Here is a 62,160-nt window from a genome sequence, read left to right as displayed (position 1 = left end):
AATTTGAGGATAGATGTTCTTGATGTGATGACTTCCAGATTTTGGGGATAATAAGTATTATACTTTAGAAGTTTATTTAATTGATTACGTTAATAAGTTTTGGATCTTCCGCATTATATTTTACTATTCAAAATTGATATACTGGTAAATGTTGGGGTTTTAGATTGTTGGTTCGCTCACCTAGTAGGATAAGTGTGGGTGCCACTCGCGGCTCGTTTTGGGTCGTGACACTATCAATCATTCATTCTACTGTATACCTCTTTCTCATGAAACAATAAAGATCTAAGATAGAATCAAATTTGCAACTTCTGTTTATCAATTAAAACATGAACAACCAATTAAACCCATTTCAAAACAACAATATGTTCAGCAATTAACAATACCCACATTATAATTTATACATTCGATTGCATGATCACACTCCTAAGGGAAGAGCTTTTAGTTACACATAGAAAAAAGTAAGAAATATTTACCAATAAGATTATCCATTGAAATTATAAATAATTTGCAATACCTAATGCAAAAATTAGATACGGAATCCTAAATCCTCACATGTGTGATCCAGATCTTCTCAATGAATGTCCAATAATGTACAAACATATAAAATCACTCAAAATTAAAGGAATGCGCTCTCTAGGAACTCTTTTTCTCTTTTAAAAAAATTAATTTATACATATCCAAATCTCAGTATGCAGTCAAATCGGTGAAATTAGTTGGGATCACCGATCAACTCTGTGATCCGCCAAGTTGCACTTCATCTCGCCTTTTTTATTGACTCATGCATCTTATTTTTATGGAAGTTTAGGCGAGATGGGTCGTAATTGTTGATCCATTCGGTGCATCGCCGAATCATTATTAGCCCACGAAGTTGGCTTGGTACAAGGGCTACTTTTGTGGAATTTTGGGCGGGCTAGATGCTCAATCGGCAGGTGGATTTTGCAAGCTCCAGCTTCTCCTTTCTTCAAAATTTCCAACTTTTTTGCTTTTTTTGCATCTTAATGTCCTTGCCTTGTTCTAAAACCTTTATTGTTTTATATTAACACAATGACATCAGTTATGTGCACAAAATAGGCATTGGGGACACTAATACATTGAATAATAATCCCTAAATGTGTCGAAATTCCCGACTCATCAATAGGTGACACCAGGTCCAAGGGATTAGTATCTTGTGTTAGTTTGCCTCTTGGTCACTCTTGATCCTATTTTGTACATTCCTAATCTAAATATCGATAAATATGATATGTCCTTTCTTTTGATATATATTATCATTATCTTCAACTTTTATTAATTATGTACTATATAATTTGTGTCTTTCGTAATCTGATGATTTGGGTTTTAGGCTTTTCTATCTGGTAGGTTGAAGTGGACGTCATCACATACCCACTTAGGGTCGTGAAAAAATGGTATCATAGCTTTGGGTTCACTAGTCTCACTACTACGAGAGAAAGTGTCTAGTAGAGTCTCAAAGATCAGTATGATGATGCTCGTATCCAACCTTTGAGAGGCTATAAGTCCTTTTTGGAATAAATCACTATTTCTTTTTTTTCTTTTCTTGTGTTGATAGTTTTATGAATATCTAAACTTTGTTAGTTTCCCTTTTTCTAAGATTGGTACGATGAATCGAGTGCGAGTGAGCGTGTACCTCCTACACCTTCTGATGGAGACCCAACAATGGGATGAGTTAGAGGTCAACCAAAGGTCGAGACACGACACCAACTCTAAAGCCCAAGAAAGAGGTTGAGCATGTTCAAACTCAACCAGAAGGTGTATGGTAAGCCCAGCCTCCACAAGAATTCATGGCCACGCCACTACTACTAATACTTTATCCACGACCCTCAACAACATGGAAGGAATATCTCAAAAAGTACTATGACTATCCCTTCAGCCTTACGACATGTTAGATATGAGGTTCATAATTCAGCAAGTACGGGCATAGGGTAATTTATCCCACAGGCACGTCAGGTGTTTAGGCCTTATTTAGACTCATTTGTGGTTGTGTTTATTGACGATATAATATGGATGTAAGGATAAACATTGGAGGAATGTACTCTACACATTGAAACACAGATGGTTGTGTGCCAAATTCACTAAATGTGAGATTTTCCTATAGTTTGTATCATTCTTAGGGAACAAGAATGGCATCATAGTGGATCTGACAAAGATTGGGGCAGTCGTAGCTGGGCCAAGCCTACCTCTCCAACTGAGGTTTATAGTGTCATCGGGTTAGAAAGTCACTATAGACGTTTCATGGAGGGATTTTCTTCTATTGCATCACCCTTGAATAGATTGAATTATAAGGATGTTCCCTTCGAGTGGTTGGGTTAATGCAAGGAGAGTTTTCTAAAGCTCAAAGCGTTGTTGACTTCAACAGAACTTGGCTCTTCTTGTTGAGGGTCAAGGGTTTACTTTCTACTTGCATGCTTCAAGTGTGGGCCTACGTGTATCTTGATGCAGAGCCGTAGAGATATTGCTTATGTTTTTAGGCACCTAAGCTTCATGAGAGGAATTACCCCACTCATAAATGGAGTCGGATGCGATAGTCTTGGTGTTGAAGATTTGGCGACAGTATTTATGAAATTCAATGTTAGGTATTCACGGACCATCGTAGTTTTCATTAGATTTTAATCCTTGGGGACCTTAACTTGAGACAACGAAGGTAGTTAGAGTTATGAAGGAATGTGACATTTCTATCCTCAATCATCGAGGCAAGGCTGATGTTAGGGGAAGATCCCTAGAGTCAGAGGGAAATCAGTATGGGTAGTTTGGCTTTCTTAACCTTGGAGAAGAAGCCTATTGCTTCGGACATTCCATATTTCTCTAATATGATCATCAAACTTGATATTTCTTAGTCGGACAGAGTATTTTCTTATGTAGAGGCTAGATCTTCCTTGATGGAGAAGATTCTGGCACAATAGTTTGATGATCTGCAGCTGCAGACGATTTGAGAAAAGGTTCTTAGTGGAAAGGCAAGTAAGACAACCTTAGATATGGACAAAATCTTGAGAATAGAGGTTCGTATTTGTGTTTCTAGAGTTGGTGAATTTTTTGGATTGATTCTTTCAGAGTCTCATTATTCCATATATTCTATTCATCCTGGTGTATCAAAAATCTATGATGATCTGAGGTAGTATTAACAGTGGTGCAGGATGAAGGGGGACATTACATCTTTTGCAGCTAAATGCTTGAACTATTAGTAGGTAAGGTATGAGCACCAAAGACCAGGTAGTTTGACTCAGTCACTACACATTCCCGAGTGGAAAGGGAAGCATATAACCATGGACTTTGCAGTAGGCTGTCCATGTACCTTCTGAGGTTTTGATTCTATATGGGTCATCTTTTACCGATTAACCAAGTCATCTCACTTTCTACCGGTTCATATTGTCTACACATCTGAGAGATTGGATCAAATCTACCTTAGATAGTTTGTACATATGCATGGGGTAAAAGCATCAATACTTTAGAACTATGGTACTAAGTTTACTTCACATTTTTGGAGGTCTATTCAAAGGTACTTAGGTACCCGAGTTGAGTTCAGCACAACTTTTCACATTCAAACTGATGGACAGTTAGGAAGGACTATTCAGGTTTTAGAGGATAGACTATGGAAAAGTGTTATTTATTTCGGTAGTTGATGGACCACTCTTTGGCTTTTGCAGATATTTCATATATTAAATGCTATCGTTCGATACATTATATGGTAGGAGATGACGTTCTCTAGTTGTCTAGTTTGATGCTTTTGATGTTAGGCCATGAGGTACCGACTTATTGAGATATTTTATGAGTAGTCTGTGTAATCTTAGAGTGACTCCATATTTCCCAAAATAGGCAAAAGAACTATAAAGACCGGAGGCTACGGCCTTAAGAGGTCATGGTTAGTAATCGTGTTTTCTTGCAGGCGTTACAAGAATGGCATCTTGAGAATTGGGAGGAGGTTCAAGCTTATCCCAAGGTTCATCGGTCCTTTTAGATTTTGAGGTCGGTTGGAGAAGTGGCATATGAGATAGCCTTGCCTTAAACTTTTTCTAGTGTCCATCCTATGTTTCATGCCTTATGTTGAGGGGGTATGCTCCTGACGAGTCCCACGTACCTTAGTGGTTGTAGGTTTAGCTTGAAAAGATTTTAAGTTTTGAGGTGGAGTCTATGCCCATGCTAGGCGGGTAGGTTAGACAGTTTCACTCCTAGGAGATCAATCTTGATATGTAGACCCACTATCCTCATTTTCTTGAGCCTGTAAGTATTGCCTTTGTCCTACTTTCATGGAAAAAGTCCTTTTAGTGGTATTTGTTGTAAGGACCCTTGGGTCATTTCTATGTTTTCTAAGTGTTTTTCCTATTTTCCCCTTCCTATAGTTTGTGTGTAGTGTTGGGTAGATGGAAAGCTCCTCGGGGTGTTCGGTTAAGTTGGGTGTGATTTTTGAGTTTTGGAAGCTTAATGCTCGAACAAGATGACTTTAGTTTACATCTGGAGATTCGACGTCGGATCAGAATTCTATTAGTTTCATCATCTCCAAAAGGGTCGTTTTAGTGTGATGATTTGTTTGGGTTTTTAAACTTCTATTTAGAGTTCGTGCGAGCTTTTGAGTTTAGCTAAAAGTTGAACTTGGGGTAGTTTTCTTGGTTAACTTTATTGAGATCTAATTCTGTAGGTGCAGTAAGACCTAAAATGCCAAGTTTGGTCAAGAATAGCCTCTGGTTTGATTCTCGGGGGTATCAAAGTGATTTTTAGATTTTTGGAGTTTCGTGGTGTTTCTTTCATAAAGTGTTGTCTTTATCAAGATTTTCATAAAACAGCCTCAGATGGTTGTTTCATCGATTTCGTTGAGTATAGAATGTCATTCAAGTGGTTTACACTTCGGGTTTGTGTCATTTGTACTGGGTCAATTTTGAAGGCTTGCTCGATGTTTTAACACTTAGGCCATTTTTTGAAATTTCTAGTGTCTGGTGTGATGGCTTAAACGACTCTTGATCGCTCAAGTGAAGTCGTCTTACGCAACCAAGAGGTCGTTTAAGAGAAGGGCATCAGAGGGTGGGGGTCTCTTAAGTAATCCACCCTTAGCTTTTCTGAAGGCCGCTTAAGCAACCAACTAACCATTGAAGCGAAAGACACCTCTTAGGTAGGCTAAAATTTTTTGAACTTTGGCCGTTTAAACGGACTTTGGATGTTTTTGTAAAGATCCAAATGGGTGAATTTGATTATACATGTGATGATTATACAAAAGGATCACATTCCAGGCAGCTGAATGTTTTTTTTTTCATTCTTAAGATCTTCCTTATTTTGAGTCTTAGATTGTATCATTGCATGAATTTGCCTTTGTGTGTTTGGATTGTCTGGTTTATGTATAGTTGTAGTTGGTTATTGATATTATTTGTTTGTTCTCTAGTATTCTCTTGTTATGCCTTATTTTCCCTAGTCTTGTCAGTATTATTGTGCTCCTTATTTATATTTCATTTTTCTGAGCTCAATCATCCTATGATGTGTTCTAAGTACCCTGTGTTTGGTGTTCATACTGCACTTCTGCATCTTTTTATGATGCAGCTCCTAGTTCAACCCACCTTAGTGAGCATTTTGATCTTCTTTAGTTGTCACATACTTGGATTGTGATGAGCTCCTAGCGATCAGAGACCTTTTTACTAACTATTATTTTGTATTTTGGATAATTCAGTTCTTTGCATATATATGACTTTCGATTCGTAGTAGCTCTTGTATAGGTACACCAGGTCTCGGGGATCGGTATCTTGTGCTAGGTTGTCTCTTGTTCCCTTTTGGGCCATTTTTTTGTACATTTTGCATCGTACTAGAGATACATATGATATGATCGTTCTTTCTATATACATGATCCTTGTCTTCCGGTTTTAATACTTATGTTTTATATAATTTGTGTCTTCCACAATCTTGTGACTTTGGGTTTAGGCTTATCAACTCAGTGGGTTGTACAGGGCGTCATCTTGATCCGACTTAGGATCGTGACAATATTAGAGTCTTTTACTCTATTTTTTGACCCCCACCCTAGAGTATGTAACATGACTATTCAATGAAATAACTTAAAGTTCAAAGCAAAACATATATACAGGAGAGAAAAAAATGAATTATTGAATTCTTCATTGAATCCAACCTATATTATCTCCATGTAACATAGAACTCAAAAACATTAAGCAAAATCAAGTGCAAATTCTTTTTTCATTGTTGTTTTTTTGTTGGATAATAAATACTACCTCTATCACAATTTGATTATTCAAATTAAATACTATTTTCGTCCACTTTTAATTGTCATATTGCGTTTTTCAAAAGTTAATTTGACTAATTTTCAAAGTTAATTTAAATAACATTAATTTGATATTTAAAAAAAAAATAAGATACTAAAAAAATATAGAAAAAGTACTATAAATTACATTTTTTTGCATATCAATATATATATATATATATATATATATCATAAAATGTTAGTCAAAATTCTTATAGTTTGACTCTAAAAAGTCAGTTTAATAGGATTAATTTTGTGAAAATATTTGAAATCATTTGGTCAGAGTTAAACAATTAATGCATATGTATTCTTATTAAATTAGGTAGTCCCGTATATAATTTCTCTTATCAACTTTTTGAGAATTATTTGAAGAGAGTATTATCTAGTGGTGTTGATGTGAAGATTAGTCAAACAAAATTTAAATCAGTTACCTCGAAAAGATCATAAAACATAGATTTCAAGGAACAACTCCTCATACTCGTGTACACATATAAATCATTAGTATGGAGGGAATATTTCACTTTGTGAAAGAATGAATTATTAATTTAATTCATTCATTGACAAATTTTCTTTTTGTATTTGACAGTATACACTCCTTAGGATTGAACTACAAAAGAGAGAGATAATTTCAATAAGAAGCAAAAATCTTAAGAACACAATGTAGGCAAATACGAAAAGGATCGAGAAGGTAAGTAATTAATTTTGCATGTTAATTATTATTTTATTTTTATTGTTACGAGTAAATCATTATATTTAAGAATAATTGGAGTACTAGTGGTCGAATTTAAAATTTCAAAATATTATTAATAGCAATAATTTGGTAAAGTAATATTTATTAAGGGAGTACAAAATACATAGTAAACAAATAAAGGAGAACGAAAGAAATAATTCAATACTTCCGATAAAAGATGGGAAAGATGCAAATTATCACGTGCAACAAGGAATATGGGAGAGACAAAATGAATAGTTCAAATAGCAGTGAACTCATCATTACTGTAATTTCATTTCTTCTATATATCTTATTGTTTCCCTTTATTAATTTATTTTCAATTTATTGATCACCTCTATTTAATTATATAAAAGAAGAGTTAATAAGGTTAATGCAAGATGGTTAATTAATGTAAGATTTTACTTTCCGTTTACATAAATTTTTAAAATTTATTTATTTCATTGATCATGGTCTTTTTATAATAAAATATTTTTCTATTTCAGTCAATGGACAAAAATCAACAGAAAAGTTGTAAGGAGGTGACACGGAATAAGAGATCTAAAGAATGTAATGAAAGTATAAATGAAGAAAAGCAATATAGCTCTCAAGGGGAGGGGCCATTTGAAAAACAACAACATCAACAACAAGAGACATCAACGGTATTTAAGAAATTTTACATTTAACCATTGACTTTTATTAGTTCTTTTTAATTATTTTGATTTGGAGACGGAGAAGAGTCTTATAATTTTAGATTAATGGATTCAAAGTATTATTTATTGTCTATGTTTCTCATTACATCTCATTTCGTTTTGCGTGACTATAAGGTGGGTTGGAGCATATTATTATCACAAGTAATGGTAGTCTTCCAGATGATACCGATCTTATTTGATAAGGACAACAACACCGATAGTGGTCCAAAAGTTTTCATAATTGATGAAAAAGATTAAAATTGTTACCGATTGAAGCAAGGATTACCAAGAAGCATAAAATTTGGTTCCATTATTAACATATACCAGGTATTTCAAACTACATTGAAAGATGATTTCAGTCCATTAATATTATATATAATTATTTTAGTTAGATCATCAAGTTTCCTTTCATTTTACAGCATACACAGAGACTCTCATCACGTGAAGAGGAATATAATTTTAGTCGTCCAAATAATTTAGAGAATAAAAAATCTAAAGTATACAATGAAGAAAAAACAACAACGGATCAAGTAAACACCTACGAGCAGATAGTACCTAACAAAAAACAAAAGGAATTATTCATGGTACGCAATTAATTAATTTAACCATTTGACAATTGACTTACTCTATTAATCATTTATTTTTCAATTGGTTAAGCATGATTTTGATAATAATATTTTTGAAATCATAATTTTTCTGTATTTCTATAGTACACTCCGATTTGGTTATGTATGATTTTCAGGTGAGCCTGAGGTCAAAAAAGTCAAGGGAAAGCGAGTCTTTCAAAGAATTTTGACTGTATTTTAAAGGACAATGGTGCCAATTATGGCTCAAAACTATTGACAACAGACAAAAATGAAGAAAACTATCGTATCACACAAGATGATATACCAAGAATTTTAAAATTTTGTTCCATCACCGACCTCCACATGGTAATTCATGCATACCTTCTTCTGTTATATTCTCTTACATTAAAATTAGTATCATTGAAAAACAATTTGCTTCTTATTTTGTTTTGATCCTTAAATATTTTCCTTCATAAAAAATAAATTGTTAAACTTAATTTTATTATATCTCATAAACTTCCCTTGATTTTCTTAAGTGTACTACCAGGCTTTCACCCATTCACGAATATAATTGAAATCTTCCAAGGTAATTGCTACAAAAATAATATTAGTGTTTAAAGTCCCCATTTAATAGTGAAAATAATTTATAATTAAATGAATGTGTCTAAAAAAAGTTCTCTTGAGTGATCACTGATATGTTCAAACTTGGATTACGAAAGATGAGTTTATGGATTACAAACTATAGGATATTGACATCAAACAAAAATTGATCTAAATGGTACGCACACGTGATAACTACATAAATACTAAACTAACTCTAAGTTTATCCCTCTTTAGGACTTTCCTATGAAATGTCAATTGTATTCTATATATGTCAACTGTGAAATGTCAATTTAGGATAGAAATACAAGAGAAGTTGTATAAATACAAATATCCCTACAGTGACGAAATATAAATAATGAGAAAAAGACATTGTTTAACCCTCTAGAAGAAAACAAATGTTAAAATTGTACGATCTAGAGAGTTAAAGTCATTATACTCTGATATTTTGCCGGAATATAGGTAAAGCTATGGCACAAAGAGGAAGAATCTATAAGCAAAATACACTTACTAGAGAAACGGTTTCAGCTACTCAGTTTATCGATGAGTTAAATAAATATACTTTTGCTACTACCACAAGTATATGACTTCTTATGGTAATCAAAGCATAGTGATAACTTCTATTTGAGGTTTGAAGCAAAAATTTAGAAAATATAATTATCTATACGCCACTATCTTAAAATATTTAGATATTATTTATTATTCATCAGATAATATATCTAGAATTAATAAAGGTCGGTGAAAACCAAGAAGAGAGGGTCTTAAAAAAATTAAAAGATCTTTGGAGAGTAATGTGGTTGTTGAGATCCCCAATGGTAAAGGGAGGCCAGTTAAGGCGATTTAATCAGAACAACACACAAATGAGTTGGGGATAAATGCGCAAAATTTTCTTATGCTTCCGAAAAAGAGGAAGGAATTCACAATAAAGGAAAATATTATGTTGCTTGTGCTGAAATTGTAAGTTAAACAAGTTTTTCTTACTAGTGGTATTTTAATGTTGATATTATTGTACACACTTTTTTGTGAACAAATACATGGATTCATTGTGTTTTGATAGAGATAATTTAATTTTTCTGACGTTTTATTAAGTTTTCTTAATGCATATAAGCACGCTCCTAGAAATAGAGTAGTAAGTCGTTTAAATTATAATCAGAAAATTATATTGCACAAGTGATAAATATCCATCTTTTGCCTCGACTCTTGTCAAAATTTTAAACCCAATATTTTTCATTTTTAGTTTGATTCTTAGGTATGCAAAAATGATAGTATGGTTTACTAATTTTGATTTGTTATGCTGCTAGTTCATCTACATTTTGTTCATTACAGTCAAATCTACATTTTTGTTGATTATAGTCAAAAATCCGATGACCCATCTTTACCATATGTACTGGCACATGTGAAGTGGTGGTTAGGTTAAGCAGTAATCTTAAAGCATCTCCAAAATCTCAGAAATTCATAACGTTGGATCTCGATAAAAAAAGATACTTACATTACAAGAATTAGAGATAACTTTATATCTAAACACGCAAATCAGTTACTATATTTTGTCAATACTAATAATCATTTATTTTTAATTTTTTACGATGAACAAAAGCATGAAGGGATTGAACCCCATAGAATTGAGTTCTACAAAAACACTCATAACAAGTGAAAAAGGCTGGTCATCTCAAGATGCTCACATTGTTTATGTGAGAAAGCATAAACTCTAGTAACATTCAATATTGTTTTCGTCATTCTTGAAAGAAATTCAAAATATCATGATAGATTTGAAAGATTTATACACTTCCATGACTATGTGAAAAAAACATATACTCTAGTAACATTCAATATGATTTACTTATTTTTTTCATATTATAAGTTTTTTTCTTTTCAAAGAATCATGATTGATTTGTAAGATCTATACCCTTCTATGACTGGTGATGAAATTGTGGATTTGGTACTTCATACAAAGCCAGGACCATGAAACTTCTCGAGTATGGTCCTAAACCTAATAATAATCAAGCAATACCAAAGAGAATCAAAAAGTTAGAAGACTCTTCAAAAGACAAAAGAGGAATCTACTAGTATCCAACATGATTTGCAGGAAGGACAAATGTAACTCAAGTTGTGGTGGAAAATCAACATTCTTGTATAGAAACATTAAATTCACAATAGTTACTCTATCGGCACACGAAGATGATCAAGTGAAACACATTATGAGAACATCTCAATCAAGGTTAGAAGTAGTACAACTTCTTCTTCTTCTATTTCTTTTGGTGGGAAATCATCTACCTGTCTTTTATTAAATTTTATTGTAGTTCTTCTATTAATGAATAGATAGCAACTTTTTAGTTTTCAGCAGCTAACTATGTTTCCTTTTCATGATTTAGTGATCATTGAACTTTATCCAGAAATCCATTGAGGTAGATTGTATAACTTCAAAACCCTTTAGTTTGTTTATTTCACAATAACATAAAGTATGAAATGTAAGCAAATATTTTTTTCTATTATTTACATAGGCTTTGGAAGATGAAAATCAAGATCAAATTAAGAGAAGTGCTTCGGTATGGAATGATATTTTGAAGAAAAAAAAACAATCTCTATATCTTTGTCTAAGTTTTGTTACTCTTTAATATGTTTCAACTATACTTTGAAGTTGGATAAACTTTATTTGATATTAGTTTTTCGTATAGTAGTATGCAATGAGATACCATCTCAATGTTATTTTTTTAATTAGTATTATATATTATGTTTCTGACCTTCATTTGACTAAATTTGGTGATAGTACTAGACTCCCATTATTATTTCTTTGTTGGATAATTTTTAGACATACATTTAAGCTTGGCTTCAACCGTTACATTAAAAAATACTCCAATTTTGAGTATTTATATCTAAATGCGTTTATTTATCTCCTTCATGTCACTTAAACACTCCCATTTATAAAATGGTTGTCTTCCAATATTATTGTTTTCTTCCATAAGTAGGAAATGAATTTGTAAAGAATATGGTAAAGCACTGGCTATTTCAATTCTTTTCAAATATAAACGAATAATACCAAAACACTTTATTTGTAAATATTTTCTACTTTACTTACCAAAACACTTTATTTGCCTTAAATGTTTTCGTTATTTTTCTCTATATTAGATATGAGTGAATTTGGAAATAATCTTCTTATTAATTGACTACACAAATGTTTGTGCGTGGTTGCATGTGTGGAAATAATAGCGACAACTCTATTCGATGAAACATATCTAATTTATAATTATTGCAAAATATGTATTTACATTTTTAGTCTATTTGTTTCAACTTCTTTTAGAAGATATATAAATTGAATAACTACGATTTTATTTTAACTTGCAAGATGAATCTATCTATCTACACCAACTTAAAAGCATGAACCTGCAAACTTGAATGTTAAATTACTATAATAGCTTCAATAGAAAAATATGTAATTTATTTTATTTATTTATATGTTTAATTAATTCTATTATAATAAAAATAAATACCTTTTCACATTTAAGACTTGTGACTTTTTTAATTAGTAGTGATTTTTCGAAGGGTTGTGACTTTTTTTAGGGATTGTGACATTTTCAATGAGTTCTGACGTTTTCAAAGGTTTTTGACATTTTCAATGAGTAGTGACTTTTTCGATGAGCATTGACTTTTCTAATAAGGTACCTATTGATACTATTATTTTTTAGTTATAAATAGAGGGGATTCCTCTCACTGTTAATCTACAATTGTTTATGTTTTCTACTATTCTTCTTCTTAAAAAATCTCAAGTGTTATTTGCAACAGTTAATTAAGTTAAAAATTCAACGAAACTTGAGGCAACATATGTCACGCCCCGAGCCTATACACTGGGCGGGATTGGCACTCGAACACCATTGTTGGCCTCGAGTGGACCCTTAATATGGCTTACTTAAATCAGCGAAAGACAATATACATAGTTATTAATGATCAATAACTCAACTGAAGTGATAAAACTGAGAATGTTTTATAGCTTAAACATTTAACTGGCCAAAAGGGGAAACACAGTCTTAACAAATAGAAAGATAATGAGAAGACTAAAGGACTAACATCTTATTGTCTATCTATAGAACCTCTTAAACTAAGATAGATGTTGGGACAGACCCCACAACATCCTAACAAAGAAAATATTGAAAGTAATAAAAGGAGTCCCTCTGAATGCAAGGAGGCTCACCAACTGACTCTTGAGTGCTCAACTGGATCAACGGTGCGCTGGATGCTGATCCTCGTTACCTGTGTCTTAATCAAAAATACGATGCATGTCAACTGGCATCAGTATATTGAATGTATGAGTATGCAAGTTGGAACGCTAAACAACATAGGCTCTGAAAGATGAAGAACTTACCTGACTCAACTCAACTAAACAAAACTGACTCATTTTAATATAAAGCAATTTAAAAACAAGTGCAATATAATGAAAAGTTGTTAAAAGCATGTTGTAAACGTTGTGTGTATGCATAGATAAAATTAACTCTGAGATATATGTAAAAATACAAATAAACTGTGCATATAAAAGTACATAACTGTTGTGGGAATTTCTCTAACCGACAACCATCACATAAGAGCTATAGTAATCATACATCGATTTACCTCACGTTTCCAGCGCATCCTATACCCAGCCAAACGTATAAGACCTGAAGTGCCTAATGGATCCACTAGTCTACTATGAAAAGGGTCCATCTAAAAAGTATGACTCTTTTCTACCCATGGTGGTTGCATGGTTTTATGGAGACGTGATCTATCTGAACTCTTGCCCATCCCCAGTTCGGTGCTCAGTAGGACTCCCAGAATACACTGGCTCTTATGTTTTTAAAACATACTTCTTCTATGATTTGAGATTAACGCTCAAAAACTTAGCTCAAAAGTTGTCTTGGAAATCTTAGTTTCCGTGCTTGCTTCATTTTAGGAAGCTATTACTCTTTTCTGAAAATTAGCCTGAAGGCTCTCTGAAATTTTAGTTAACATTCTTGTTTAAATGTGAAAACATTTATTTTGAACCTCTTTGGAAATACATAGTCCCCATATATTTCTTTGAATAAAAACTTCAACTTTACTCTTTACTGAACTCAACTCTTAAGTCTTAAAACAAAGTTAAAACGTTTGTAAAAGACTTATGAAAATATAAAATGAACTGTTCTTACTTGACTTTGATCTTATCTCTTAGTCGAATTGACCCTTTGTGGATCCTTGAATTGAATTAGGGATCCAAGGATTATGATTTGTGTATGGAAAGACTCCACGATATTTAGGAATGATTTCGAATAGCTAAACTTTAAAACACTGACAAAATCACCATCTTGGAACAAGTTCACTACGTAGAGATTCTCCTAAATAATTATTTACCAAATCAAATTTTGAGACAGTGGAGTCCTCATTCCGTCCGCGACGCGGAGTCACTTTTTGTTCATAGAGGGAACAAGTCCGCGACACGGACTTAATTGACGTAACCTGTCTGACTCTTTCCTTCTTTGTTTTCAAGCCCCAATTCGCCTAAACTTGAGTATTTTCATCGAATTCATTTTAGATCCCGATACCCAGCATTGGTACTCACAAATCTAACTTTAAGGCAACTCTAAAACTCAACTTAAAAATCTCAAAAGTCCACATTTCAACCCAATTCAAGAACAACATTCAATATCAAGAATTCTTGTCAAGAACATCAATTGTTAACTCTTTAAGGACGAATTGCTTTGAACTAAACATGTTTGGTTCATGGGTGAATAAACCCAACGATATGAGAGACCCTTACCTGGTAGGATCAAAAATCTTGAAGAAATCCACAATCCAAACCGATCTTCTTGGAAATTCTTGCTTTTCTCTTCTCCTTTTTCTTGTATTCTTTCTCCAAAAGTCCTAACTCTATATCCCAAACGCATAAACTGAACTAACTCAGTTTTGACCCCAATTAACTTACTAAAAGCGAATTTAATTAATTGGGTAAGGAAAAATATTAAATTACCCTTTTAATTTTAGCATTAGACATTTCCTTAATCCAACAACCCAACTTCCTAGGACATAACTCACTCATCAGAACTCGAAATTTCGCAACTCGACGGCGTTGGAAGATTGTTCCAAGGGCTTTCCAACCATATTTTGAAGAACACCTAAATCATCCTTAACTAGAAGTTATGATTGTTTGAAGTTGACCAAAAACTCACTTTTGCTAACTTAACTAAATTTCTAGATTTTTAACTCTTTCCCAAAATGACTATTTACAAATTTAAGCATCTTCCTAGCTATTTCAATTTTGTGAGGTGTTACAACATATAAGAAAGTGTTGGTGAATATATTGTAGAAAATCATTCATCAATTCATACTCGTATTCCTCTTACTATTTTCATCACATACATACTTCAATATTTTTTATATCATTTTGGAACATTAATACCCTTTTAATTAACCTACATATTTTATTTATTAAAAAAAAGACTTATTTATTATGAATAGTCATAACAATTTAGACCTTTATGTTTCTTTGATCATAATCACAACCATTCACTTCTTATAATTTCTTGGGGATCTTTTCCTACAATAATTTGAGATCATTAATTTTTTTCATAAATGATCCCTCTACAATTCATTATTATAGTTCGCCGAAGTTCTTAGAATGAAAAATTAGGTTTTGACTTTCTATTAAATAAGAAAAAAATATAGAGAAATTTGCAATGAACTACGAACTTTGTTTTACACAAAAAAAAAACTTCTGTATAAAGATCTTTAGAATTTTATTTCTTTTTCTTGTTTTATTTCCTTAATTAACTTCTTTTGTGTTTTCATTCGAGAGATTTAATAATTAATGTTCACATAATGATTAAAAAGTGACGAAAACACACATTGTGAACTATCTTTTTTAATAAAATTAATAGATCAAATTGTAGTAGATACAATAATAATGAACAAATATAAAAAAAGCACATTATCTTCTTACTTTTTCCATTTTTTAATTCTTTTACCCTCAAATGAAGGAGTTTCTTCCTAATTATTCCAATGAAGAAAGAATTTGGGCCAAAAAACTTCTGAGTAGTAGCTTGGAAATTTCTAGCCTAGGCTAACTTTGACAAAATATGAGTAAGATGAGGTCTAAGGAAATATGGTAATGTATGGGGATTTAATTATGATTTTGAACACATGAGTTGATAGACAAGATATTAAGGAGCATGTACGGCTTTACGAAATCAACTTCAGGCGAGTAAAACTCACGAAACTGATATTGGAGTGAAGGGGTGGTTTTAGAATGTCAAGGTTTGAAAGTGTGTTGCGAAATGGGAGCTTGGAACTCAAATTCAAAGTTTCGATCTCTGCGTATGTCATAGGGGCAGGGCTAATTCCGCCAGGGAAGGATCGTTGTGGTGGGCCAGTCGCGACTTATAACAGAGAAAAACTCTAAAAATGTTATTTTTTGCAAAACCTCGTTCTTAAGAGCTAAGGGGAGACCTAGGGAAGTTTCTCATCAAATTCACATAAATTCTTGTGCTAAAGGTAAGTTAATTACTCCCCTAATCTGTATTTCGATTCTTATAACTTAAAATGCATGTTAATCATCGTTGGGGGTGGGGTGGCCTAAACTTATGGTGGGAAAAGCCCTAGTTTTGCATTAGAATCATGGGTTTGGCCTTGGGTTAATATTTTGATATAATCCGGCTAAATTAGGCACCTTTATTGATACTTGCATTAATTATTTTTTAAAAAAAAAAAAAAGCTACAAGACTTAGGAAAGGGAAGGCTCAGGTGTCTTAGGAGTATTAAGGCTTGGTCTTGAGGTAGGTGATAGGTTCGACTTTTTGTTGTGTTATATATGCTTTTTAATGATCCATTTATGCATACATGTATGTCAATAGGGAAACATGAATAGAATCTAAGGAAATGATTAAATGTGAACAATTACATGTAATGAACTTGTTACTCGGCTGTGAGTATGTGCACTGTTTATTATTGGTGTGATTGGGAGGGACTATGGTTGTGATGACTGAACCGGGTGTCACTTTCCGACACATATATAGGATCAATTATCACGTTCCGGTACAAATATTTGACTGGGTATCACGCTCCGACACATATATATTGGATCCAGTGTCATATTCCGACACAGTAACAGTTTGGGTGTGGGTTCCATGAGAGGACTACTTGTGATTATAACAATCATATTTACTTGTCATTGATATTGGAAATTTTATCATTAGATTAAATATCAAAGACAATAAGAAGCATGTACGGCTCTTTGAACCCCAATTTCGAGTCTTTGTCTCTGTGCATACCGCCATAGTGGGGCCGCTATGGCGGCCTAGTCGTGAAAAAAATCAGGAAAAGTCCCAAAAAAAATTAAAAAGGGAGACATAGGGCTATTTATTTGGTATTTTATTAATTCTATCCCCTAAGTCGAAAATTGATTCTTAGAACATAGAGTCCTTGTTATTTATCCTTGAGGGGCTTCAATTTAATGGTGGAAAGAGCCCTAGTTGGGTGTTAGGATCATGAGATCGGCCAAGGGTTAGTATCTAGATATAATTTAGGTAAACTAGGTAACTATTATTGATTCTTTGCAATAATTACTTATTTTAGACCAAGAACAAGATGATAGACTCCGAAAGGGAAAGCTTAAGTTCTTTAAGAGTGTAAAGCTTGGTTTCAAGGGAGGTGATTGTTTGAGATTCCATTTGTGTTATATACTACTCCATTATATTGAAGCATGTATGTGAATAGGGAAAGCTTAAATGAATCTAATGAAATGACTATTTGTGATTCCTTAGCATGCAATGAACTTGTTACCTGATTGTACGATACAAGTGTGTAAATTACTATGGTGTTGATTGTGTTTGTGATTGTGGTTGATTGGATCGGGTGTCATGTTTCGATACATTATTGGATTGGGTGTCACATTTTGACACACTTACAATTTGAGTGTATGTTCCATGAAAGGAACATTAACGGTTGTTGCATTTGAGATTGATATTGTGAAACTGATATATTGGCATGAACAGGTAAATTGTTATTCTTTTGAGTGGGTTACTATGTTGAAGTTACTTGTGTATGTCTCACTTACTGGAATAGTCGTGTCATCCTACCAATACACCTTTGTTTGTGTACAGATACTGCACTTTCTATTTCTTTGTTGAGTACAGGGCATCTTCAAGCGTTTATTGAGAGACCTCAACTAGGAGATTTGTGACTTGTCGAGTTCAAGGGTGAGCCATTTCCTTCAGGATACCATGGATTCATCTAGCATCTTAGTCAATCTCATTCAAACTTAGACCTTTTAGATGCTTTACTTTATGTTTAAATGTTTTGGGGTTGCATCCCCTATTCTTAGACCGTTTAGTTAGAAGTTCTGGTGCAATGACTTTCAGGTTCTAGGGGTTAAATTTCTGCTTGTTTATGTTTGTTTTTGATAACTTACTGAGCTTATGGGAACTAAACTTTTAAAGTGATTATTTAAACCTTTTTTCACATCTTTAAAATCCTATCTTTCGGTAGTACTATTTAGTTGGGTTGCAGCAATGGTTCTTCTGCCGGAGGGTTAGTGTGGGTGAAAATCATGACGGTTTAGATCGTGAAAAAGTCTGGTACATAAAGAACATCTATTATCACTTATCTACGTGCTTGTGTCTCAAATGCAATAGTTATCATTCCTTCTGCTTTTGACAACTATGGCCTATTCGAACATTTGCAACTCGAGCAGGCTTCAATTCTTCAAAGCATTCTTAATCACGGGTCATGGGATTTTTGCATCCGCTATCAATCAACCAAGCCTCGCTGTAAACATTGCTTGCAAAACATGATGCAATAAAGAGTTGATCTTTTTCCTGTTCATTTACAACTTGAGCATCTGCATCCTGCTACTGAGTTTTGTTCTTACAAATGATTGCTTCATGCCCAAACATAAAGCACTTATTGTACTTAGCTTCAGGCCCTCTAAAACACTTGAAAGGTGTGTGTCCAATCTTACCGCAATGCTTACAAAGAGGGTAGTTTCCTTTGAAGCTACTTGGTTTGTTTTTGTTGTTTTCTGTTACACCTTCTCCATTTGTTGGTTTGTACTTCTTGTTCTTCTTTTTCTTATATCGTACATCATCTTAATAATTGGCATGTAAGGCTCCTTCAGCAGCTCTTTTCTTTTCTCATAACATGTTGTTTCTCTTGTGCTTGAAAGGCACTTAAGAGCTCTGTTAGTGTAATACTTGACATTCCTTAGTATTTTCTAATGTTTTAATGGTCGCCTCAGATCTTTCAGGTACCATTACAAAAATATTCTCATTGATCCTTGAATCTTTAAAAGTTAAACCCAACAATCTGATGTGATTGGCTATATTAAGAAGTCAGTCAGTGTATTCATTTATGGTTTCACAATACTTCATTATTTGCAGCTCAAACTCACGTACTAAATTCAACACTTGCAGCCCTTGAATCTTTCATCCCCTTCATACTCAGTCTTAATATAATTTCATACCTCTTTTGCCGACTTCAGAGACATTATGAGTGAAGACAGTGAATAAAAGTGCAGCAAATAAACATGACTTTGCCTTTAATTTCCTCATTTTCCTTTTTGGTGATTTTCAATTTGCGTCATATTTAGATTGTTAATTAAGGGAGCAATGATCTATTCATATTCTACAACTTTCCAGAGATCCAAAAATTCCAGATATACATGCATTCTAACATCCCAGATTCGATAACTTTCTCCACCAAAATTTGGTGGTGCCATTAAAGAAACACTTGTTTCTCCGTTCATGGTATTCACGAAATCTTATTAGCGCGTACACACATAGGTCCTTATAAAACAAAGATCCTATTTTATACTAATTGAAGGTTTTAAACCTGTTAACCTAAATAAAACGAAGGGAAATCAAAGACTGTGATGGGCACAAAAAAGATGAGAGAGAGAAAAGGAATAGAAGCAGAAGAAGTCTTTTATTAATGTTTCAGCTTAGATATATAAGAACCTAGAAAGAAAATAAAAAGTAATAACACACGACCTAGCAGTTCACTAAAAACTCCTAAATAATAGGAACACATGACGAACAACTAATTGACTAATTCTTACTTAAAACATAAGCAATAAAACAAAATTTTCTGCAGTTGAAAAGCAGATTCCTAACGGTGTCAATCAAATGAAATAAAATTAATGCACATCTTTAGTACAAACCATCTCAGAAGTGATCAAAAGTTCCATCAGTGCGCCTAATAGACATAAGCCTAATTACTTTGCTTGCTTAAATGCACAAGTATTTAGCGTGAAGACTATTTGACAATTGATTACACACCCCTTTAACTGCAGATAGGCAAGAAGATATTTCACCAATATCAATTCTTTAAGAAATGCCTTACTCTGCACTCTGGTGGTTCCATAAACAATTTAGTCTCCACATCTAATTTTTCACTACCAACTGTACAAAGAGCTTCTTTCCTTCTATACACTTGGTATATCTCTCTGTTGAAGGACACCAAACTAAAAACATAGGCACCAGATAAGTTAATTTATACTAGTTATGAATTAGAGTAGAAGAGCTTAATATAAGAATACTATCTAAGGTTGATCCAAGGATTTTCCCCTGGATTTGTAAGAAACGGAAGCATTAGGCAAACAAGTAGTAAACTTGTGTGGAAGGAAAAAGTATAGGTTAGAATGTGCCTGTGAATCAGCCAGCAACCCATCCACAATTCAAGGCGCGAATGTGTATTGGTGAAGGTCATAGGGACCAAAAAGTAGGGTATAGTTTTATTATAGGCATGTGAAGCATTACTAGTCACTTTATACATTTAGTGGATAGCAAGAAATAAGTTAATGTAGAAAGGGACTAAGTCTTCGAATGATGTGGGCGGTGTATGCTAGAAGTGTAGTAACAATCTATCTATTAGCTACTAAAAGGGAAGAACCTATGTCAATGACAAGGCTGTAAATGCTAGTTTGTTGGCCACATTTCATCTAAGATTTAGACCATCTTATCAAGTTTCATAATACAGTGATAAATTAAACGGGACGGTGTAGCAACGGTAATGGAAGAATGCTAAAAAAGGTACCAAACTCCACAAAAGAGAGGAATAATGGGGAGAATGTGGTGTTGCTAGTTTTTTTAGCAGTTTGTTCTCTATATTGCAGAGTTTAAGAATTACATCCCGTTAACACGTAATGAGGCGTACACCTATGTTTAAGTATGCTTAGCGGGTTGACAAATTTGGTTGTGCAAGTTATGTGCTGAGTGAAAACAATTTCAGTAGTGTGGAGAAAATTTGATTGATAAGGGTAGAAGTTTGAATAAGCGGGGATAGGGGGATACCTAATCTTAAATGTGGTGGATGGATGTGTGATAGGAAACAAATGGTCTGCATTAGGTAGACAGATAGACAGAGAGACAGACATACATACATAGACAGGCATACACATAGATAGATAGATAGATAGATAGATAGATAAATTGTTTGTGGTAATAGAATGAAAAAGGTGCGAAATGAATCTAAGGCAATTCTTATACCTAGCTATAAGAATTGAGGAAGAAATCTTATACCTAGCTATAAATAGTGACAATTCTTCCTTTGTGGTAATAAAATGAAAAACATAACAAATTAATAACAAGTATTGTATTGTGTTTATATTTTGAGGTTAATGTAGTTAAAAGAGTTGAGACAAAGAAAAATATTTCAAGTCCCTAGCTAATTCTCTATAAAATAGAGTAGTTTTATATTGAAGAAAGTATTCAATTGAAGAGTTTTGGACTTTTTCGATTAATATACAGTTGTTTGAGTTATACCATATTATGTTGTTGGGATGATTTTGGAGGGGACAAATTAAGAATTATATACTAGATCGGTTCAAATCATACCTCAATGGGATTAAATTTCTTAAAAAGAGTGAAATATCTTTTCCTCAACATCAATATCTATTCATTCATTTTTGTCATTTTAGTTTCAACGATAAGTTACTATAATTTGTGATATATTTACCAACAAAAAACAATCCAGGCGTAATACTTGCTAAAATAAATTTACAAAAATGAATGCAATAACATGTACACATGATGAATGCTACATACGGGTGTGTATTGTAAATATGATATGTAAATTAATAAGAAGGATATTAATCAGGATATTTCTGTCCTTTTTTAAATGTATTATAACTTGTCGATATATAAGTGAAACTATAAATTGTTATAAATTAGAACCACAAAATGCGAAATAGATTATTAGTTTGTTATGGATCTGGATTCAACAAAGTAAGCCTTTTGATCCAGTTCAAATGAGATGAAAAATAAGTATTGCATATAGGAGTATAAAAATAATCAAATGGCTGATGGAATTATGAAGAAGTTGAATGAAGATGTGGTAATTTATATACTTTTGAGACTCGCGGTGAAATCCCTCCTGCGATTCAATTGCATCTCAAAAACTTGTTACTCTCTCATTAAATCCTCTACTTTTGTCTATCTTTATCTCAACCGCACAACAACTTCCAAAGACGAATTCATTCTTTTCAAGCATTGCTTCGAATATGAAAGAAATATGCATAAAACTATATTGTCATTTCTTTCTGGTGATGACGATGATGATGATTATTTTAACCCAATTATTCAAGATCTAGATGTCACTCATTTGAAAACCAATAATAATTATAACATGGATCAATTCATTGGTCCTTGTAACGGTTTGATTGCCATGATGGACTCCGTTACCACCATCTTAATTAATCCATCTACGAGAAATTATAGACTTCTCCCACCCGACCAGTTTATTGGTTGTCAAGAAGATCACTATCGTTCCATCCAAAATGTTGGTTTTGGATATGACTCTATCGCGAATGACTATAAAGTTATTAGAATTTCAAAAATATATATGACAGATCGTGATGATTATCCAGAAGAGATGGATAGAATAGTTGATATCTACGATCTGAGTGTTGATTGTTGGAGAAAATTAGATTGTGATGTGGTTCAACAATTGAGCACGTTTTATTGTGCCTCTAGTTCGCAAATGTTTTATAGGGGAATTTGTCATTGGTTTGCATCTCAATACATAGAAGGAGAGATTGATGAATACTTAATTCTCTGTTTTGAAATGAGCACCGAAATATTCCATAGTTTAAAAATTCCAGAACCTTGTTATTTAATGTATGGACCGAGTTGTAAACTCATGTTATTACAGGATTCTTTAGCATTGATTTATCATCCATATTCGGAGCCCGTGATTCCTGATGAAAAGGATTTGATTAATATTTGGATAATGAAGGATTACAATGTATATGAGTCTTGGACTAAGAAATACACAATTAGGGGTCATCAAATTGATTTCCCATTAGCAATTTGGAAGGGTTATTTGTTTCTTTATCAGAGTGGAAGTGGAAGTATGATGTCCTATAACCTTAATTCCAATGTGGTAAAGGAATTAAGTTTTCATGGTGTTCCTAAAAGTTTCAGAGTTATAGGTTACAAGGATAGCTTGACTTCAATTCCAAGAGAGAATGAGCACACTACACACGTTCAGAAATTTTAGAGAAAATATCACTTGTAGCTTGTTCACTAGTTGAGTAATTTTAGTGATGAAAAAAAAAAATTAACCCTGCAACATATTATTTGTTTATGATCGATACAACTTTAGCAATATCCATTTATTGTTAACTTTCTTTTTATTGATTCTCACAAAAAGGAAATTTTGTTCTTTTTTCCCTCATTTGTAATGCAATGTATATATAGTTTGAACTAACTAAATTTATCTTCGTCGAAAATCTTTTTTTTTTTTGTTGTCCTACTTGTTGGGCTTTGTGGAGGCTTGTGAGCCGGCCCGACCCATTACTGAAACCCTAGGTTAACCATTTGGTTTTCCTATAAATATGATCCTTGTATTTGTAATTCAAAGCAGCACAAGTGAAATAAAAATCCTCCTGTTACAGTCGTGGAGTAGGGAAACCGAACCACGTTAAATTCTTGTGTGTCCCGTTTGTGTTCCGTTTCTCTTTTCTCTAGATTATTTGTGTGTGTTGTGTGTTTAATTCCCAACAATTGGTATCAGAGCGAGGTTTCAACAACATTGTAACACAAACTGTGAGAAATTGTCACCTAGGGTTCTTGTGTGAAGAACTGTGTGCAGGGAGGAGTAGCCGCCGTTACCGTGTGGGTAACCTCAAGCAGCAGCCGGCTAGGAGAACCGCGCAGGGTGCGAACAGCCGTCGTCCGTGTGCTGTCCGTCGCGCCGTTCCAGTGGCCGCCGCGTCGAGGAGCCTCAGATCCAGCCGCGAGCGTCCAGATCGTGAGCATCGTCCAAATCGCCGCCCGCTGTCTGTAGACGCCGTTAAGGGAATTGCCGAAGTCCTTTGAGATGGCAGAAGATGGGAAGTTCCGAATTGAGAAGTTCGATGGTACAGATTTCAGTTGGTGGAAGATGCAGATTGAAGATTTGCTGGTTCAGAAAGATTTGGACGTAGTGTTGGGTGACAAGCAAGGAAAATTGTCTGATGCAGAGTGGGCAGTTTTGGATCGGAAAGCTATGTCAGTTATCCGACTCTCGTTGACCAAGAATGTTGCGTTCAACATTCTTAAGGAGAAGACAGCGAAAGGCATCTTGGAAGCCTTGTCTAACATGTACGAGAAGCCATCTGCAGCAAACAAAATTTTTCTGATTAGAGAGTTGGTGAACACAAAGATGAAGGAAGGCAGTTCAGTTACCGAGCACATCAACTCATTGAATTCGATCTTAGCCAGACTTTTGTCAGTTGGCATTAAGTTCGATGATGAAGTTCAAGCTTTACTACTGTTATCATCATTGCCTGACAGTTGGTCCGGAACGGTTACAGCAGTTGCCAGTTCAGTGGGACCTAATGGATTCACCTTTGAGAAGATTCGTGATCTCGTTCTTGGCGAGGATGTCAGAAGAAGGAGTTCTGGAGAATCATCAGGTGATATGCTAAACGTCGTCAGAGGCAGAGGAAATAACAGAGGTAGTGGGAGCAGGAACCGAAGAAGGAGTCAGTCAAAGGCTCGGGATGGCTCAGGTGTAACATGTTGGAACTGCAAGGAGGTGGGGCATTTCAGGAATCAATGCCAGAAAGACAAACAAGTCAACATTGCAGAAGACAGCGTCAACGAGGATTTGTTTATCTGTTGCGCGGAGAGCAATGTGGATTCCTGGGTCATGGATTCTGGTGCTTCTTTTCACGCTACCCACAGCAGTGAAGCATTGCAGAATCTGGTTATTGGAGACTTTGGAAAGGTAAGGCTTGCAGACGATAGAGCTCTTGATGTTACGGGCATGGGTGACATGGTGCTGAAGACGCCAGTCGGTTTCTGGACCTTGAAGGATGTCAGAGTTGTTCCAAGCTTGACGAAAAGTTTGATTTCTGTTAGGCAGTTGGATGAACAGGGACATCATGTGAAGTTCGGAAATGGGCAGTGGAAGGTCGTGAGGGGCAATCTTGTCATGGCTCGTGGAACAAAAAGAGGATCGTTGTATATTGTCGGATTACCGTCTGAGGGAGTGACCGTCCCAGTTCAGAAGAAAAACAAAGTCCGGTTCACAGAATCTCGTGGGCAGAAGAAGGTTGTCTTTGCAAGAAAGAAACCCAGAGCCACAGGTCAGATTCAGGATGAACGAGCAAGGAAAGGTTCAGGAAGACCAGTCAGAGGCGTTTGTGGCAGTGGGAGCACCGGCCGTGCTTCAGCCAAGGCTCCTAGAAGACAGTGGGTCAAGAGAACCAGTATTCCAGCTGTTGATACGTCTCCAGAAAATATCTTGCTGAGTATGGAGAGTGTTTGTTCTCAGGGAGTTCTAGGATCCGGCAGTTCGTGTCTCAAGTGGGAGCCGGTAGGGACCGAGGACGAGTCAAGGGCAGTTTCAGCCGTGACTGATGTGTTGAAGCTTCGGGGAGCTTCAACGGGCCTTTCAGTTGACTGATGAGAAGGCCGCTGTAGCAGGAGAGAGTTGAAAAAGATTACTAGACATACAAGTGTTCTAAGTGGATGACAGTTGAAATTCTTCAAGCCTCCAAGTGGGAGATTGTTGGGCTTTGTGGAGGCTTGTGAGCCGGCCCGACCCATTACTGAAACCCTAGGTTAACCATTTGGTTTTCCTATAAATATGATCCTTGTATTTGTAATTCAAAGCAGCACAAGTGAAATAAAAATCCTCCTGTTACAGTCGTGGAGTAGGGAAACCGAACCACGTTAAATTCTTGTGTGTCCCGTTTGTGTTCCGTTTCTCTTTTCTCTAGATTATTTGTGTGTGTTGTGTGTTTAATTCCCAACACTACTTACATATTAATGGTCACAACACATATCAAGATCGCGATACAGCGCCTAATGAGCTACTTACTACTACCCATCTAAGATATAATTAACATGGAATTTATGAAGAACAAGTAAACAAGATTAAAAATAAATGTCTATATATGATAAGTGAGAAAAATGTTAGTATAAAGTATGAATACTGCCAATACAACCCAAAAGTGATTAAGTCATTGATTTATTAAGTGTGAATATAAAATATGTGACGCAACTCGAAAGGGAAGTGCTAAAGTATCCTAAAAATAAAACTCATTGTTATTTATGTTCTAATGATAGCTAGACTCAATTAGATAAATACCGAATAAATGTTGGAGTCACTTATTGCAATACCCCGTATGTCTATGCTAACATACAACTAGTCAAACGTCAATGAGTTTATGTGAAACGAGAAAACAAGGATATAAATGGATAAGTATATTAAGAAACACATATATAACAGTTTGATTGAAGTGATAAACTAAAGTATTACTCTCAAGGAAGCCTTAGAACCTGTTTAGACTGACTTTTGGCTTTAGATGTATAAGCCAAAAGCGAATAGTCATAAGTCAGAAATCCTACTTTATGGCTTTTGACTTATATTTATCATTTTAGTTTAAAAACACAAACCTTTAAGCACTTATTAAATTTTGAAATCATGCGATGATTTACAGGGTTTAAAAAACTACCTATCAAACTAAAAGTATTTGAGTCTAATTTCCAGCAAAACAAATCGTTCATCAAATTGAGTTTTAGATTATGAGTTATAAGGGCTTATGACCAAATCACGTATTTATGACTAAGTTATATCAAAGAGATTAAATGGGCTTGGGAAAATGAGATTATGTTGAGACTAAAGTCTAAAGTGTTCAAGTGTACAAAAGTGAAGGTGATAATTGAAAAAAGAAAAATGAATGCCGGACTAGCTTAGCTTATCGTTCTACTTGTTTGGAAAATTCTATGTGGTTAAGCTAGCTTATCGAAGTCCTGCTTGATTAAGAAACTTATATATGTGGCATATATTAGATGTTAATGATAAAGGATGGAAAAAGAGGACAAGTAGGCACACCTACTTAAAGAAATACAAATCCAATAATTAAAGTGAAGCTAGTAGGTGGATCAAATACTTAAAAGGTTTAATTGGGCGAAAGGGAGTTGGGTCCTCGGCAACGGCATCAAAAACCTATTGCACCAAATGTACACTGTTGGTCAGCATTTTCATATTAATATTTTATATGTTAATTAGCTTAAACTTTGGTGTTATAGTGTGGCACTTGCTGTAAGTAGGCCGTTGATTGACTTCTCATATATGTTACAGAAGTTGGATGTAATTGACAATTGTTTGCTGCCTCATAATTGCTTCATTACTAAATTGCATTACTCCGTTTGGAGTAAGTGAATATGTTTCAAATTCTAGTGAAGCATCTAATGACAAGTCGTTTTCAGCTTCGTATCACATTAGCTCACTCTTAATTTTCCATTATTCTTTATAACCTATGTAACCTGTAGGTTATTTATCTTCACTATTTACCACCCCTTTATCATCCTATACATTCCTAGAAAGATATATTCAATTATAAATAGTGGTGGTCTTCAATTGGTTTAGAAACACAACAAAAAATATATAGTGCATAAAATTTATCAAAAAAGAGAGTTCTTATTAGTTGAAAGAAGGTGTTCTTTTGTGGAGCTTTGGACTCAATTCTTGTCCAGAATTAGTTGAGTTACACTTTGTGGTTAGGCTTTTGTATCCTAGAGGGGACAAGTCAAGAGGACTACTGTTGGACCGATGACAAACCTTTTGAATTGTGGAAAAATTACAAGTCAAGTTTGGGATATCTAAGAGTTTGGGGTTGTCTAGCCTTTGTGAGGATAATGGATGTCAATATTACAAAGTAGGGTAAGAAGGTTACTACTTGTGCTTTTCTTGATAATGCTTCAAATAGTACAACCTATCGATTTTTTAATCTTGAAGATAATACAATAATAGAATCGGATGATGGTATCTACCATGAAAATAAATTCCCTTTTGATTCTAAAATAGTGTGGGTTAAGGAATTGAACAAAATATTTTGTCACTACCTAATTTTTTTAATTTTAAAAAAATAAATAAAATTAATGATTTTGAGTTAAGAAAAAGTAAAAGAGCTAGAGTAGAAAAAGATTTTAGTCGTGATTTTTATGTGTTTAATGTTGAATATGACCCTCTCACTTTGAAAGAAATATTATCTTCACATTATTTTATTTTTTGGAAAGAGGTTGTAAATGATGAAATGATACCATCGATTTCTAATAAGACATGGAAGTTAGATTATTTACCACCTGTTGTAAAACATTAGTTGCAAATGGGTCTTACGAAAAAGTTGAAATTGGATGGATCTATTAATAAATATAAGACTAGACTAGTTGCAAAATGTTTTAAACAACTACAAGACCTAGAATTATTTTATACTTTTTCACCAATAACAAAAATACATCCATAAGACTTTTAATTGCTACGACTGAATTTTTTAATTTGCAAATTCATCAAATGGATGTAAAAACTATTTTTTTTTAAATGGAGACCTAAATGAGGAAATTTATATGAAACAACTCGAGTCTTTTGTTGAAGCATGCCAAGAAAGCAAAGTGTATAAACTTACTAAATTCCTATATGGCTTGAAACAGGCACCTAAGCAATGCTAAGAAATTTTTGATTCTTGCATGATTGAAAATGGTCTTAAAACAAATAAATGTGATAAGTGCATAAAACATAAGTTTTGAAATAATTCACATTTGATTATTTGCCCATATGTTGATGATTTATTGATCTTTTACTCTAACATGAATGTTATTGATGAAGATAAAAATATTTTTAAAAGTCATTTTGATATGAAAGATCATGGTGAGGCAAATTTTATTCTTTTGGATAAAATAACAAGAACATGTGAGGAAATTTTTCTTGACCAGTCACATTATGTTGAGAAATTTTTGAAAAATATAAATTTCATGATTGCAAGTATGTTGTAACTCCTTTTGATTCAAGTGTTCACTTATTCCTTATTGAAAGTGAAAAATGTAATGAATAAAAAGGAATACGCTAGCATAATCAAAAAATTTGAGATATATGATTGATTGCACTAGGCGTGATATTTCATATGTCAGAGGAGTACTTGATAGGTTTACAAGCAAGTCAGGTAATGAACATTGACATGCTATAAAAAGAGTTATGAAATATTTATTTAGAACAAAATATTGTGGTTTGTTCTATAAAAAGTATCATGTTGTACTTGAAGGCTTTTCTGATGCAGATTGGTACACTTTATCAGGTGCTCCATGTTCTACAACAGGTTAATCCTTATTTTGGGTGGTGGTGCTATTTGTTGGATATCAAAAAGTAAACTAATTGCTCACTATACCTTGGAGGTTGAACTAACTGTTTTAGCTTCAGCTAGTGAGGAAGCGAATAGATTAAGAGATTTGTTGTTTCAAATACCTTATTAAGAAAAATCAATTCCTCTTATTTTAATTCAATGTGATAGCATCGCTTCCATTGGTAGAGCTCAAAATCGTAATAATTGTGAAAAATGCACTATTTTTTCATTCTCTCCCTATGATGTGAGTGCATTGTTTTCTCTAGTAATTTGTGAAGGTTGAGTTGATAAAAGTCTTAATGAATATTTGTAGACCGTATGGGTGAAGTGTTAAACTTACAGGAACACTCTCGACAGATTTCACCTATGTGAGTGTGGAAGTAGGTCTTTTCCGATGAGAATTAGGTTTAAATTCAAAAGCACTCATGAAACCGGGATAGCACAAGGCCATAGCATGATGTCTTTAAAGCTCATGCCAACATTTTGATTATAATGTGCGAGCAGTGATATTTTATTTTCCTTAAGCAGTCATAGTTCAAGTATGAGACTACTACGCCTCTAGAGTACTAAAAGTTATTGTTTCACTAAATAAAGGTTCAATGCAGAGCACACTTTCATTATGTATAGTAGTCTTTTAATGCAGAGCACACTTTCATTATGCATAGTAATCTTCCATCGTATGATATACTCGCTTGACAAGTATTAAAATGAGTGGTGGAGTTGTAGGTCAGTATTTTAATATTAATTTTTTATATGTTAATTTAGCTAAAACTTTGGTGTTATAGTGTGGCCCTGGCTGTAAGTAATCTGTTGGTTGACTTCTCATATATGTTACAAAAGTTGGGTGAAATTTACAGTTGTTTGCAGCCTCATAATTGCTTCATTACTAAATTTCATTACTCCATTTGGAGTAAGTGAATATGTTACAAATTCTTGTGTAGCATCTAATGACAAGCCATTTGTAGCTTTGTGCCACATTATCTCACTCTTTATTCTTTACTCTTCATTATTCTTTGTAACCTATGTAACCTATTTTTACTATTTACCACCCCATTGTCATCCTATTTATTTTTACGAAGATATATTTAACTATAAATAATGGTGGTCTTCATATGGTTTAGGAACACAAGAAAAAATATCGAGTGCATAAAGTTTGTCAAAAAAAAAGAGTTCTTAATAGTTGAAGGGCGGTGTTCTTTTTGTAGAGCTTTGGGCTCAACTCTTGTCCAGAGTTTGTTGATTTACACTTTGTGATTAGGTTGTTGTATCTTGGAGGGGACAAGTCAAGAGGACTACTGCTGGACCGGCTAAAAACATATGTTGCAGTGGGCTTGAATCTTATTAAAGAGAGCGAGATATTCGCGCCTCAGCAGCCTGAAGAGATTTTTGTTTCTTCATTTTATTTTTCAATTGTAATCTTGTAACTCTGTTATATTTTAATTCTCACCTACATACACGCAAGTGTACGTGGTTACATAAGTAATAATGTGACTCTTGCAAGCCAAATTATCGAACCGAAAGGACTTTTTACTAGCAAATATCTAATTTATCTTTAAATTTTGATCATGTGCAAGTGTGCAGAAAACAAATGCAAATAATAACTAAGACAATTAAATAACAATTCAAAATAGGTTTTGATTGGTACTTAAGAAGATTCCAAGGCTATGACTGTCATACAAATTCAAGTAGAGTGTTATCAACCATAGTTTCTTCTTGGTTGTAAAGTTCCTAACTTACCAAGTTAATAATATAATTATAGTCCATCAAACCTATACCATTTACCGAAATTGGAAACATAAATGTATGATTGACCGGAGATAGCTTTAATTAACAATGCAGCATTATGTTATTCTCCTGTTTTCTTAGTCAAGTGAGACAAACTAGGTATATTCCTATTCTAGATGAAAATTGCCCTTCGTTTAATATAGAATAATCTCGCTCCTTATGTTTCGCATTCTATCTCTCCATCCCTCTCCAAAGTTGAAGAAAAGACAAGGTGTGGTGATCAAACATTAAAAGAAAGAAAATAAGAACATAAGAATAGATGTAATGATAACCTAACTCCATCTAAAGTTTCATAGCGCTAAAATAATTCGTAGTTGTATAAGTAACCTGCCAATGATTCAACAAAGATTTACGTGTTCATTGTGAAAAACTAAAGAATCTATCAATCTGTTAAATCCTTGCATCCTAATTAAGTGAATATCACCCTGAGTCCTTTGACGACACTTGGATGTCAAATTAAATTATTCATTCATCAAAAGTCAAGCTATCCTCTATCGAACTCAAGTTATTAGATGGTGGCTAGTAGCATCAAATCCCTTTGTCACAACTCAAGGTATCCCCTAGGCTTAACATGTCGTATAAGACCCCATAAAAGCCACTTAGCATTCATTGTACAAGATAATAGAATATAACATATTTAAAAGACAATTTTAACATATAAAAGTTTTATATAGAAAAACGAAAGTCTAAACATCGTCTCAAAGACATGTAGTACATAAGATTGATTAGGGTGTAGCTTGTACATCCCATTCCAAAACTAAAAGTAAAGACAAAAAAGGAAAATCAAGCTCGATCCTCGGAATTCGAGGACTCACCAATCTTCAATATTCAATGTAAAATCCCTAGCCACAGAAGTGTGAATCTGTAAGGTCGGACCCTATATATAGGGAAAATGTAGGCAAGAGTATGTGTTAGTACAAAAAATACACTAAGTATGATATTCATGCATAAAACATTTGAAAACATGCTCAAAAGGGATATTTTTTATGGTATGCAATGACCAAGTTAAAACATGACATAAAAGGGCTAGAAGACACAAGTCATAAAACATGGTCAATGCAAATAGACATCATCTTAAAGCACATGTGAGATACTTCTTGAAGACATGACACTCTTGGAGTGCAACCAGCATACTTGACTTCTCGGAGGTCTTGTACAAGCCCTTCAGTATCGTTCATCGCATATAAAACATGTGAAAAGTAGTGCGGAATTAAAACTTTTCACAAACATTCTATATGTATTTAAAATATCTTACATATAAAACTCATAGGAAATACTAAGTCTCATTTAATCAAATCTTAGACACAAGAAATATTTTGGGACACGGCCGATACTCAATAGAAATAAGTACTACTAAGCTTTACAATATTTCGATAAAGGAAATAAAAGATATCTATGCCCTCGATTCAAATGAGGACATACTTCAACTTGCTTGAACGATCTTCTAATCCAAGCTTAGCTCTCCAAAAGCACATTCACCTGTGAATCACTTTAGAGATAGATAAAAGCATGGAATTAGTACAAACACATGTAGTAAGAATGGCATAAGGCATAAAATCATGAAAACGGACATTTATATGCATCTTTTTTATTCAAATATCATATCATAAGCATAAGAACAATATTTAACACCTTCGAAACACATAAGAAATAACCTAAGCATTTTATGACATTTTTAAGGAAACCTTACAGTGACCTATATCACTGTTACACTGAAGTTCCTTCACTGTACATTGAAGTTTCTTAACTTCATCGTAGACACTTTATAGCATGCAATTCCCTCACTAAAAGTTATCCTAAGACTCACTTAAGTAAGACAAAGAGAGACCGCTCATACACCCTCTCTAGGCAGACCTAAATGATCCTTAAGACCACCTATAATGAGATATACACATTTATAATACATCATACACATGAACATGAGATCCTCCTACCAAAGGTGATTCTAAGATTCACTTGAGTGGGTTGTGAAACGACCGCCCATACAATCCCTTAACCACAGAACAAAAAGATCCTATAGACTACCTAAGATAGAATCATTCTCACTTAATACAACAACATATAGATAATATGATATTCTCTTTCCAAAGGCTATTAAAAGACTTATTTAAGTAAATCAAGAATATAATGTCCATGATTGACCTCTTCAAGATTACCTAAATAATCCTTAGGACTACCTAAGGCTTAGATCATGTCTACATAATCAACCATCTTCCCTAACTAGAGTCATTCCTAAGACTTATCTAGGTAAGATATGAAGTGACCATTCTTATGCCCCCTTCACACCTTAACTAGACAACCCTTAACTACTCTAGATAAGTACTTATTCATTTAATACACTTCCTTAATGTAAGTCATTGCATTCATTAGTCCATTTAAGACTCATTCATCACATAAGGACATTCAAGTAATGGTTTTGGACAAGACCTAGGGACTCTCACTAACATCTTCAAAGCCTATTGTGCAATGTCTAATAGTGTCCCATACTACCACCTAAACTTCATAGAAATTCTCTAATGCTAGTAGGTATCCCATATGATGAGAATAGAGAATAACCGACATAGACCATGATAGCTAAACATGGAATCAGGAATTCTAACCTACTCCGATGAGGGTGTTCTACTTGCCAAGAATAGATTTAGGACACATCCCATGTAGGCACATTGTTAAGGAATATGAAGGGCTTTTATGTACTCTAGTCTCATTCTCAAGTAGAGATACATTGTACTCTAGTCTCCTTCTCAAGTAGAGCTACTTTCCATAACATAATCACTTGGTGCCAGCCTTTGTTCTCATAGAGTAATTGACATTAAAGGATCACATGAATAGGTTCCTTATCTAGTTCATAACCCAATCACGTTCACCCTACCAAAAAGGTCCACTAGGGATACCTTTCAATGGCGACTAAGATAGCTCATCATGACTTCCCTAAGGATGATACGATGTCGTTCCAGACAATCAACCTTAAGTCCATCACTCATACAAGAAGGATACCATTACGGCTCTCGACTCCAAGTTCATAACATAACCTTACTACTAGGTTTAAGGTTACACGTACATGACCCTCTTAACATCATTTAAGGTTTCACATATCATTAATTCATACATGACAAGGGTGCACTAAGCTTACCTAGTCAAAACATTTTATATTCACATAGCATTCATACATGTATCAGATAAGGGACACAAGTCTACCAAAACAAGACACAACATACTTTACTTTATTACATATAGCATATCATCCTTTGGATCACGTAGGAATGACCCTTATCATCTTTATGTCATCCTATACATTACTATATCGTTATCAATATAACCATCATAAACTCATATAATCAATTAGGAATAATCATGCATCAAATCTAAGGCTACACACAAGACATGGTCATAGTCTGACATGATTACCTAACAACATCAATAGAACACATACTTTCACTTAACCACATGTAGACAGATATGCTCATGTATCACATAAATCAACTACAAATCATTATAATACTTCAAGTAGTGACAACAAGGCCATGATCATCATAGTACATAAAGTAACGCCGACAAAGCCACATCAACTGCAAGTAAATCACATAGCACCGCCACCATAAGTAGACCATACCAATTACAACATAATTAAAGTATAATTAACATAAAGATAAAGAGAATTAGGGCAGCTTACCACCACTCCATTCTCTCCACTTCAATCCATGTTAAAATCATCCAATTCAATACCATAAGGCCCTTACCCATGACCATAACCAATAATTAAATACATAAAGTATGATATTCAATGAAACGAGGTAAATTCAATAAATATTAAGACAACCTAGATATCAATTCAATATAATTATTACATCATTCAATAGCCCATAGAAAACTACACTAGAATTCATAAGCATTAAGTCAATATCACTTAACCCATAAAGTAGTCAAAAACTAGGGTTCATCAATTACATGCGTTCATAGGTTAATTGAGTTAAAATAATCAAATTAACAAAAGTTCAATCAATATTCAATGCTTTAAAACCTATAATTCAAGAACCCATAGATAGATTTCAATTTAGAAAACTCATCCTTTAAGAACTCTTTGAAATCACTTTGAAAATTGGCCCCTTGATGAATAGAGTTTCAAGGATAAAAAATTATACCTCACTGATTTTAATCCGCCACTTTGATGAAGAATCACCACTCAATTCGCCAATCCAAGCTCTTCCTTGGGTTTTGGCTTCAATGGAAATCTAGAGAATTTCTAGGATATTTTTGGATTTTGATTTTGAAGAATGAATTCTCCTAAGTGTTTTAGACTTATAAACACATTTAAAATAACCAAAAGACACTTAGAAAACCGCCCAAACTCTTATTTGGATGTGGGGTGAATTTACCAATTCACCCCTTGAACTTACAGTGAATTGCGTAAGAACCAATACCGTCGACGACTGGGTAGTCAACGGACCGTTTGTCCACAAACATACAGTCTTGTCCTCTCGTCGTTTAGTTCAGAGACTTGACTTTGGTGTATTGATCTCTCTAGGCTAATTCTTGACCCACGACACCCATCGACGAGGCTTCGACTGGCCAACGAGCCGTTGTTTGCCTTAGTCGTTTGGAGCCTGGTCTAGACAGCCTTGGCTCAAAGATGGATCCTTCCTCAAGGGCTTCTTGGTTGGTCCTTGGGGACTTTCACCTGGATGTTTCCAACCTGAATATGTTTGTATATGAGTTTAGGACCTCCCATACCAATTTCATCCAAAATGAACACGTAAAACTCGAAGAAACATGCCAAGACACACAAGGTCGTTTCAAGGCAAACCTGTCGAACGTCATGGACGTTCTTGGAAGTTTGACCTTCAAACTTCATGAAACTTGACACACTGAAATACTATAATAACTCATATAATGACCTCATTAACTCATGAAACACACATATAGGCACATAACCCAACATAAGGCACATAGGTGACTTAGTCGTCGAACGTCTTAGTCGTCCCTTGACGTTTCACTTCCAAATCACCTAAAACTGTAGACACTGCCTCAATACCACATTTAGACCAATTTAGGACCTTAGACCCTCATGAAAAACATGTCGGCCTCTAGCTTTACCTAAGTCAGTTTTGAGGTATTACACCTGCAACCATAATGTTATTGACACCAAGTACAATTTCTCGATAGTGCATTAACACACAGAGCCTCGTGTATGTCAGCTTCAAAATCAGTCGTCACCTCAACGTCCTCCTCCTGTGGATCATTTAAGTGCAGAGTTAATTATTTAAAACCATCAGAAATACATTGTAATTGCTTTGTTCTAATGGTATGACCTGGGACATACCTTTCACCACACCTAAAACAGAGGTGATTAGCCTTTCGATGTTCATGCACTTCACATCTGAGTCTGAGAGGTGCAGGTTTCTGAGTAGTATGTGTTGATCCGGGTCTTGATCAAGGCAACATAAGATTATTTGCATTAAGGACATTTCCCACCATTTTGGAAGGCACTCCATTCTACTGCAATGCAGCCTCAATTGCTTTTTCTTGCATCCTAGCCTGTTGAATAGCAAAAGCAAGGTAGTAGGCTTGAATATTTTGACAGCAAACTTGATCTCCTCTTTAGGCCTACAATGAAGCTAGAAAAAAAGTGTGATTCATTTAATGGTGGGTTTCGCATGATCATTTTGAGCCTTTAGAAATTAAATCTTTTTTTAAGAATTCGTCAATGCCCCTAGTTTGGTTGAGCTTGTTGAAATCTTCTACCACATCTTCCATAAAAAAATCTCCAAACCTAACACAAATTTCCCTTTCTTAATTCGTCCCAAGTGACTGAACCTCTACTCAATACTAAGGAATTATACCAGGTCTCTGCATCCCCATTCAAGTAAAGGGTTGCACCCTCGACCCTCTAGGTATCATCAATTTTATAGAGATTGAAGTAACGCTCACACTTATGAACCTATACCTTAGGATTTAAGCCTTCGAAGCTAGAAAGCTCCCATTTAGGGGTAGGAAATATGCATCTGATTGGGTCGAGCCGGTTGAGCATCTTGAGAAGGAAGATGAAGGATCCATCACCTCTTGCCTGACCACGCTCCATGACATTAATACGCTTTAGTAGGAGCTCTAAGGTAACCTGGATTCTATGTTGAATGGTCGTCAAAGTTTGTTGTGCATTCAGGAGTTCGAGCAGAAGCTCATCATGGTGGGCTAAATTCTCGTCCATACTTCACATTTGAATGCCTTCAGCTATAAGTGACCAACAACAGTAGTGGAAACAGTGGCACTGATACTAATAGTTATGAATTTAACTTGAAATTCAATAGAACATTAGATAAACTAGGAAAGAACCAATATTTATGGAACGATTTTTTCTTATGTGAAATTGAAACTAACAATGTAACAACAAACTGAGATAAATTAAAAAAATGAAACTAAACAAAATAAAGGTATCATAAATGAAGCTCCTTGATCTCAATCTGAACTAAAAGAAGAAGTAGACATGATTAGAACGGAGTTGAAATGAAGAGAGAAGAGGCAAGGAAGAAGTTGAGGATTGTAGGATAACAGTTTCTTTTTCACATCTCCACTCTTTCCCTCAACGTGTATATGATAACCTCTCGACTAATTTTTCTGACATTGAACTTCATTTAGCTACTTTTAATCCAAGCCCTTTATTATTTGCAATTGACTTCTTCTGCATCTCCTAAATTAATTAATAATCCTTCCACTACTAACTTCTATTGGAAAGGTAGATGAAGTTGTTATAGTTTTTTTTTACTTTTAGATTTTATGAATCTAGTGTTGTAATGAGTGGATCTATGTATTATTGAAATTTTCTAGAAATTCTTTAGGGATGCAAAAGGATTGTCTAGTAGTAATTACTAGTTTAGGTTTGAGGCTTAATTGATGGATTCAATCATAAGTTTAGTGTATGATCTTTTATTCCATGGCCATTACTAATATGCATATGCAAGCTAAGAACTAATTTGAGGAATTGAATTCCGCTTAGGTTCATTGAAGTTATCAAATTTAATTAAAAAAATATAGTACGATATAATTGTAGAATCTCTCGGATAGATTTTAAAGATGATCAATTTGTCAAATATTAACAAATCCTCATTGATTCCAACACATGGAGAATTACTTTTTTATATGGGAATTTTACAATTGCTAAGTGTATCTCTGTATATCTTTTTCTGTGAAGTTTTCTAATGATATGTAACTGAATCACTTAACAAGATATTCTTCTTTGTCTATTGTCATTTCGTTACCTTTTTTCTGCAGAGTAATCCAACCTTTTGATAAAAGATGCCTTCTAGGTAATTTGGTAGAAAATATTTATGCAATGGTGCATATGTTCTTAGTTTTATCTCGGTTTTAAAGTATTTTTGAGTTTTAAGTTTGGAGAACTATCGAAAAAACATCCTATTATGATTCATTTATAGATAGGATGTGTATATCTATATTTGAAATAGTCTTTAAGGAGAAGTGGAGCACAAAAATTTTTGTCCTAATTACTAAGTTGAACTTGAATATATAAGACGCTTAGCCTTAGAAAAAGTAGTAGTCAGTGGAATTGCCTTGTAGACATCAAAATCTTGGTTGTCACAAAATATTAGCTTACTATGGAAAGCTCAAACACAAAAGAATTTGCAAATTTAGGCCTTACCGTTGATCTTATACTGGATCATATTGCTCGATAAAAGGGAACATTCAAACACTTATATTGCATCTCAAAGAAGTATCACGAAGTGATATGCATACATGATGGGAATTTCTTTTAATGAAAACGATTTTCACTAAACTGAAAATGAGAAATTGTTATATTCTAGTGTTTTGATGATCCTCCCAAATACAAGGACCCGGTCGTTGGAAAAGTACCTTCGTCAAGATTCAAAGTGGTGCACAGCTATAAAGCTATCTATACAGTTGTCTTGTCAGGTTGGTTGGTGATGTGCAGCGTACTTCACCAATAGGAAAGGCGGACAAAGTTGTTTGTTAAAGTGGTAAAAACCCATGTTAGTAACTAATATATACAACAATAAACAAACAACACTATTCATTTCAAGAAGAGATAAAGCTAGCAAGTCTTTTTAAGAACTCAAACAGCAAAAAACGTAGCAAGGGACCTGGTCCCGGAAAGTCTATGTCCGAGAAAAGGACGAAAATATCAGTTGTCAGAAAGCTACCAACTCTAATGTGATTTGTGCACAACTTTTCATGACAGCGGGCTCTCAGCCATTAGCCTTGTCCCAAGGGTTTGTGTCCATTTGAGTATAGTCTCTTCTCCAACAACACAAATATTAGACTTCGGCAAACAAATCACACAAGCTAAAAAGGAAAAAGCCATCTTCAAGGGATAACAAAACTCAACAAAAGGATCTGATGAAGTGCTAAAGCATTTTTGTTGAGATCGAGTTTTGTGACTACCATTTTATAAGTTTTTTCAACTTAAAAATTCTCAAGAACTCTTGCAAAGGCTATTACTCAAGTAAAGAATCATCCTCAAGATCAACTCGAACCTGATAGAGCTGCAAGCTTAGCGGTCTTAGGGTTATTTCTTCTGCACTTACATTGTAAATATGTTCTCCATCTATAAAGGATTCAGATAGTTCGTTTGGTGAAAAATTCTAAATTAGTTGAGTCCAATTGATTTAGTGGGCAGGCGTGTGTGCTGCTTAGTAAAAGTCTAAGTCATCCGGAGCGTGGTGATTTAATGGGCAGTCGTGTGTGTTGCTTAGCAAAAGTCTAAGTCATCCGGAGTGTGGTGGTTTAGTGGGCAACCTGCGTACTGCTCAGTCAAATTTTAAGTTGTCTAGTGGTGATAGCTTAGTGGGTAGAGGTACATCAGCTTAGGCTCTTCAAGTAATAGAGTTATTACTTGGTCGTGAGATTAACTCTATCATATTTACATACATACATACATATATATATATATGTGTGTGTGTGTGTGTGTGTGTGTGTGTGTGTGTGTGTGTGTGTGTGTGTGTGTGTGTGTGTGTGTGTGTGTGTGTGTGTGTGTGTGTGTGTGTGTGTGTGTGTGTGTGTGTGTGTGTGTGTGTGTGTGTGTGTGTGTGTGTGTGTGTGTGTGTGTGTGTGTGTGTGTGTGTGTGTGTGTGTGTGTGTGTGTGTGTGTGTGTGTGTGTGTGTGTGTGTGTGTGTGTGTGTGTGTGTGTGTGTGTGTGTGTGTGTGTGTGTGTGTGTGTGTGTGTGTGTGTGTGTGTGTGTGTGTGTGTGTGTGTGTGTGTGTGTGTGTGTGTGTGTGTGTGTGTGTGTGTGTGTGTGTGTGTGTGTGTGTGTGTGTGTGTGTGTGTGTGTGTGTGTGTGTGTGTGTGTGTGTGTGTGTGTGTGTGTGTGTGTGTGTGTGTGTGTGTGTGTGTGTGTGTGTGTGTGTGTGTGTGTGTGTGTGTGTGTGTGTGTGTGTGTGTGTGTGTGTGTGTGTGTGTGTGTGTGTGTGTGTGTGTGTGTGTGTGTGTGTGTGTGTGTGTGTGTGTGTGTGTGTGTGTGTGTGTGTGTGTGTGTTGTATAATTAGTATATTTTATAAACATTTCGAAAGTCATCTCAAACGGTTTTAATTTTAGTAAGTATTTTGTTAAATTAGTGTAGTTTAATCTATGGTAATAATTTTTAATCTTTAGTTTACAAATTAGTTAATTTTTTTCATTTCGTCAAGATTAAGAAGCTTTTAATTAATTAATATTAATTTGTATTATTTAAAGTGTATTCAAATTTGGTAACTTCACTCGATTTGATTAAACTCCAAGATCTAACCCCTTTAACTTCACCTTAAATCCATTTCCAGACCCATTTTGAGCCTATTTAAAACAGGTCCATTATTCAGCAACCCAATTCCTTCAATTCAATTCCTAACCTAAGCCCATTCTTAAATTCCTATAACCATATCAGCCGACCCAAACCCAGACCAAATACCCGACGCGAACAGCAAAATACCACCCATGTGTTGTTCTTCCTCCTCGCGATAACAACTCAGAAAACGCGTGCAAAATCCAGCAAAGAATCGCGACTCGAGCTCAACTCGAGCGTACCCATCTTCGCACATCCTCTCCCTAATCTATTCGTACAAAGCCGTTGAATTTTCCCAATGTCTCTATATACTTTTGATTTCGTCCTTGGACCGAATGAGACGGCTCTACTAAAAAATCTGTTGAGGATTTGTACAAATGTCAGCCGTCCCAGCCTTACCCTCGAAAGACCATTTGAATTCTGAATTTCTAATTTGAAATATCACCCCTAAATCTACCTGATTCCCCTCCCCCCACCCCTCACCCCCCCACCCCCCAAAAAAAAGTTTGACCTAATTCCCTCTATATAAAGATTCTCTTCCTTTAGTGTTGGAGGTGAGAAAAACAGAGGAGAATAGTTAGATAGAGTTGGGGAGAACAAAAAATCTGAAAGAAATATAAATACAAGAATACATACATCAAAAAAAAAATTAGTAGTGAAGTTCCTCAAGCAAGAATCTATAAGAGATTTTCTTTTGTGCTCGCCTCTTGCAAAGCTCGTCGAAGTGTCGTTGTGGTAGTGAAGTTGCTGCTCGTTCGAGCTCGTCGTCTTCCCTACTTCACTGTCGGGAAAGGAAATCTCCTCCCTTGTAAGTTTTTTCTTTATTTCGTCCTTCTGTACTTGGTTATTTTCTTTTGAAACCTGATTGTGGTTCTTATTTCTATTGTCTCTTGGATTGAATCTTGTGTTAGCAGTGATTAGTAAATTTTTGCTTATTATTTGCTTCATTTGTCTGTCTCCTCTTCCCGTCAATCTACTAAACATGCTTTCTTTGTTCTTAATTGTCATACTAATTTTAAAATTTCGACTGATGACTTTGTGTTTAATTATAAGGATTGGTTATTTGTATAGTTCTCAAAATACCAAGTTTAGAAACTACATTTTTTGGATAAATGTAGTCATTCCACAAGATATGGTCATGTTTGAGTTCACCAGGACGCTTTATAGAATTCAATCTCTTTCTTTCCTGATTATTTACCTGTTTGAGAATCGATTATTATTGACATACTGGGTTATTTGATGAGGTATGTCTCTGTTTAGAGCACCAAAGCTCTTTGGGTAATTTAATGTTTATCATTTTATAAAACTAAGATTTTGGGTTCATGTTCTGTTAACCTTTTTGGTTCTACCTTTAGCCTTGGTCCTTATTAATCTTTAATTGAAGTAGCTTCCCTTTCATAAGTCGGAACCATATAGTATGTGGGTTTATTAAGTTTTGTTAAATGTGTCACACATCCCATTTTGATCTTATATTAGTTGGTTCAAATTTTAATTTTATTTTGCATTTACTGTTCCATTTTAAAGTGGATGAATATCTACAAATCATGGTTCATCTCTACCTATTCTTGTTTTGCTATTGGAAGTGTTTGACCAGTCCTGTTGATATGAAAGTGGTATCCAATTTCGGTGTTGCATTTATGAAAATATACAGAGTGTATTGCTCAAAGCATGCCTACATATCCCTTTGTCATGTTGCTTGTCATTAGTTTATTTTATTTGTGTTTGGAGTCACTATTATTGTGTTACTTGTATAGGCCTTAGTGTTTGTTTTATTAACTCTTGTCGGTTGATATATATTAGTTCATTCTGCTTTGTTTTGAGTCATCTTTTATGGTGATTGAATTACTTTGTTCACAATTAAGTTATGTCTCATTTGTTTTATTTGATTCATATGCTAATTTTATTTCTTTGCTTTCTTGTATGAATCCTCTTCGAGTCCATAATGGAGTTCTTTCCTTTACATTCCCAAATCGAGCCATAGAGGCTAAAACCTCTTTTGTCACTGAGTCAGCTAGACCATGGGTGTAAAGGGAAGAATGTGAAATGCAAGGGGTTTGAAATTGAATTTCAGATTCCAAAAAGGCCCAAAAGAAAGTTGTATGCGTGCAGTATACATTCTGTATACATGATATACAAGTCCAAAATATGGCAATAAAAGTTAAAAGTAGTTAAATGCTGGAAAAGGAACAAATATACAGGGTGTTGAAGAGTTAAAGCTGACATGGAGCTTAAAAACACACCTATACGGTGATGTACACTTGGTATATGTCACATCTGGGGAGCACCCCTAGAAGTAACATGGCGTACTTGACCTCTCAAAGGTCTTATACAAGCTCATAGTTATCATTCATCGCATTGTTATAGTAAATTTAGCGGAAAATTTAAAACTTTTCATAGCACTTCATATGCTAGAAACTTCACTTCATATATACTCAAAATATCATATTACATACTTAGACTCTAAGCCTCTTTGTCATATTAGACTCAACAGCATTAGAGTACATTAGGGGCACGACTCTTAAAACATAATACATAACTATACAACATTTAAACACTTTACAGTAAAGACATGACATTAGGAAATCCTTGAACTTAAGGATTCCTTTCATTGAGCTTGGGAATCATCTATCAAGCTCTTCACGTTTAGACATCCTTTAAGCATCCAGAACCTACACTTTGTGTAAAAAGTAGAGAAGAATGGATTTAGTACAAGAATGCACTATGTATGACAACCATGCAAAAACATGCATTTAAAAATAGGGATATTTTCTTGAAATCATACTTCATGCCTTTTTGAGTAAATCTTTATAAAACCTTTATACAATTGCATTTATATAATTCACATACTTCATATAGACATATTCAAAGGTCAAATATCATAGAAAATCACATATAGAATTTAAGTCATTTTTGAGTTCACTTTACAGTGAGCTATCCTTTCTTTTATTCACTACTTCCCAAGTAACCTTGTAGTGATACTTGGTGCAATGCATCACCTTAGGCCACAAAGAAAGAATACATACAACCTACACAAGTCATCACATATCATCATAGAAGTATAGCACATGATAGACACATTTAAGCCAAGACATAAGGACCTTACTAAAATTCTTATCATTATACATATTTATATATATATATATATATACATATATATATATATATATATATATACATATATATATATATTAATCCTACTCTAAGTCTACTAGTGCAATGTATGTGTAAAGCCCCATAACCTCACACATACTTAGTAAACCTATCATAACACCACAAGCCTTAACATTCTATTTCATACATCAACAAGTAAGTGAAGACCACTCCATTCATGTCAACAATCTTCATCATATAATCATTAAGACTCACATAGTGCATATAAGAATAAGACCACACCACATAGACTCATACCATGCACATCTTCATGATAAATAGACAAATACTATCATCCATGCATAAAGACATAATCATGATCATACACATTAGAAGACCTTCCTAGATCTTCCTAAGGAGCTACTTGTGCAATGTCTAAAGGGGTTAATTACTTCCACCTATCCTAAGTAACCTCCCTTAGGTCATCCTAGTTAGGGTCTTAGTCATTTACTTCCATTGTTCATTTTACTTTAGGGAAACTATAGCCTTAACAGACACTAAGACCATGGGCGCTAAACATGGAATTTGGTGTTGTAGAGCCTTACACCAATGGAAGGTGTTCTTACCTAGCCAAGGTAGAACATTAACACATGCTAGCATACTAAGTGAATTCACTTGCTAGATCCTATGTGGCAAGCATAGTTACGGAACTTGGAGGTACATGTGAAAACCCTCTTTATGCCAAGATGGGGAATTATGGTTATTCACTTATGGAAACCCTATTTATGCCTATTGAGGCACTTTGGTTATCCACCTCATGAGATTTATGGTAGACATTCCTTCCCACATTGGAAAGAGCCACACATGCATATACAAGTTCACTCGGTGGTAAGCTAAGTTCTCTTTTATTGAAAAAGCCTTTATTATCATTTCTAAATAAAACATAGTCTTAGGAGAGTCATCCCCTCATATGCTTAGCTCATAGGTCATAAATGAAAGTTCATTAACCTACATCATGTGAGAAATCCTTTCACATGGACATAGCATATATTATTAGCACTATCTAGTTTAGGATACACTTGAGCACACCTTTCAAGGCCCCTTTATTGACTAGATCATCATTCATATGTGTGCGTATACATATATGTAAGCAAACCTTTCACATAACACATTAAGGTCACACATGTTCATACATCCATATTCATGCACATAGAAATCAAAACTAGAAACTATTTTATCAAGGCACACATGTGCAATGAATAGGCAAGGTCCCATGAAACACATATCATACTTTCATAGACATCATCTTAACATGCATAGTAGTAGACACTAGTGAATATGAGAACTACCTTTCATTTAGACACCATGACCTATATTACTTGTAAGCATGAATAATGTGTGAGTGCGTGTGTACATTGGTCAACATGATCACATAATGGTTATCCATAACATCTTGAGGCATGCAGACTCTTAAGTCCACAATGCACAACAAAGCATAGACCACACAACACCATTTAGCGTGGAGGCAAGACAATCTTCACATTACATTCAAGACTCCTAACCTTAGCTATTCACACATTCACAATAGGGTTACATGGGTAGGGGTCATCAATCCTTAATACTTCTTTAATAGCAGCACCTACACATGATCCTAACATAAACATTCACATGCTCATGACAATAGTAACATAACCTAGATTCACAACTAAAGTAGAAGACTAGGCACAAGTTACACATAAGGTGATCATCATAACCACTCATTCATATATTCATCAATTCGCCTTCAAGGGCATGTTCAACATATATATAATGACAATAAAGTAAACACCGCCACTACAAGTAGACCATACCATACAATGCCATACAAGGTTTCATCAACATTACTATAAAGAAGTAGAGAAGTAGAAGAGTAGAGAAATTATTACCAATCCATTACTACTTTTTCATGAATAATTCAAGTATAGGGAAATATCTAATGTACCATAATCATAAAAGAAACCATGTACAAGTCGCTACAAGATCATATTACAATCTAATACAATATATCACATATATATACTAGAAAGTAGAAGAACATAGATCTTTAACCCAATTCACTTGCATTGATGATCAATAACAATTTATCATCAATACAATGTACGGCAGTAGCTAAAGAGATCATTATTCAAACGAAATCATGCTTCATCTACCCTAACATTTAGATCATGTCATATACACTACAACATTCACTTTATAGGCTAGAAGAATCTAAATTAATCTTTACCAATTCAATTGTTATCCATTCATGTTAGATCAATTATACCTAATTATCATCACATTATACGTATAGTCAGTATCTAAGGACAATTAACCATGATCGAGTCATATAACAACCAACCTAACGTCAAGATCACAAGTTACCACTTGATAAACTAAAAGAACTTAGATAACCTCATATTAATCCTTCTTCACCTTGATCATACACGATTTATACTTACAATTCAATCATTATATTAACCTTAGGAAGTAGCTACAAGACTCTCAACATATTTGAAATCCACTTTTATACAATTAAGGACCAATGTTACAGTAAACACATAGAACATGAACTAGTCATGTTAAATTCTTCATACATTGATCCACATGGATCACTCATCATCAATTCATCATCAATTCAAGTAAATAACAGTATATTTAGACAATTCAACGTAAGAGAATCGCAATTCAACTATTAACAAGCTATGATCACAATGCCCATGCAAGGGCTAAATCGATTTTGGGAAGAGACATTGGTTCATAATGCAATTGGATTAAATTTCACGTTAAAAGCATTACATTAACATCAATTCATCATGATTAAGCCATTAAAAACATTTTTAGAAAGAACTCATGGCTAGATTGAAAAAGAAGAAGTTTGATCGTGAAATCTCTTTTTGAAACTTAGAGATTAACTCTCTAGATGGAAGGATAACTAGTGATGAAGGATCACCATACTTTGTATAGTTGAAAACCTATAAATCTTGATGAAGAAATCATAGAAATCCAACCTACAACTTGTTCTTGAGCTTCACCTTCAAGGAGGTTTCTAGGGAGAATTAGTTTTGGAGGAAAAGTCTATTTTGTGTGTATGGGATTGGGAATGGGTTGATCACGTTTTTTATCACTTATATACACCCAAAAATATCTAAATAAATCAAATAGGATCAGGTTAGTATGTAGGGTTAATTTACCATTCACCCCTTTAATGAGGCAGTCGCATGGCAGCAGTTGCAGGCCACCATCGACAGACAGCATCGACGGAGCGTCGACTGGACGACGGGGCGTCCTGCTGCTCCATCGTTAGTGACTGCAGCTTCCTCTTGGTGGCTTCAGCTCCTATGGCTAAGTGTCAACCCACGCCCTAATAGACGGGGCGTCGATGGACTGACGAGGCGTCACTTAGAGCCCCGTGGGTCCTTCTTGTAGGCCTTTTTGCGGGGCCCTTGGGAAGTCATACCCGGACATTTACAACGTAAATACGAACATTGAAAATTCAAGGACCTTCCATGCAAGTTTCACCCAAAATTCACACATAAAACACGTCCAAACATGCTAGGCCCCATCAAGACATACCTGAACGTTTCAAGGGCTAACTTTTGAACGTCTTAGACGTTCTTGGACGTTTGACCTCCAAACTTCATGAAACTCCATATAATGAATATAAACATAATTATAACTCATTTTAAGACTTCATAATCTCATGATGTACAAATATAAGGACGTATAGACACATGAGGCACATAGGTGACTAGTTGTTGAACGTCTTGGTCGTCCCTTGACGTTCGACTTCCAAATTACCTCAAACCTTACACACTGCCTCAATACCATATTATAAGCCATTTTAGGACATTAGTCCCTTATGACAAATATGTTAGGCTCTAGACACCCTAACTCAGTTTTGGGGTCTTACAGTATATATGCAGGTTTTTAAATGGAAAAGGGGTCAAAGCCCAAACTCTTTTGTTCAAGCAGGTTCAGAAGAAAATGAGACCTAAGAGGCCCAAAGGAGTGGTCCATCAACAGAACTTTGATGGTAAAATTTCATATATGGCAAACTTATTTGATTAAATAACATTATATGGGTATAGTTTACCTAATTACATTCTATGGGTATAGTTTAGTTATTTTAGGTATCTTTAATTTTGTATATAAGGTTTCTTTTGTTTTTTATTTATATAATTTTATTTTAAAAAGTGGTTTGTAACTGAAGCGTTAAATATGCTAACAATAAATATAGATAATGCCATAATTTAAGGTAAACATCCCTTTTTTAAGGTAAACGTTCAAATTCGTTATTTTTTTTCAAAAAAAAAAAGAATTAAGCAATTGAAACAAAAGATAAACTTGTTTTTGCTGTTTATGAAACAGCAGTTCATCAATTTTTTTTATTTTTTCTTTGTAATCGAATTCAGGTAAGTGTTCATTGGATGAAAATTCATGTATAATATTGCAATAATTATACAATGTTCTATTGGATTTACAAATTTTGATTTATGTGCGTTCGTTATTGTGGTGTCGTAATTTTTTTTAAAAAAAAAAACTGGTTTCAAAATATGATTATTTTAAGCAGAAATTTCGTACTATACAATTATATATTTTTTGTTGATGTAGTATTTGTATATATTATAAAGAAGATCAGTGTAAGCGAATACAAGTAATCGTTGGTGATAATTGTATATAGCCATAAAGCAAGTGTTTTGCTTTTGACAATTATATACTTTTTTTTATGTAGTATTTGTATATTAAAAAGAATATCAGTGTAAAATCAATTCAGTAATTTGATTGTATAATAGTGTTGTATTAATTGTATATATGATCTCTTTGAATGATTTGAAATATATTTTTTTTTATAATTGTACAGATAATGGCTTCATTGGCTATTTTGGTTATGCATTTTGGTTAATATGTGTACATGAATATAGTAGTTAAACATGACAATATATACAACTGTCTAAATGACTTTGTATATACTCCAATAATATATAAACTTAATATATACTAACTTCAATAAAATGTATATAACTACTAAAATATACAAATTACAAGCATATATGAAATTTTCTCATCTGTATAACTAAATCCAATTACTTTGTGTATATATGTATACAAAAACAAAAATAATAATGAGCCTTTAATATACAATCCGCTACTACCACTATTAAAACTTAGTATATATGTATACAAAAACAGTCAATTTTGAAAACAGTCATGGAGAGATCAATTTTTGTATATGTATATAAACTTAATATATACTAACTTCAATAATTTGTATATAACTAATAAAATATACAAATTATAATCATATATGAAATTTTCCATCTGTATAACTAAGTCCAATTACTTTTTGTATACATATACAGAAACAAAAATAATAATGAGCCTTTAATATACAATCTGCTACTACCACTATTAAGACTTAGTATATTATTCATTATACATAACTTAAAGTATGTATAAAGTAATCAAATCCACAGACACATATACAAATATATAACTAAAACATGTGGGTACTAAACATGCAATATACTATATACAATTACGTGAATACAAAATTTACTTAAACAATAATTTTTTGTATATTGACATCTAAGTAACAAAAAAATTGTATCTAAATTTGTGTTTTAAGCCACTACCTCATAATTATGATGTTCTTCAGATCCGTCAACTTCACATGCATTTTCCTCTGAATCAATGTTTACTGCTTTCCTCTTTCTTCCTCCTTGTACAATTTTAATGCCTCTAGCTTTAGCATTGTTAATGACTTCTTGAACTGCCGTAGGGTCATATTTTTTCTTTGATCTCAATTCTTCCATTGTTTGTTCATGTTAAACTTGTTTGATTTTACCATACACCCTACATCAACCCCAAAATCTTGAGTTAAACCCATTGAAAACGATGGTACATTGTCAACAAAATTGACATGCAATGGAATACCTCTGATAATCCTCATAGATGAAGATGATTCATTCATTCTGTGACTAATTTGAGATCTAATAAGAACAAACAATCGATTATTTCATCAAAAAAATATGAAAAAACATAAGAAACACAATACATATACAATTGTTGAATAAAGAAAAAAAAAGAAAAACGACTAAAATTTAGGACGAAAATTGAATTCAACTTTGGGAGGGAGTAATTGAATTTTGGACAGTTTGAAATTCAAATCGGATAGAAGTATTAATTGTAAGAGAAAAAGGTGGAATATGAATAGGAGAGATAATATTAATTTGTGTAAAATTATATACAAAATTAAAAAAAAAAGTTTTTATACTATTGGTTATATAATAGGTGGTGGACCCCATTAATTATAGCAAAAAAAATAAACTATAATTATAGAAAGTAAATAAATTAAACTATACCCCTATTATATAATTACTTAGGAATGTTTGCCATTCCATAATTTAAATAGGTCCACACTCATGTTTTGGGCATTTTTAGTATTAGGACATGTTCATGGATTTTGGGCCAAGACCCAAATTTAACTCACTCCTTTTCTTATTATTTATTTGTGATTATGTTGACTAACGTTATTTTTATGATTTGCTTTTAACTTAATTAATTCCCAAAATATAGTCATATCGTCTATTATGTTCAAATTTAAATACTTATGTTTTAATTTATTATTTAGTTCTATTTTATTTTAATTGTCTTGCAATATATGAATTAATCACTTTAAAAATTCCCTTCAAGTTTATTTTCCCCTTAAATAAAAATGAGTTTTATTTCTTAACAAATATTTTAAAATATAATTGAAAAGTCATTTTAGTCAAATTGCCGGTCAACCGCGGGTTAGCGGGCGTTTCGAGGACCTAACACCTTCTCGGAATGTACATTAAACTTCAAACCTATTTTTTCAAATTGATTTTTATCGGTTTAAATCCTTTTGAAAATCTTAAGTTTTTTCTTGATTTTTATCAAAAAAAATTAACTGGCGACTCTGTCTTTTTGGAAATTCGATTTCTTTTCAATAATAAGTTTCATCGACTTTTTGAAAAAAAGTCATGTTTCTTTTTTTATTATTTTTTTAAGTAAAACAACTGTGTCAAGGGACCTGGTCCATTGACGGTTAGTGGACGCACGCATTCCAACAGAAACTTAACTATTTGTTTGGCAAGAATGGCACTACCTGCAGAAAAGCAAGCTAGCTAAAATTCATTTTTAGTTCAATAATGATCTCCAATAAGTTTTACCACTCCAAATAATGCAGCGGGTATTTAAGTGTAGCACAGCCTGGAATTGATGCTATAAGGCCATCGATGCTAGTGTGAATATCGATTCATTGACAAATATAGTGGAGTCAGAGTGTATTTACAAATCGGAGATACTGATTTTTCCTCTCTGACCCCTTTCCGTTTGTTAAGAGTTAGTCAGCCATATACTGATACTTCCTCTATGTGCTAATTATTTTGCAGCAGCTATGCTAAAGCATAGAGGACTCCTATAATAACTCAACAGCAGATTAACAAACAGATGATTAGAACACATGTTAAAGAGATCAAGACCTTTGGGTGTATCAGATGAAGTATGATATGTGAGAGGATTGCTAACAGAAGTTTCAAGATTTGGGATCTCGGGTAATGTTTAATGGCTTTATAGGAATATGTGGAACCTGTTGATTGCATTGACAATCATTTATCATGTATGGATGAATGTTTTTGTAGTCTCAACTTAATAGACTTATCGCTTAAGTTGCTCATCGTGCAAGAGAAATATTAGGTGTCGCCTCTTTCGGCTTATGGAAATTACCAACTAGTTTTATTCTTGAGGTATGTTTCTCTATTGCAATCTGACTAACATCACGATCACTTTTGACTGAAGTATTGAAACGTGTTAATTGCATTTTCGTGCCCCCTTTGAAATGTTGTGTCAAAATCAGTGTGGGGTTATATTTTGCAGGAGTTGTAAGAGAAGTTAAGGAAAAAATAGGAGTATGAAATTCACAAGCAACATATTCCTCTACCTAAATGAGCAAATATGTAATGAACAATTGTTTTCTTAATGATTATTATTCTTTTCTCATTCAATTTGAGAAGGTTATGGCTTTCAGGGAACAAACTCTTCATCTTATGGCTAATGATTATTTTGTGTCCTTCTATTGATTAGAAGAGTTACGTTACAAATCTTATAAGAACATGAAATGTTGATACCATAACTATCCACATGACTTGGCTTAGACACAGAGAATGTGAAATTCCTATTAGCTAGACTTTAATGTTGTGTGATTAATAATTAGCTCTAAGTTAACTAGAACACTTGGTAAATAATTACCTTTTGAAGTTCTTTATCCCTTATTCACTATGTTAGTCATGTATTATAATTTCCAGTTTGTAGTTGCTCGCTTTTTTGTTATTTAGCATTAAAATAATGACTACAGAGTCCATCACTAAAGTGAAGTCTATATAACTTTTTGTATGCACAAAGTAATCACATTTTTAGCAGTTTTAGCCTTTGCTTTTATATTGCTGCTATAATGCATTGGAGAGGAAAAAATGATTCATATCTAAAGTGACTTTTAGTTGTTTCTTATTATGTAGTTATGTTTTTCATGACATTTTAGCACCTCAGTTGTTAGATCTCTCAAAATCAAATATTGATTTCATGTCACTTACTGCAGGTGTCTAGCTACGAAGATGACCACATGGATATGACCAATGTAGATTATGCGAGTTCTCATAGAGTATTAATTCTAGAATATGATATGGTCATTTCTTTTCGGATGGATGTAATATATTGCTCCTTAACATTTAAAGAATTTTGATATGTAATTTTGAAATGCTTATATTTTTCATATATGATGGCTAATTTGTTTCAATAATCTTACTTATATATTTGTGTCAATACTTATTGTATAGCAAATAAATAAGATTTGAACAATTAAATTGGAGTAGAAATAGAATGAAATTATGAGAATAAAAAAATGGAATAACGGTTGATGCATTTAACACATTATGACAGTTTAAAAAATAGCCACTTGATCTCACATATAAATTGTGACGGTGCTAAACTGTTGTATTAAACAATTATAATCGTCGTTCTATGCGAATTACAGTTACAACAGTTTTGCCGAAACCGCCGCAATAATTTGTGACGACGTAATTAATATGCTTTTTAAAACCGCCACAAATGAACATAGCGCGGTTAAAACTGTCGCAATGCCCTTGTAAAAATTGTCGCAATTCATCCGCTTTTTTGTAGTGTCTAGAGAGGGAAATATTTGCGAGGAAGACGTGTTCTTCTTTTAGGGATTTGAGAGAATGATATCAATTGGGTAAATTTAAGGTACAAGTACTTATATAGGGTTTTAGGTGAAGGTCAAAATGACATAGTATTAGGCTTGAATAATTAGGAAAAGACTCAAAAGCCCTTAAAAAATAATCGTTGAGTTCACCAAAGATGTAACACCTTGGGTTAAGAGAAGGAAAACATTCATTTCTCAGCCGATTCGGTGAAGTAAGTCGAGAATGCCGAACGAGAACTTCTCGCCTTTTTGGCTTGATTTTTGCATCCATTTGTTCTGGACCTTTAGGCGAGCTGGATTAAACTCGTAATTCCATTCAGTGAGTCACCAAAATGAATTCCCCGTCGCCGAGTTGGCTTATTCCAAGAATAGACCCATTGGAACTTTCGTCGAGAGCTAAAGACTCACTCGGCGAATGGCGGAGTGGCTTTTGGCGAGCTCCAACATTTTTTTTAAGTTTTAAGTTAGGGTCTTCTGGGTCTTTATAGATTATTTTAATTCAGTACCATGTCATTTTACCCTTCCCCTAAAGACCTATATATGTGTTTTTACCCCAAAACTTCCGCAATTTAAATCATTCTATCAGATTCCTAATAGAAGAGCAAGTCTTCTTCTCAAATATTTCTCTCTCTAGAAGTTGAAGAAGAAAGCTAGGGTTTGCAAGAAAAGTCTTCAATCCACCATTGAAGTCAAGAGTTTGGCAATGATAGTTTTGATCCATGGAGCCCTTTCCCTCATGGAGTTCCCAAATTCTCCAATTTTGTAAAGTTAGATTCCCTAATCAAGTTAGGGTTTTGTTCAACTGTCATGGGTTCATTCCTATGTTGGTTCAATTGATTGTTTTACGTCTTTTTAAGCATGAATGATGTAATTGCATGTTTTTAAGATGAAAACCAACAAACCCATGCATAACCCATATTTTTTAAGCTACGGTGATATAATGTGGGTCTTGAACTATGAAAGATGAATTTATGAAATTATGCATGTCTTATAGATGTAAATGAATTTGAAGATGCATTGACTTTGAAAATATCATGAAGCTTATGAATTATTGAAAAGAATGCATGATCATAAAGGAATTTTATGACTTAAAGAGAGCTTATAGATGAGATTGTCTATATGTTCTATGAAGCTTGGCCACATGACATAAATGACATCTAGATTTGCCCTCAAAGATTTTAGTATTTTCCTAAATTAGGTATTGATTAGTATGGTATCCGTTTATGCCATCAACGATTAGAGACCACAATTTCAAAACTATTTCCATTAGTATTATGAGCATCTCTAGCATGAAGTGAATGACTATGGACCTTAAAAACTATTAAAGAAGAACATGGATGGTGAAAGGTTTTATCACGCATGGTCTAAAGATATATACTATGATAAGGCATGTGTAGACTACCCATGTCTCTTAATGATAAGACAAGTCAATACTTAATTACTACTCCGTAGGATTTATGCTTAGTCGAGAGGATATGGAGATGAGAGATCTTTCGAGATGAGGTTGGGTTTCTAGTAGAAATATCCTCATCTCTTACATATTTGCCCCCATAGGATTATTGTCTAGATAGACATTAGCTATTGTATCCACTTTAACTCAGATTCATGGATCTACCTTGACAAGTAGGATAACCTTTTTCGGTGTGGGAGACACCGGGGATCCATGTTAGCTTACATGGTCTCTATGTCGGTTGACACTAATTTCCACAATAGTAATAAAGTAAGGTTACTTCAAGAAGTATCTCACATATGTTCAAAGACGGTTTTACATGCATTGCTCATGATTTCATTTTATGTCTTCTAACCCTCTTATCTTATATTTTTACTTGGTCCTTGCATATCACGAGAAATATCCTTTTTATCATGATTTCATATTTTAATACATGGATATCATACTTAATAAATTTTTATACTAACACATATTCTTATCTATATTTCCCCAAATGTAGGGACCGACCTTACAAATTCGCACCTCCATGGCTAGGATTTCTTTATAGTTGAAGATTGAAGATTGGTGAAGCCTCATGTTTCGAGGACTGAGCCTTTATTTCATTATGCCTTTTCATATTTGATTTATGTACGGGTGACATCTCGAGATTTTTTATGCACTAGAGGGTTGAGATATTGTTAGACTTCCGCTCCATTTTATAAAATTCTATGTTTGAAATGTTCTTTTAAATCTTTTAATTTCTATTATTTTTTCTATGTATGCTAAGTGACTTGCATGGGGTCTCTCGAGGTCTTATATGTCATGTTATGTCTAAGGGATATCTTGGGTCATGACAAACTTGGTATTCAGAGCACAAGGCTTAGAAAGGTCCTAGGATGTCTCATAAGCAACGTCGAGTAGAATCTTGTTCATGAGTGTGAAGCACGCCACATTTATGAATAAGAAGCTATAAAATGTTTAGAAAGTTCCACTTCTTTCATTACTCTAAAGTTGTATGATAGAGTGTAACTCTAGGTGTCTTTCTCTCCTAACCCCCATTTATGTTTTTCAGACCATGCCTCCACGAAGGAATCCCGTGAGAAGAAATAGAAATGTTTGTGAAAATGTGACACAAGAGGTTCCCCAAGTGTCGGTCAACCCTTTGGCCGAGCAAGTGAATAATGATGATTTTCGATCTGCATTTAATGCATTGTCCCAAACTATGATGTCTCAAGCAAATAGAGAGGTTGTGGCTCCCGTGACCCAAGGATGGGTACAACGGCAACAAGGATGGTGGAGTTTATTAGAATGAATCCTTCGGAATTTCATGGGTCTAACATTGAAGAATATTCTCTGGAGTTCATTGATGAGGTGTATAAGATGTTGATGATAATGGGAGTGAAGCCTGTAGAAAAAGGAGGAATTGGCCGCTTATCTAAGAGTGTTGCTCAAATTTGGTTCAACCAATGGAAGGAAGAGAGTGTGGTAGATGAAGTACCTCTTGATTGGGAGAAATTTAACGTTGCTTCTCTTGATAGGTTCTTTGCCATTGAGATGAGATAGGCAAAAGTACTTGAGTTCATTAACATTTGCCAAGGAGATATGAGTGTGAAGAATATGCTTTGAAATTTACACAATTGTCTAAATAAGCTCCAACTATGGTTGTTGATCCAAGGAAAAGGATTAGTAAGTTTGTGTCGGGTGATTTCGACTTAGTGGTCAAGGAATGCCTAACCGCCATGATTGTTAAGGAGATGGATGTCTCCCGTTTGATGGTTCATGCACAACGAATAGAAGAAGAAAAGCTTAAGGAGAAACTAGGGATTCAAAGAGGTCAAGAAGGGATGATGGTGATTCTTAACATTCAACCTCCGATAGAGGTAACAATTTCCAAGGTAAGGATAGTAGTGAGCAAATGTGGCCCGAGTGTCGAGGCGTAGAAGAATACATAACGAAGAGTGTCTAGTCGGTTCGAATGTGTTTTTTGGGTGTGGAGAAATAGAACATAAGATAAGGAACTGCGCTACAATTGCTAGGGATAAGGGAGATAGTCTTCGACGGGCTCAATCCTACCCTTTCTCGGGTCTGGTGGAGATGGGAAACAAGATAGGTTTACATTCTCTTCAAACTCAAGAAGATCATGAGGGTTCTCCGGATGTGGCAATTGGTAAGTTAAGGTTTATGCTTTTCACCAATTGTGAAGTTTGTCTCCATACGATTACTTTTAGGGATGGTTACACGTTTAGATATAGAATTACACCAAATAGATGTGAAGACTGCTTTTCTCGATGGAGAATTAAGCGAGGAATTCTACATGAAACAACCAATAGGTCTCATTGTTTAAGGCCAAGATAATAAAGTTTGTAAATTTAAAAAGATCAATTATGGCCTAAAGAAATATTCAAGGAAGCGGTACCTGATATTGCATAAAAAGGTGATGTCATTTGATTTCACTATGAACGATGAAGACCATTAAATCTATGTGAAAAAGTTCAATGAGAAAATAGTACTTCTTTCTTTTTACGTAGATGACATTTTATTAGCTGAAATAAATTTGGAGTATTTGAGAACTCTCAAGTCATAGCTTTCATAACCATTTGATATGAAAGATATGAGTGAAGCGGACTATATATTGGGTGTTAAGATAAAAATAAAAGACCATTTCAAGAAATTTTTGAGTTGATCTAAAGAAACTCATAAAAAGAAAATATTGAAACACTTTCAAATGAATAGTTGAAAATCCATGGATACTCCTGTAGCAGGAGTGCAACTTTAAGCCTTGAATGTGTCCAAAGACTGAAAAAGAAAAGAAAGACATGTTTCGAGTTTCATGTTCTAGTGTTGTCGGAAATTTAATGTAATCTATGATATGTACTCGCCTAGACATTTGTTATGCTGTAAGTCTTGTTAACATATGTCAATCCAATCCTTGAAGAGATCATTGGAAGGCAGTAAAGAGAATATTCTGAAACCTGAAGAGAACTGCAGATCATTCACTATGTTATAGTGGATCTGATTTATTCATAAGACGTTATACAAATGTTGATTGGGTGGGAGACGGATGTGATAGAAAATCAATCTCAGATTAAGCTTTCTTACTTAATAGTGGTGTTGTTTCATGGAAAAGTAAAAAAAAAACTTGCACAACTTTTTCAACCATGGAGTCTAAATTTGTGGCTTATGCGTCTGCAATATAAAAAATTTCTTGGTTAAAGAGATTTATTGAGAATTTGAACATTACAAAGAATTCTAAGGGTCCCATGATTTTATTTTGTGGCAGTCAAGCGGTTATCACATTCACGATAGATCCTGAGTATCACAACAAGACCAAACACACTGACATCAAGTATAACTTTGTGAGAGACATAGTAACAAGTGGAGAAATAACTTTGCAGTAGATTCCTAAAAGTGAAATGATAGTTAATCCTTTTATAAAAGGTACAACTAGAGACGTGATTGAGAAACATTTTAAAGCTCTAGGTTTGTGTACGATATGATAATATTTATGTATTATAAAGTAACTTGGTTGTTATTATATTCTCATCACTATATGACTATTTTGAATTTATATTTATATCTCATATGCATATTTGATAATGATATTAGAAATAAAATGTGTCGGGCAAGTTGTGAGATTGAATCTCTCACACAAGCGATCGCCTTTTACGTCGGAGAACGTGAATATATAGATGATTTTCACTACCATGCTATGACTTGTTTTATAAATCAGATGAGAGTATATCTAAGAAGATGGGTTTGAGGATCATTAATGAGAGAAACTTGGATTAGACATCTAAAGGTGTCTATACTAAAATTTGTACGATATTGGATAATTAAAAGAATAAGACACATGCACCAATATATGGTGAAAACAGCGTAACACATGTTCCATTCCATGCATGTTAACTGATCAATGTGTTAATGAAAGGATGATTCCCAACTTCCTTATTGTGTGAGACCCCAAAAAGTTAAATCAACTTTTCATTGGAATATCCTTTGACCTTTTAGTGTTTCTTAAAGATTCTATCGGTGTTACTACTTTATCATGTAACTAATAATAGCCATGAGTGATTCTAAAATGGAGTGCAAGTCTAGGAAAGTACTTTATTTAGAACACATAGATTCCTTATAAATGAATTTTGATTAAAATGAATAATTTAACTTATATACACAAGTCGGTTATTACACTCGAGTGTAATTTTTTGTATTTAAAGATAAACATAAACTCGCGTCCACCTATTTAAGAGGATGAGGAATCATATAAGTAACTATCGAAGTAGTGAATGAAGTCTAGGGTATTGTGAGTAATTGTATTCTAATAAAGTTAGTAAATTCTTTCCACATGTGACTGGATTCGTATGTAGGGCTTGTAAAACCTTAAAGGCAAGCTCTTGATGCTCACGAGTCACACAAACTATTTGTCATGCATATGAATTGTAGTTAATGTTGTGTTGGCTTAAGTCTTATCCATCATTTGAGAAATCAGAGATGTAAGTTTTGGGTCATGATTCACCTATTTAGGCCAATCCAGCCTGATTTGACCCGACTCAATCCAAAGTTATTTTCTTATAAAAAATAGATTAGTACAAATTTAAAAGAGGCAAGGACAGTCACATAATAACTGCTCCTTTTTAAATTAGTTTTTCACGTTTCTCAGAAGAGGTAGAAAAATAAAAATAGGAAAAAAGGATGGTAAAATGAAAACAATTTTCTTTCTTCATGAACATCAACAAATTAAACAAATTAATATTTAGTTTGTGATTCGTAATCTCTGTTTTCTAGTAACTCGAAGAGTGATTATGGAGCAATTTATTTTAGTAGTCAAATCAAGGACATCTGCTGCAAGTATAAGGTACACATGTAAGAATTACATAACAAGTACAAGGTTGTGTACATGTTAACAACAACAAAATGATAATAATCTTGTGAAATAGTTGATCCACGTCTGACTTTGAGTCTCAATAAATCAAAGTTATATTTCACAAACTAAGTGTCACTTTTATTTTGTTGATATCAGTGAAGAAGATAGAACTCAAAGTTGTTTTAAAAGGAAAAGATAAGTACAAATTTAAAAGGGATGGGAACAGTTACATAAGAACTGCTCTAACGTAAACATATTCTCTTGTTAAATTGTTTTTTCACTCTTCTCAGAAGAGGTAGAAAAATAAGAACAGAAAATAAAAGGGTGGTAAAAAGAAAACAAATTTATTTCTTCTTAAGAACATCGACAAACAAATTGATATTTAGTTTGTGAATCATAATTTTTGTTTCCTAGTGACTCAAAAGTGACAATGGAACAATTTATTTTGGTAGCAAAGTCAAGGACTTTCCCTGCAAATATAAGATACATAATCCATCGATATTGCTCCCATTTCTAACATTGATATGTAAGGTTTCAGAGTAAAATCGATAGATTGTGTAAAATGGAAGTCCTTGATTTTGCTACCAAATGAATTGCTCCATAGCCACTCTTCGAAATACTAGGAAACAAAGATTACGCTTCACAAATGGGGTTACTATGATCTTATAAATATGACTTATGTCATCAATTAATAAGCTAAATAAAATTATTCTATATTAATTGATAAAATGAATTCAAGGAAAAAAAGGTTATTTCCTACTTATTTATTAGCTAAGGTGAACTTAAAACAAAAGAAACAAAATAGGATTTTTAAAAAGTACATACTTTTATAGGAATAAAATATGTTTAAAAATAATAATAATACATTTCTTAGAAAATGAACAGTTTTTATCCATTAAGTAACAATGACAATATTTTTTTAATTAAACTATTGATGACATGAGCATTATTAGACCATACTATTAATTGATACACTTCTATTCAATTTTGCATAGTGGACATTTTAAATTTTTTCACCTAATAAATTACTATACGTTTACTTAAATTAATAAATTGAACTGCAATAAAGTATATCCATCAAGTGTTCATTGATAGAGATCACATTAGATGTTGATTATATGTGGAATTTGATAAATTAATTTTTCTTTTACACCATTATTTGCTTCATTATTCACCATATTAAAATGGTGAAATACATTAAATTATGCTGTTGAAAATATTTGCTCAGAAAAAATAAGAAATAATATATAGTAAATATAAATCTCACATTGCGAATGCAATTTATGCTTCATTTATTTGCACTTTATAGTGGTTTGAATCTTAATCATATAGATTCATCCCATTAAGTACATCGTTTTTTAGGTTTGAATCTGAATCATTCAGATTCAACCCATTAAGTTCATTTGTTTTATTTTTTTAAAGGCCGCTGAAGAAGAAGTCTGAATGAATCAGATCTGTAAGAGACTCTTAACAACATTCAGACTTATTTGATAAGTTATCAAATAATAATTATAGTTTCTCCGCTTTGGGCGTGACTTTTATTGCATAACTAAAAATTTTCTTTCTCGCTTTCTAATTCAAACACCATTTTTTTCCCAACCGGTAAGTTTTTTCATAAATCCTTTCAAGTTTTTCTTTTTATATATTAATAATTTTTTTGTATTGTGTTTGTCAAGAACACTGGTTGCAATAATATTTTTGGTGTATTGTTGTTTATCGAGGTTTTTGAATGAAAAAATTGTACTCCAAATCATATGATTATTAAAACTTTTTTTTTTATCAAAAGTGATATATTTTGTTGAAATGAAAATTTTATAATATTTTATTAATATAATGTTCAATTTTACTTCCACATTCAGTTATTAAAAACAAACAACATTAATTATTTCGTGTTCAGATTTAGAGACCACATCTTGATATTCAGATGTGTATTTCGATCAAAACACTCAAATCTTAATGCAAATTTTAAAATTCAGATGTGTATTCAGATTCAGACCTCCTAATCTTAATAGAAGCAAATGAGGTCTTACAAACCAGTAGAATTGTTGAGCCAAAAGTGAAGATTTGTTGGGGATCTGGATCTATACCCAACACAACACGTACAAGTTTTTTTTATATATATAATATGCTAAATAGAGCAAAATCATATATTATACTAATATTCGGTAAATTAATAATTCTTTAAGATGATATTTTTTCGATTCTAATTCGAGTCAATGGAAAAAATAATTCATTTCTATAAGATAATATGATAATTTTTTTATATGAATTCAATAAATATGATATATAAATTAACAAAATATATGATTTTGATGTAATCAAAGTTAACCTTCATTATATCTCAAACCACTCTTTAAATTAATAAATATTAATTCATCGATTAAATAATATATTTAAAAAATAGTACATGATTCATAAATTTAATTCAGTGAGGTTTTACTAGTAAAAATAAAAAGTTTGTTTTTTATAAATATTTTCAACTTCAAAAATTTAATTTTTCACCCCTATCCTCAACTCTCCACCACTAACCCCTACCACCCCCCACCCA

At 33.7% G+C, this 62,160-nt stretch overlaps 1 protein-coding gene and 1 long non-coding RNA gene across 6 annotated transcripts; both read left to right on the top strand.

Moving 5' to 3' along the window:
• The first annotated feature begins 22,089 nt into the window (after positions 1–22,089).
• On the top strand, positions 22,090–23,292 carry LOC107031123 (F-box protein CPR30-like). The gene is given in 1 exon segment (NM_001323465.1): positions 22,090–23,292. A coding segment is annotated over 1 exon segment (1,203 nt).
• Positions 23,293–41,044: 17,752 nt separating this feature from the next.
• Positions 41,045–52,908, top strand: LOC107008318. 5 transcript variants are annotated; one of them, XR_001455246.2, is made up of 3 exons: positions 41,045–41,781; positions 47,994–48,114; positions 51,497–52,908. It is a non-coding gene; the product is annotated as an uncharacterized LOC107008318 (long non-coding RNA). The 5 variants fall into 5 exon arrangements; XR_001455248.2 differs by lacking the exon at positions 47,994–48,114 and having other exon boundaries at positions 41,050–41,781; positions 51,497–52,060; positions 52,699–52,908; XR_001455247.2 differs by lacking the exon at positions 47,994–48,114 and having other exon boundaries at positions 41,062–41,781; positions 51,497–51,850; positions 52,699–52,899.
• The last annotated feature ends 9,252 nt before the right edge of the window (positions 52,909–62,160 follow it).

Source organism: Solanum pennellii, chromosome 1, assembly GCF_001406875.1.
Source record: "Solanum pennellii chromosome 1, SPENNV200".
NCBI lineage: Eukaryota > Viridiplantae > Streptophyta > Magnoliopsida > Solanales > Solanaceae > Solanum > Solanum pennellii.
This window is presented reverse-complemented; position numbering and strand designations above follow the sequence as displayed.